This window comes from Lissotriton vulgaris, chromosome 5, assembly GCF_964263255.1.
Source record: "Lissotriton vulgaris chromosome 5, aLisVul1.2, whole genome shotgun sequence".
Classification (NCBI taxonomy): domain Eukaryota; kingdom Metazoa; phylum Chordata; class Amphibia; order Caudata; family Salamandridae; genus Lissotriton; species Lissotriton vulgaris.
The window spans coordinates 1549897591-1549969679 of NC_141693.1; the positions used below are offsets into that span (position 1 = coordinate 1549897591).

A 72089-nucleotide genomic window follows, 5' to 3' on the forward strand; every position below is an offset into this window, starting at 1 on the left:
TGTTAATTGCTGATCTTACCTTATTCCATGTTAATTTCTGAAGATGCCTGATTTGACTTGTTTTCTGCAACTTTATTCCTCTTTATTATTTTTCTATTAAAGAAGGGAGATGTGTTGTATTTATTCCTGCTGCTCAGCCTAGAATGTTTGGTGTGAGAGCTGGTTAGAATGTTGAGTGTGTAAGACTGTCAGTTGGATGGAGGGCGAGCGGCAGGAGGCTGCTCTGGTGGGGTTTCCCTTTCTTATTCTTAACTTACCATCTTACATGAATAAAGTAACTACAAGGAACTACAAGGACTACGCTACGTTTATTTACAATAGAAACCTTGGCAGCTATGGATGGTATTGATGACAACACTGCATGGTAGGGGTGTGAGTTATAGTAACTTTAGGGCACAAGGTCATACGTGACAACATTTTAGAGGAGGAAAGTGGGACATTTTATCAAATAATTTGGACAATGCATTTCCCTTATTGACTTCTGTTGAAGACGAGGCAATTTCAGGTGGGAAACAGACAAAATAAAGCAATTTTTGCTTAAATAAATCGGGAGCGCTGCAGGGGAGCTGCCAACAGGGAGGAGATCGCCCGGGGAGGTCCTGCTACACTCACCAGGTGCCGTGAGGGGAACGGCCGAAGATACTCTAGCGCCACACTAGCGCCAGCATCCTGACCGCCGCGAGGGCAAGGGACTACATCCCCCAGGTGCCCCGGCGGTCAGGTGACGTCAGCGGAGCGCCCGGAGGCGCCGGCAAAAGGCAGGAGAGCCGAGCGCTGGTGGCGAGCGCTGCAGGGGAGCTGCCAACAGGGAGGAGATCGCCCGGGGAGGTCCTGCTACACTCACCAGGTGCCGTGAGGGGAACGGCCGAAGATACTCTAGCGCCTCACTAGCGCCAGCATCCTGACCGCCGCGAGGGCAAGGGACTACATCCCCCAGGTGCCCCGGCGGTCAGGTGACGTCAGCGGAGCGCCCGGAGGCGCCGGCAAAAGGCAGGAGAACCTCTCGCACCGCGAGTCGCGCGCGGGAGCACCGGGCTAAGCCCGGGCAAAGGGCGGGCCCTCTACGGCCCTCATCGGACAGAAGAGGCCGGGACGGGCCACCCCCCCTGGCCGTGCACTTATAATAGGTAAGACATCTTGTGCCAAACCACTCTCACTCCTTGTAGGTGCCTACTGCTACTTACAACATGTCTCGTAAGGGGGCTCCGAAGATTCCCACTGTGACTAGGGACTTGGCAAAGGGGACGATGGTTCATTATTTAATCAAGACAACACCGCCTGTTGTTGCATCACCAAACCTATCATTTCTGGAGGAACTTAACAGTTTATGCAAAACTAAGTATGCGGCCGTTAAGTCGACATCAGAGCACATTAATGTCTCCTTTTGCCCTTCAGCCATCACAAGCCCCCATCCCAGTACATCATCCCCACCCTATGGAAATCTCCTGGCTACTTCCCCCTGCCCACCTGAAATAGGCAGTACGAACCCTATAATGTTCTCCCAGGATTTTACAGGTGAAAGAAAACGACCAGCCGAAAAACAAACAGACTCCCAAGCCAAGGAAAATAAATTGCCTGCACCCCCAACTTCACCAACCCTCTTGGCCCAGATACAGACTATGTTTAATGCCGCAATACACCCTTTAATAGAAAGAATGAACGATCTTGGGGACAGGATTGCGGCAATAGAGGAAATGACTAGGACAAATTCAATACTCCTAAAAAACAAGGCCGACCCCAACCAACCACAGCCTTTACGCGATATTGTAAAGCCTCTGACAACTCCACAAAGTAGTGTTCTTCAACTCCATCGGGCATCACCAGGCACACTAACCCAAGCTACCGAGAAAATTTCCACCAAAATAAAAACAGCACACAGCTGTTCCTTTAAAACGGGGCCGAACAAAGTAACCACGCCACCTAAAGGGTCACTTTCCAAGATAAGGAACATACAAAGAAGAACAAATCATATCCACTTACCACCAGAAGCTGCCCCGTTCGTGGGTGTCCTTTCTGGGGTCCCTGAACTCACAAAGGGAAAAACTGAAAGTGAACAGGAGCTGAGAAATAAGGCCCTATTTTGGCTAACAAAAAATAGACCCCTACCCCCTGACATTGATGGTAGTATACAATGTGTTAGAAGGGTGGGATGGTTGGGTCCGCTCCGCAAAGAGAGATCCGGTGACCTGGTTCTGATAAAGTTTATAAACAGTAATGTTGTCCCTTACCTCCAGTCCTGGAAACCACAGATAGGAGATGGTCCTATACATACCTGGGGATTATCTGATTTTTATCCCAGAGAATCACTTTATCCCCATACAAGAACATCGAAGAGGCCAACTTTTGGCTGGACCAAAACGGCTCCGGGTTGAGGGGTTTTTAATACCCAGACTCTTACTTGATACACTGTTGATTTGGTACCTGATTTTTCTTAAAGATTTTTAGCTGTAACGTTATTTACCATGATATGATTTGAAATGTAATTGTGTATATATTTTGCAATGTGCTTTTATGATTTTATACCTAAAAAATCGAATAAAGCTAAAGTTCAAAAGGTTCAAATCGGGAGTGTTCAGCTTGTATCGGGTCTATTGGCATGTATGTGAGTTGTAGTTATTTGAGATAACTATAACTTGTGAATTTCAGTTGCTTTGTTAGTTTTAATCAGTATGTTTTAACTAACAGTTTCACCAAACTTTAATGTCCCATTAACCTTATTTGTATATATAATCCTAGCATGTCTATATTATATGCTCTAAAACAGCACTGTCATACATTTTGCTTAACATAATTATTCAATTTTAAAGGACACAGGATTATGGCTAGAAATTAATAAATTAATTTGGAGTCCATTGGAATTAATTGAAGGAGATTGCTTGACGTCTGATCGCTTATACTGCTTCAGTTAGCTGGGGAAATTGATTGAAAAAGTATGTGGAAAACTATAAACAAAACAGGGGACTTGTAGAATGAAAATATTGAAATGCTTTTAAAGTAAAATACAAAGAAAGAGGAAATCGTTACTTAGAATATTCATTCATCAAAAGTTATTTTTCAAGGTACAGCAAGGTTGGTAGTGTCTATGGAAACCACATGCAAAGAAGTATTCAAAGATGGCCGTCCCATTTACTTCCTCCAAGTGCAGGCTTGGGCAGAAAGCGGAGCATGCTAAATACATTTAAGCGTCTGGTATCTAACCCGGAAGTTACGTCACAGAGTGCCGGATGTGCACTGAAACGGAAAAGGCAGTACACTAAACGCGTGTTAGAACACACGAGCTGCGACTGCCTGAACCGGAGAGAGTGTAAACACTTGTAGCGGAGCAGCCGGCGTCATGTTCTTGCAATTCTACTTGAACGAGAGTGGGGAGAGAGTCTATACCTTGAAGGTGAGTTAAGCATGACACGGGAGCCGTGGTCGACGTGCAGAGCTTGAATGTTTGGCAAAGGGGATCAAAAAACGTTTATTGAGATATGTCTGTTTTACCTTACTCAGTTGATTCTAGTCATTTATCGCACTGCAGAGATAGGTCGTGGTGGCTTCAGGCTGTATATACCTGTTTGGGATTGGGCTCGGAATATGGAACGATATGGATTTTTCATTTTGCCGTTTTATATAGCGGCAACTCGATTCGAAATTATTGGAGCGCTTTGCATGAGCACCTCCAGCTCCAAAGTCGGCTGCGCTGCCAGCCCGCCCGGCAACAGTAGCCACCAGAGAAGTAATACTGAGCCCCTCACACATTCTGTTTGGTTTATATACACCTTGTAAATGTACTGGGTTTTAGAGCTGCATCTACAATGTTAGAGCATGAGTAACGAAGAGCTGAGTTTGAGAACGTCTATTTACAGATTCCCCCCTCCAGTTCATCTCCACCCAGATTTAAACGTGTTATCCTGGCTATCCCGCCTTAGTAGCCAAAATTATTGGTGCGCCCGGTCGCCTGATCAAATGCTGACTATAAATTGAGTAACGTTGGAGATAGAACAAGAATGTGACGGGCGCCGACCTTTCAGAAACGTCAGCCTATTTTTCATATTTTTAAGATTGAACTATGCTGTTTTTTTTTTTTTTGTTTTTTTTGCCCAATGCCTGCTCTTACACTGTCCTCTCTGCCAGTTGTTCTCATGAGTGGTAGCTGATAATTTAGAAAATTATGAAATGTAATATCCGAACTTGTTGCCAAGTAAGGCAAGCTACTTTAAGTTGGATTTAGGGATGAGAGGTAACGCCAGAGGTGGGTTTTTTTGTATTACACTAAATGGTATATTTTAAAGCTCAAATTTCAACCAATGCAATGAAAAATTGCACTTCCTCAAAGTAGGTGAACTGGTTTATATGTTTAGTTATAAATGCTCAATACGCAGGGGAAGTGAACTAAGCCAATTTGTAAAATGTAATAAAAAAAAGTTGCCAAAAAACTGTGTCCAACTGATCTTGTGTCATATGTGAAAGTAGTTCCCTGAATATAAGGAGTGGACGGATGCAGGTGATTAATCAAAAGGATGGTAAATAAGCTGCCCTGCAGGGCAGGGACCACCAACACAATAAGAGTAAAGAAAGCCATTAATCATTGAAATGGTAGGATTGCATTTCATGTGCAGATGTTTGAACTCAAGTGATAATGGATAATACTTCTTTTCTCTAAAACAGGGGAGCTTGCTAAAAACGTGAATGCCCACCACAATGAGCACCTCGGTAGGTGTCGGCCCAATTTCATTGTTACACCTGCAGTCCCCACCCCTCCTGTGGTAAAATTATTTAGCTGCATTGCAGCAAATAAACACCACTTCTGGCACCTCTGTTCCCATGCCGAGCCAAGAGTCTGGTGCACTTTAACAAGCCCCAGCTCATCAGCTAAAAGATTGTTGTGCTCGAAACCAGTGCTGCACAGAAGTTTGCTCCCATTTATTAGTTACGTGAACGGATACTACATGCATTTTTTTTTTAATCCTCTGCTGTAGAAAATATAGACTGGGCTTGTTCAGTCTATTCACTGAGACTACATTGCATAATTCCTCAGTTGAATCTGAAATCAGTCTGGGTCTTGTAAAACTCATTCTGGAAAGCCAGTATTGGGAATCCAATGGTAACATAGTCAACTCGAATATACGTTCTACTGATGGTAACATGGTCAACTATTATGGTTTTGGACTGAAAACATTGTATGATACGGGTCAGCTTTTAGCAAACCAGCATTGGCCAAGCCACTTGACCTCACCTTTGGGACCTACTGGCTTTTCCAATAGTTTTTAAGAATGATGTACAGCATCCTCGGTGCTGTGCAGCATGGCTATTGAAGAATTAAAAAAAAACAGCCTGCATCATTTTGTAGGCGTGTGGCTTCAAAATGAGTGTTTTTGTCTACTTATTTACCTATTCGAGGTAATATAGACATAATTGCATACTCAGATGAGTCGACCAGCACACTCACCCCGTAACCCAACTTCACCTTTTGGTATGATCCCTTCACCCTCAAAACCTTTTGCTACTAAGCGCCATCTAAACTCTTGCCTAACTTCGAGACTAGTGGCATCTTGGGTGCGTAGCAAGGATTACATTGTAGTCGTTGTATCTCGTTACCCCAATCTCAGGCAAGAGGAACATCTTCCCATATTTGCTTTATACTGGAGGATGTTTGCAAGAAAATATTGAAATAAAGTAAAAGTATAAACCACAACCAATTTCCCAATGTTTCAAGGCGCTGATACCAGTTAGTCTTTGGAAGGAAGAGAGACAGAAGAAAATATAGGCAGGAGCAGTTAGTTGAAGAGAAAAAACAGCAACTTTTTAAGGCCTTACGAAAAGAACGTGAGCTTGAAGACTGGAGATGTTTGTTTATTGATTTATTTTTAGCAGGCCTCGCAGGGAGTGAGTAAGTAAATCTTTATTGCTCAGTTAATTAAAACCATTGCAGTCAGTAACATGTAATACATTAAATACCAAATGATCTGGTGCCGCCCTTTTTATAAATACGATTATTAAAAAATTATGGAAAAGAACATTAAAACAAGTTTCTTGTGGCTAAAAAGTGCTTTGTGAAGAGATTAAGCTTCATTCACGCTATACATAGATTAAGAATAGAAAAAGTCATTTGTATGGCCTGAAGGGCCTGTTTAAATCCTTGCGCCTGCATGATTTTTGGGCAGATTTAAGCAGCACTGTCTGATATGAATGACGCTTGAAAGATAGGTTTTCAAGGGAGTCTTATGGCTCGTTAGACTGCTTCTGCTGTTTTGTTGCGTGCAAACTTGCATTCAGGTGATTGTTTCTTGTCCGTGCTGAACGAGTAATTAGATTTTATTTGCCGTTTGGGTTTGCTTTGTCCGGTCCCTCCCTTCTGTCATTCTGTTTTATTTCCGCTTTTTCCAGAAATTTGACCAAATGGCTTGCTAATTGGATGTTGTTGCCACCCAAGCATTCCTTGATCGCCTGTTCTCATTCCTAGCTTCTTTAGGTACGGTTTTAGATGATGTCTGCGCTCTTTATCCAGACCTTTGCAGATGCATATTAAATGGAGGATGTCCTCTTTTGAATTCCCACATATATGGCAGTTTAGGGCCCTTTCCACGTGAGAAGGTGGTTTTGTGACAGAAGTATGCCCAGCCGTAGGCGTATAAACCTGACTTCTAAGTAGCTTTGGCAGGAGCTGCTGGTATCGTTTTGGGTAACTGTCCAGCCGTGAGCCCTGTTGGCTAGTCTTGCTTTGTCCTCTATTAGCGAAAATTATTCTTACTGATTTGTTTACTAGCTGTTTGAAGGTGTTATGTGGCCCAATGCTCTTCCAGGCTTTTTGTAATGCCAATGAGTCTATTGAGTGCTTTAGATATTTTGCGGCTGCGCAATTATTTTTTCTTTCTATCTCCTTCCATAGGTGGTAAATCAAATCTGAGTCTTCTCCCTGGATTTTATGCCATCTTTTGGCATAGGCGCCCATTCGTTCTACTTTTTGGTTCCTCAGGCCGAATTTGAGCCTTATTTGTGCCTGCGAGGTGTAATTAGGCAGGTTGAATATCATTCTCATAGCCATGGCTATTGTGTTGTCAATATCTGCGCATCCCTCCCTCGGAGGCATTCGCTACCATAAGTAATGGCAGGTGTTAATTGTGCCTGAAGCACTTGCTACAGTGGGGTGAAGCTACAGCCGACTGCTTTCGTTTTGAGGCTCTTTAGTGCGATAGCTGTGCTGATTCCTCTCTGTTCTATTGCTTACTTCTATTGTTGAAATTAACTTTTTCTGTCCACAATTAGGCCCAAATACTTATATTCCTCCACTGTTTCCAGTGTGAATCCTCCCATTTGCCTGCAGAACTTTGATGTAGCTGTCTTAGCATTTATTCTCATAATTTTTGTTTTTGAGAGATTAATACTTTGGCTAGTAATTGTATGTTGTACTGATATGATGTTGTAGCCCTATCGGCGTTCGGTTGCTCAACACAATGTCATCAGCATACATCAGGTTCGAGAGGGTAAGACCTCCTAAGCTCGGGGCGTGAGAGTTACTTTTATCGAGCTTCTGTGAAAGGTCAGACCTAAAGATGTTGAATAATGTCGGAGCTAACATGCACCCTTGTTTGAGGCCCTTGGTCGTCCGTATTTTCCTTGACAGACGGTCTCCTGATCCCAACTTGACTTGTACCCACGTGTCCGTATGTAGTAACATCAACTGTGATAGTAGGGTTGATGGAATTTTGCTGTTTGCCAGCTTCTCCCATAATAGCTTTCTGTTGATGTTGTTCAACGCTGAAGTGAAATCAATGAAACCTACGTAAAGAGGCAGATTGGCTAGTTCAACAGTGTCTATTAGAAGTGATAAATCCAGAATATTTGATGTTCCCATTTGTTTACGAAAACCTGCCGGGGTGATGGGATCACAGCGTTTTCGTTCGTCCATTCCGAGAGCTCCTCTAGTAGAAGACCAGCATAATATTTGGCCTCGTTGTCAATTAAGGCAACAAGTCTGTAATTTTTTGGGTCATTTGTGTTGCCTTTCTTATGAATTGGAGCTATTCTAGAGCCTTTCCATGAGGCTAGAATTGTCTTGGTGTCTGTGATCTGTTTGAACAGTGGGAATAGTGCCCCTGCCCAGCATTCCGGGTTTCGTTTGTACAAAATGGGAGGGATCCCGTTGGGGCCTGGTGCCCCCTCTGGCTTTCCTTTCGCTATCCTACGTATAATTTGTGTTTCAGTGAAGGCCAGTAAAGTAGTGTCTGATTGTAAGGAATGGGCTTTGATTTCGCTGTCGAGATCTGGTCTCCTCATTATGGAAATCTTTGGTGTTCTGTGACTTTGGTGTTCTGTGATTCTGATCTTTAACCTACGTTCCGTTTTGCCCACATACATCTTGCCACATGGACATTTTATCCCATATACTACGTTCTGGGTGTTGCAGTCACCGGTATGTTGTAATTTGATTTGTTTTCCTGTTGTAGGATGAGCAAATGTATTCCCGATGATGACATTATTGCAATGGGTGCAATTCTGACATCACATTGTACCCTTAGCTGTAGTCGCTGCAGTATCAATGTTGGTCCGTTTCAATATTTGCCTCAAGTTCTTCCCTCTAGTATTGGCAGTTCTTGAAATAAATTATTGAAGTCTGGTTCCGTTGAAAGAAGTTCCCACCTCTGGTTAATTATTTGTTTTATCGCATTTGACTGGGTGGTGAATTTTGACACACAGACCATTCTATCACTAGACACTCTGGGTTTTGTTTGCAACAGTTCCTGCCGATTGATAATCGTGACTCTGTCCATGCTGGATTTTAATTCTTCTTGAGGATACCCGCTATCTTTGTACTTTTGCACGTGGTCTTCCATTTTTCTCAAACAAGTTTGGGGGTCTGAGCAAATGCGTTTAATGCGTATGAGTTGAGAAAATGGCAAATTCTTAATGAGACTCCTTGGGTGGAAACTGGTATATGCCAATGCATTGTTGTGATCCGTTGGTATAGAAAACAATTCCGTTTGTAATCCTGTTTGTGTTTTTACAATTCTTACGTCCAAAAAATCCATTGTGTGCTCATCCATTTTATGCGTGAATTGTATTCTCGGATTCACCAGATTAAGTTCCCTTATCATCTGTTCTAGATTGTCTCTGGAGTCCTGCCAAATCAAAAATATATCATCGATGAATCTACAATACATTTTCACTTTCATCCACCAATCTGTGTTCATCAAATGTTCTGCCTCAAACTGAGCCATAAAAATATTTGCATATGCGGGTGCCCCCGAAAAACCCATAGATGTACCTGTTAGTTGGGCAAAGTGTTGGTTGTTCCACATGAAATAACTGTTTTGAAGGCAAAACTTAAGTAATTGCAATATTAGGATTTTGTTCAATCTGAATAAACTTTTATTCTTGGCAAAAAGGCGCAACCACCTGAGATTAGGTGGGGTCGAAGGTTTGCCCATGTTGGTGGGAAAATTCGAGGATCCTTTTCCCCGTATTCCTTCAATTTCGTGGGCACTTTTGTAAAAATCGCAACATTTTCACAAAAATGTTGATTTCGCTGCAAACCGCGAAATCCTGGAGGGTCTGCTTATAGCAGAAACAATAGAGAAACAGCAATTGCACCTTTCCTGAGCATGACAAACACCACAGACCCTATTGCTAACACAATTTCTTTTAGCTTTCTTTTTGGCATTTTTTTATCTGGTTACTTGGGGTGATAATAAATATGGAAAGTGTTACCTCATCCCCATGTTGATGAGACCGGTGGCAGATAAGACTTAAGAAAAGTGTAGTCTTCTTCTAAAGTATTTTATTTCTTGTAAAGTAGTCACAAAGTTTAATATAGCATGGGTCAAGATTATTTCCATATTTTTTTGATCAGCCTTGCAACACTGGGTTAATATTAGTGAAGTCGTGGTTTTGAAATGTTTTGCCCTTTTATTGTGACATGCCATGTTTAGTCTTAGTAGCTAGTTTCTCGGTCAAAAGATTGCTCAAAGAAGCAACATTTTATTTGGGTCAGAGGGAATGCAATGTAATTCACACTGGGTGGAAATGATTGATACTCTGTCGTGAGAAGCTTTTTTAGGTCTTGGTAATATCCGGAAGTCCGAGGATTAATGTTTCTTAGTGGGACAGTTTTTGCTTCTCTCCCATTGGCTGGCTTCCTAAACGGAGGCCAGCCATTGGAGAGAGCCGTCCCTCCGAACAGGCTCCGTCTTTTTCGGATTTGGGGTCGTAAGTTTTGCTGTTCTTTAGACGGTGACTTCGCCCGTCACTCAGGACAGCAAAACACGCCCCCGAATGCGAAAATTACCATGCTTTCTCTGAGGCAAAGCAGAAATGCCTCGGAGAAAAGACGGTGGTGGTTTCCAGAGCTGCTCTGCTCATTTCCCCCCCCCCCCCCCTTTCCCTCCGCCCTCAGCTTCCACTTCCCTCCACCTGCAGCTCCTTCGTCCAGTTCTGCCCCTCCGCCCGCAGCTCTCCTTCGTCCCGCTCCCGGTAGTCCGAGACGTCTAGTCACAAGGCCCACCCGACAGCACAGAAATCATAAACGCTCCTATCGGGTTAAAGAATGGGGTTCGACTAGAACAGCTTGGATATCACTTATGCCATGTCCTCCCCTCTACCCCTTGCGGCTAATTTACCTGCATTTTATTTTTCTTTTACCTCTACCACTCGTTTTTAGGATGCTTGCAGTCTTTTATTTTCCTTATTTCAGGCATATATTTTTTGACACGTGACACCCGGTTGTGAACACGAGATTTCCTTTCAAGTATCACCTGCACACCACATGCTCGCGCCGCATATTTTATTTTTTTATCTTCCTGCTGCGTGCTCTAAAATGGGAATTTCCGTCATGTTGTGTTTTGTTTAGGTGCACACGTCATTGAGAGATAGCAAGGAGACAACAGAGGAACAGGCTTTGCACGACACGCATTTTCACATGCGCGCAGTTTCTAATGCCAAGTAGGGGCAGGTGAGGGAGCACGCAGGGAGACATAATTTACCAGATTTGATTTGAAATCCACAAATAGAAAACGTGTTCGTTTTACTGAAGCTTTTAGGTATACTCTATGTGGAAAAAAGAAGTAATGATTTATTTCTGACCGGGAGAACGTGCGTTTAACGTGCTTCCAATCGTTTCCCCCTGCGACACGGATCTTCATAGTACTGTGGCATCTCACATAAGCGACCGGCCACTTGGGAGAGATTTACAGCATCTTTGAAGTAGCCTGTTTTTGTAATAGAAAAATATCCAGTCTTCGGAGGTGGCTCGACTAGAGAAATGCGCGAGCAGAAAGCCCGTAAATTCTCTTTCAAGCACGCACAGGGCACAGATGTAAGCGCTCTAGCCCCTCCTGATAACGGCCTGCGCTGCTGAAACCTTTCCAGGCAGCAGGGGCCCGAACACATGACGTAAGCACTCAAAGTGGTAAGGTAAGCGATGGTCTGTGCCACAGTTTTGGCTGAATGCATCCCTGCTAGCTCACATGGTGCCACTGTGTGTCACACGATTTCAGCTCACTTCACCCGGTCACCCCGTGAGAAGCTGAAATCACATGAAAGCAGGGAAAACGAACCGAAAACTGCTGTAAATAGTGGATTTGCAGCACGTTTTCAAAGGCTGTATGCTGCCGATGTCTATTTAAAGGTGCGAAATAGGGTTACCAACTGGCATGGTGCAAATTCAGGACGGTCAGTGTAAAAATTCAGGACAGAAGGTCAAAATTCAGGACAAAAATTTGGGAGAAAACGTAAGTTATTCTGATGTAATACTACTGAATGCCAGAACATATAAACATGCAAGGTTCTTGGATCCATAGGTATGCTATTTTGTTTTTTCAGCTTTTTTTTTTTTTTTTTTTTTCCCTGCAGATTCAAAATGCTACGATGAATGAGTTACCTTGCATCATGAGCATTCAGTGCTTATTAGAGGCATTCATTTCAAAGGACATTGCCAGGTGGTGCTCATCTGGAAAGTAATAATAAAACAAGCATTGGCTGGGACTTAACCTTATATTTACCACACAAAGTTCTCTTAAAACCTTGCCTGAAAAGTCACCCCCCCCCCCACCCCCGCTCCTAAAATGCTAAGCCCTTTTTTACTATTTAGTGTACTTTACACACAGGTCTCTCTGCTAATGCAATAGGTAACGCATATCCAAAATATTTCACTAATGCCAACAGAAATTACAATGCCATTTATGTAGGGTAAAAAAAAAACAATACCAATAGCTCTACCTATAATATTGCCGAGACCATTGCATTGTAAATGCTTGTTTGAAGTGTCCTTGCCAATTCGGGCTACACCAGAGACTGTTTGCAAAGCAGCAGGTATTTTAAGAGGGCACTTTTTTTTCCAGATCTCATGCTTTGAGTTCTGCAGTCTCATAGCAAAACCCTTTCAATCAAATAACTATATTCGATTTTAGTAAATGCATAAACGTGCAAGTAAGTATATCCGTACCAATGGATAAATTAACCATTCAAAAGTTACAAATTTTTATGCATTTTCCTTTTAAAATATCAGTTTACACAAATCCATATTTCTAAAACAAGCAGCTATTAACTATAAGAGGAATATTTACAAAAAATAAATTAATGGCATAATCCTTACGTAGGCATTATCTTATTATTTGACAGTTTCTAGTTAGCGTATTTAACATCTAGCTGCAGTTCAATTAAAATAAATACTAAAAATTGGCGACTGTTAGTAGAAATAATCACATAAAACACCCTAGTCTGAAGGACTGAGCGAAAAAGCTCGCTAAAATGAAACCAACATAGTGGTTTTCAGGGAATGAATAAATGTAAAAGCTGAGGAGTAGGAGTATAGGCTTAATTTGTTTATTAATTATCTGAGGGGGATGTACTGATTCCTTTCCGTCTTATAAAAGCCTCAAAAGGATAAACCGGGCGACATTGTTTGGGTAGAAAGGCCATCACAGGGACATAGTGATAAGTTGTTTAATTAATGTTCAAGACCTGGGTATCCTGCCATGGGGGGGGGTTTAACCTCATCCCTGTTAAAAGATCTCAGTGCATGTTGTTGTTCATAAAGGAGGGATCTGAATCGTGACCTGTGCGCACTCTGGACAGCGTGTGGTTGTGTATAACTTTAACTATGACATGGCTTTGGTTTCGTTGCCATCTTTCTAACTCTCAATAAGTTAAAAGAGGCTTTTATTACTAAATCTTAGGAAGTCTTTTACACTACAGATCTGGGTTTGGCTTTCTTGTACCCATCACCCAATGAATGCATGTCTTTTGCTGTCATAAACAAGCTATGGGCTACTATTGGCTCGGTAAAGATTAGTTATATCTTTAATAACAGCTTGGTTCAGCCTAACCGAGTCCCTTTTCCATATGCGTAGCCATAAGAGGATCAGGGACAGTTTGACTGCATCGGTTATGAAAGGGAGGCCTGGTTCATTGTCAGCGATCAGATTTGAACAGCCTGGATTAAAAACCTATCCTCCACTTTCTGCAAAGCACCCACTTCAGCTGTGCCCCATATTTCTGCCCCACAGATGGCCGTGGCAATAGGTTTTGAAACAGATTTTGCCTGCTATATTTCTACCAATTTAGAGGCAAATTTCCACAGGGCAGCTATGCTTTTTTCAACATGTTTATTCTGTTTGAAACCAAGGCAGACCAGTTAAGTTTGGAGTAAAAGAACAGGCTTGGGTACATAAAGGAGACTACTCGTTCCAAAGAACCCCGTCCAAGTGAAATGAAATGGACCTTTTCCTTCCCATTCCTATTATTAATATGAAGGCTTTCTATCTGTTGACCAATAATCCCTATTCTGCCATAAAAGATGAGTAAGAGTTAATCGGGCACTGTCTGGCCATAGGCGTCCTGGCCATCAAGACTGCATCATCTGCGTAGAAGAGAGCCAGCAGCGATATGCCACCTGCTGATGGAACGTCCAAGCACTGTGTGGGCAAGACGTTGTTACATTTGTTGGTATGTAGGGAGAGCAGAAAGGGGGCAACAAAGCATCCCTGACGCACCCCCTTTTCAATTTTTTAATATTTCTGTACAACCCCCCCAGTTTATCAAATCTAACTACAGCCCCCACCTCTATAGAGTTCCCTAATAAAAAGAATTATGTATTTATCCACGCCCATTGACTTCAAAAGAACCCACAGTTTTGAGGGGTCCAGGGAAGTCGAAGGCCGCGGACAGATCCATATAAAACTGGCTGTTTTTCGCACAAACTTACTTTGCTGCAGGTAAAGCCAGATTGAGCCCTTGGTTAATCATACCCCTCCCCTTTCTGAACCCATATTGAGTCTCTGCTAAAATATTGTTAGTGGATGCCCACTCCTCCAGTCTATTTAAGAGCAGTCTCCCCATTATTTTTGACAGTGCTATCCATCAGAGGTTGGGCAATAATTTGTTGAATTCATGGGTTCGCCTTTCTTGTGTATAGACATGAACACCGATTGTTTTCAGGATACTGGAGGTCCCACTTTAGAAACTATGTTAAAAACGTGTCGAGTATGATCCATACATTTTTGTATATTAAAAAGATATCCAAAGTGACCCCATCCGGCCCTGCAGCCTTTAAGGCTGGCGATTGGGAAAGTGCATAGTCTATAGAGAATTCCATTACACGGTGGGTGACCGTCGAGTCAGCCAAATGATTTATAGCTCTCTCCTTCATTAAAAATGCTCTGAAAGTGAGAGAGCCCGGAGGATTCGTCTATCTGGGTGTCAAGAGAGGGCAGGGCGCCCACCTCTTCTGCAGGAAGGGAGCATTTACCACCCGCCAAAAGGCCTTACTGTCTTTACTTCTCGATTCCTCTCACAATTTTCCCCAAGCTTCATCCTGTAACTCTTTTTCGTTGCCATTCTAGCTATCTTGTAGTCAGTTGCAATGTCCTTATTAGATCTTTGTTTCTGGGCTTCAGTTTAAGAGCTGTACGAAGAGCTCTAGAGGCTTTTGAACAGTTTGACTCAAACCACCTTTACGTAGGAGGGATGTTTCTCATAGGTGGGCGTTTAAGATTAGATTTTATGGATGTTAGGATTTTATTAAATGATATTTCTAACTGGTCATTATCAGTGTTAGTCTAGACGAGCTTTAATCTCTGGTATGATCTCTTTTACAACCTTTGGAATAAAGTGAGTTGGATCAATTTTCTCTAATTTGGTCATTATCAGTGTTTGTCTAGACAAGCTTTAATCTCGGGTATGATCTTTTACAACCTTTGGAATAAAGTGAGTTGCATCAATTTTCTCCTATTTGAGGGTAAATCAATTTTTCCTACTCCATATCGGTTTGGGGTACATAGAGCTCTTGGCATAGCAGGAAAATACCAAACAAACTTAAAAGCAAGGAAAGCATGATCGCTAAACTCTCTGCCTTGGAAGACTTAATGCTACTCATATTATTGGACTGAGTAATTATAAAGTCAATTGTCGATGTGACTCCATTGCGCTGGAAAGTGGGGAGGGGTCGGCCTGCCATGTGGTGACACAGATTTGATATAGTAAAAGCCCAAGTTAATAAAAAGCTGTATAAAATGTTTCCATAATTATGATGCACAAAAATATACAAGCAACAAATCATTTGAGTCCGTTACACCACAAATGCACTGATCCGATTTAAGGCAACAATGTATAATAAAATAACCAGCCTAGATTAAAAAAAGAGCGTTGTTGTGTTCCAGTATTTCCCTCAACTCCTCTGTCATGAAAATTGATCAATAACAGATCAACTTTCCCAGGAGCTTCAGTCAAAATAATGTGAAAATTAGGTGAATTATTAATGACCTTCACCATGCCTAGGTTGATAGTGTTTTTAATAAGGTGGGATCTTGTGAATGATGCGCCGTCAATGCTGTGGAGAATGATCAAATATCATCAGTTGGTATGGGGCAATGCTATTTAATGAATCAGGACCAGCCAGCCGAGCCCTCTTTGCATATACCAGTCCTGAAACCATTTGATCAGAAGTCAGTCACAAGCTTCCATATCTTCCAACGTTGAGTAACTGGTAGATTAGGCAAGCGGAGCTGGAGCCTCCTGTGCAAGCTTGTAGCCGGGTCTCACTGAAGGGTAACCCTGATTAGCGTGTAAGGCAGATACGGGCCTATAAAAGAAGCCAAGAGAAACTGCATTGATCTGAGAATGGAATGAGGGGACAGTCGGTAAACTTCCTAAAAATCTCGTTAAGCATTAATTATCGAAATTTAAAATTATGCAGGTAATGTATTTATATCAAACCCAATCCACTTTGTTCTTCTGGCCATTAGCAAATGGCTTTGAATCAAGTGCCCTTTGTCTTAATTTTGATTCACTCTATTCCAAAAAGGAGCCAAGAGGGAAAGGAGATTGAATCAAGGTTGCCCCCCACTCAAAAACTCACAATATCACAACCTTGTCCTCAGGGCGTTCAGTATCAAAACTCCTATCAATGCAATGGAGAGACAAGGGGTCAAATTCCAATGCTAAACCACCAGCTTATAGAAATATTTTTTTGGTTGGTGTTTTGAATGTATTTCGCCCAAAATTCTCAGTATAAAAATAAGGGAAATTCTAGTAAACTTCAACGAGACGGTCACAACGGAGCAATGGACGGTGTCTGCATTAGTCCTGTACACAGAACGTCCTCACACTTGCAACATATGGAAAAAAATGTGTGAAAAGTGACACCTCACGGGCGCACCACCTCTCGGGGCAACTAGCAAGTGTTCACCAGTTTATGCCCCTTTTCTCATCATAGGTAGTCATTCAATTAAAATAATAAGGAAGTGTCCAAAAATCAAACCGAAAAAAGTGTAAAGTGCTAAAGAGCAATCAACATTCAATCCCTTATGTGACGAAAAACAGTTTAAAATCAAATAGGCACAACTTTATTTTGAAATGGATGTGTTCTGTTGAAATAAAAAGGCTGGTAGCTAGCTCTGCATACCATTACCTACAGCCAACATGTTTCACTGCCACTGAAACTTCCGGCAGATTCATCAGGGATTGACACTTTGTCACCGCACCAATGTTGGACACCTTGTACTCTGGGACTGTCAAATTGAAAGAATACAAAAATTAAAAACCCACATGGACACCCATCCGGACACTCTTAGTCTATCCAACACATTTTTGAAAAAATCCAACAAATTAAAAAAAATTAAGTTTGTTAAAAACTGGGCAATACCCTCTTCCAGCCAATTTTTCTCGTACCCGCTGAAGAGGAAGGTATATGCTGGCTCCTCATGTGAGCCACAACATGAACTGAATGGCCACTGTGACTGTTGCATCAATCTAGGAATAATAGAACACACACCACCACACAATTTGTCATAGGTCAAATAGGATTGTCTTCATGTGAGCCTCAACATAAACTAACTGGACCCTACAGGTGTTGCATCAATCTACAACATACATAACATAACACACAGCGGCATATGGGATCTCATAGGCATTTCCCATATAGATTATCTGTGGGAAAAATCATACATTAAGTCATTTGCCGTATAGCAGCAACAATTCAAATTGGCCGACTCAGAACTTTTCCGCTATACACAGATCAGACACGCACTACGCACTCATCAGCAACCCGGGGCCACGCCACCTGAATCCTCCTCGGTAGAGGATAGAGTATTGGACGGCCATATCCCTGACAGCACCATTTCATTCATACAAAAAGCTGGTTAACAAAATGTTGGATCCTCTTCCGGCCCTTCGCGAGAAGGTGTAAAGGGATGGCATTGAGATGGACGATGAGTGGCAGAAGGCTATCTCCTTGTCCAAAGTAATGGCAATACCAGCTCGTCTCCGACTTGTCCAACTCAAATTCCTACATAGGGTATATGTGACGGGGCCTCAATTGATGTGGATGGGGAGGGCTGACTGGGGGCACTGTAGACTATGATGTGGCTAGTTGGGTCCCACATAGTTTGGGAATGCGAACTAATTCAACCCTATTGGCGTAACATTCACAATATCATTAATTCCGTTTTATCCGCTCATCTCCGTATGGAAGCCCGCTGGTGTTTATTTAATATCTGGGAGCCAACAGATTTGAAAGTCTGCATGACACAGTGGGTCACTTTGGGACTAATGCTCGCTAAGGGAAACATTGCCCAGCGATGGGGAGCGCCTCTTCCTCCTACGGTGGGGGATTGGGAAAAAGACTTGGATTGGGCAATGTGTCGGGGGGAAACTGTGTACGTGGGCCCGTGGATGTCCCAAGAAATGGACTCGTGTTTGGGGCTTATGGAATTCCTACCGAGGAGATATGTCAACCTCCCCTTGTCTTCAGTAACGATGATCCCCCTTCACCCTAGACCTTCCAAAGTATATTCTGTATAACGTGTATTTCCTACTGTTCCCATGAAGCCTGATGTACTACTTCCTCTGAAATGTGATTGAAATGCTGATGTCTGTTTATCAATAAAAAGTAAAAAAAAAAAATACGTATGTAGACTTCCTGGAACACACAGTAATCTAGTATTAAATTTTAACAGTACATATAACACGGTTACATGCAGATTAGGCATCGAATCGTTCACCAATGCTGAGTCCGGGTCTTGAAAAAGACAGGCTAAGAATATCCACACTAGAGCAAGTTTATGCCATTACAAGAAGGCTTTATATGTACAATGAGGAACTAAATAAAACAAAACTCCATGACCCCCCCCCCCACCCAAAATCTCACCCTTTACCTCCCATCCCCCACCTGTGTTCCAAGTCCACCTCTCATACTATACTATCTAGGCCAGGGGTCTCCAAACCAGTCCTGGAGGGCTGGATCCATGCCAGATTTTTTGGATATCCCCATTGAGATACATGTAGTTATTTTAAAAATCTAGCCTAGATTCTAGGCCGTTAGTCTTGCGGCACCTGTACCACCTTGGAGAGGCGCAGCAAGAGGAGGTATCTAGGGCAAGTGACCTCTCTGAATTCAGAGGCCAACAAGGACAAGAAGGGCTGCCACAGCTCGACATACCTAGATCCCTCCCCCGCCATAGTCAGCGTAAGCTTCTCCATACCAAGTACCTGCCACAGACGGTGGAGCAAGCCACTGAAAGTTGGGACATGGTCAGTCCGCCAATGCCTAAGTATATTTTGCATTTCTGAACCCAGTGCTATAGCTATCAGGCGGCCTCTGCGGGAGTGCAGTGGGTAGGTCAGAGGATTTGGGAGGCCCAGGAGGACATATGAGGGAAATCGTGGAATCTGTTTCGAAATGCACGTCTATTTAGTCTAATATCTGTTTCCAATAAGCTTGGAGGTGAACGCAGTCCCAAAGGAGGTGTACTAAGGTGCCCACCTGCCCACAGCCCCTTTACACCTCTCGTACACTCATGACGAGCTGAGCTCGTCATGAACAATGGGAATTAATCCGGGTCAGCACAGGAGGGGAATACCATCCGCATTGATGGTGTTAAACGCGCTGCATCTCTAGTGTGGTCCATAGCATGGATACACACACAGTATTTTACTGAGTTAGAACGTACAGTGTTAATAATTGTTTTCCTAAGCATCCGTACAAGATAAAATTATAATGTATTTGTAGATTACATTTTCAACAACTTTTGGTAGATTTGTACACAATTTACTTGGGTTTTTTTTGGATCACTTTTGTATCCAGGTACATTAAAATGACAAAATAGAAAATGCAGCCACAGAATGTTGCGCAATTCACCTTTGCTTGCCCCATAATTCAGTCGTACCGCATATTGAGTGTAAGTAATTTTTTAGGTCGAGGACCGAAGGCTGCGCTTGCGCAGTCTCCGTGGGGAGATTTAATGATTTGGAGTATGGGGGCTTGACCCCGCCTTTCTCCTACTCTCTCCTCCATTGGCTGGCTTCCTAAACGGAGGCCAGCCATTGGAGGAGACAGGCGTCACTCCAATAAAGCCCCGTCTCTTTCGGATTCGGGGGCGTGTTTTTTTTGCGTTCTTTCGACTGTGACGTCATCTTCACTCAGAACGCCAAAAACACGCCCCCGAATCCGAAATTTTCTGATGTTTGCGGCTGCCAATTATTTTTTCAGCCTCCGGCTCAAGCAGGATCAAACGAGGACGCCTCCCTGCAGGGTGCTGCCAGGATGCCGAGGTAGGGAGCACTTCTCATAAAAGGTTATTAGCCTGACATAAAAACATAAAAAGCTTTCGAAAACAAATCAATTGACTAAATAATCTCCTAGGACAGCGTGGCAGCGCTGTGTACGTGGAGACTTTCACTCTCATTCATTATGGCAGTGTTGCGTGCGAGTAGACTCTTATTGCTGCACGATATGTATTAGTAAAGCGCGCTGACACCCTCGGGTAAAGTCAGCGCTATATAAAAATGCAGTAACTGAATAAATAAATAAGCTCTGCATGCAAGTGCCCTCCTATTGCTGCACGTAGATTGGGCAGCGTTTGATGGACACTTTGTCCTGCGGTTTAGATTTTACTGCCGCTAACTCGTCACTTGTGGCGCTCAGCTCAGACAGGACAGCGTGGCAACATTGCATACGGGGAGACTTTCCCTTGCATTTATTATGGCAGTGTTGCGTGCGAGTAGACTCTCATTGCTGCACGTTATGTATTAGTAATGTTTTTATTGTAAAGTGCGCCGACACCCTCGGATAAAGTCTGCGCTATATAATAACGCAGTCACTGAATATATAAATAAGTAAGCGCTGCATGCAAGTACACTCCCATTGCTGCACGTAGATTGGGCGGCGTTAGACGGACACTTTGTCCTGCGGTTTAGATTTTACTGCCACAAACTGGTCACTTCCGGCGCTCAGCTTGCAGACAGGACAGCTTGGCAGCGTTGCGTATGGGGAGACTTTCACTGCTGCAGGTAGTGTTGTACGGCTTTGACAGACAGCTTGTTCTGCCGTTTAGATTTCACTGCAGCGAAGTCGTCACTTCTGGCACACAGCTAACAAACAGGACAGCATTGCAGCGATGTGCACGGGGGAACTTGCAGTGCTGCATGTAAGGCTGTGCGTGCGTAGGCTCACACCTAGATGTACGGCTCGGCATACCACTGCGGACCCGTTATGGTAGGTGCTTAGCTTTTAGACACGATAACATGGCAGTGCTGTGTACGTGGAAACTTGCAATGCTGCATGAAATGCTGTGCGGGCATAGGTGCAAACCTAGTTTACGTCTAAGAGCATACCACCGTGGACCCGTTACCCCCGGCGCTTGGCTCATCAACACGATAGCAAGGCAGTGCTGCGTACGTGGATACCTGCAATGCTGCATTATGCTGTGCAGGCGTAGGCGCATACCTAGTTTACGTGTCAAGGTATACCACTGCGGACCCGTTCCCCTTGGCGCTTACAATCTTTATGCAACTAAGTGGCAACCTATTTAGAGTAACATGCAATAAGAGCTAGCTAACACGTGCTGTTATGTACGCGTACACAAGCTAAGTAGTATAGCAGGCAATACAAAGCAGCAGTTTTAACAATAAGGAACACATAGGTGTAGAATGGGGCCAAGTGGCAGCTATATATGTGGTATTATGTAATAATGTATTCTAATGCATATTTATAAGCTTGTCCACAAGTCGACCTTTGTAGCATGCTACAGAAAGTAGCAGTCTTACTGATAACTTACGCATTATAAGCGTAGCATGGTGCGAAGCGGCAGCTAAATATGTGCTATTGTTCAATAATGTATTTTAACACGTGTTTATAAATGCGTCCAGAAGTTGACTTTTGTAGCAGGACACAAAAAGAAGCAATGGTAGCGATTACTAACGCATTATAGGTGTAGCATGGCGCCAAGCAGCAGCTAAATTTGTGCTATTGTGTAATAATGTATTCTAATATGTAAGTTCGTTCCCACTTTTGTCATATGTCTAGAGAAGCCGACCATCTCTCACAGAGCGGCCCGCTTGTTCCGAACAAAAAAGCGGCCACTGTGGTGATTTTGATGTCACAGATTGAGATTTTCAAACACCATCGAATAAGGGAGGAACAGATTCTAGGCGCATGCGCCTTATCAGCCGGTAAAGCAGCTGAGTGGGTAAAAGTCGCACCTGCAAAATCGAATGTGGCGTGAGAGCGGCTGGTTAATTCAGGCACCTGCTGTCTGTAGTGCCACAAAGTCCCAAGACTGGGGAAAAGGTTTGCTATTGGAGAAACAACATTAGGAGTATCAGTGGCTTTATCGTGCTTTTTCCGAAGCACCGGGCCCAGAGCCCACCTGTCAGGCCCGTGAGTCAGCAGATGGTTTTCCCCTCCCTCTGAAGATTCCCCGGAGGTGAGTCAGGCGGGTGCGATGAACGGCGTAGTTCACAGGGATGTTTATCGGCTCAGATATGGTGCCAGGGTTCGGGATGGAGAAATATCTGCCCGGTCATACCAAAAAGATTTCAAGACCCCACGCACAGACATACCAGACTCGCTTCTACGGCATCTGGCAGGGACCACGCGAAAGTCTGCCAAAGCCATCCAACCTCGCCATATTTGGCTAATCTGTGAAATCTGCTTGGCGAGAGGCTTGTGTTTGCCCTATAGGGCCTTTAAGTGCCACTCTGCGGACATTTTGGACCGTGCAGATTTTTAGGTTTTGCCTTCGAGAGCACGTGCGCTCTCACTTCCTAGAGATTTTATTTAAGGAACCTGCAAACCCCTGGTTGTTTATCATTCTTGGCTTCATTGTCCGTCTTCTTTAGTGCCTTCTCATTGGCCAGGTTGTGCAGGCTTCAATTCTTCTTCTTTTGGAAGCATGGCCCAAGAACTGAAGGCTTCAGTTTAATTGCTGTCCTTCCATTGATCATATTTTAATTTATTTTATGTGTCTTGGTCCCTTCCCACTCCTGTGTCCTTTTTGATTCTTTCCCCTCTGACCCCCTTGTCCGTTTTACTTCTCCCCCTTCCACCTATTTGTCTGTGCTGCTTCTGCCCCACACACACCCTTCCTCCCATAGTCCGTTGTAGTACCGTGCAATTATAAGATTGTTACATTTTGGGCACATGCCATTTTACAGATAACTACCTGCTCAGCGAATATGACATTGTAACAATCTGTGTGTGATCTGACATTTGGGAGGTTGACATGAGCAGATAATACCTATTTTGTGTCGGGGAGGGGGGCTCAGAAGTGCTTACTGTCACTAGTGGTCTGTGTGTGGCTCTGTCTGTGTGTGGCTGGCTCTGTCTGTCTGTGTGTGGCTGGCTCTGTCTGTGTGTGTGTGTGTGGCTGGCTCTGTCTGTGTGTGTGTGTGTGGCTGGCTCTGTCTGTGTGTGTGTGTGGCTGGCTCCGTCTGTGTGTGTGTGTGGCTGGCTCTGTGTGTGTGTGGCTGGCTCGGTCTGTGTGTGTGTGTGTGTGTGTGTGGCTGGCTCTGTGTGTGTGTGTGTGGGTGGCTCTGTCTGTGTGGGTGGCTCTGTCTGTGTGGGTGGCTCTGTCTGTGTGGGTGGCTCTGTCTGTGTGGGTGGCTCTGTGTAGGTGGCTCTATGTGAATGACTGGGTTGCTCTGTGTGTGTGGGTGGGTGTAAATGCAATAGGTCATGCATAAGCGAGCGATTAAGCTAGTGGCATTGTAAATGACAATGCCATTTATTTAACGATTACACTATTGACAATGTACATGACAATGCTATTTATTTATGATTTAAAAAAATAAAATAAAGTAATGAGCAATGCCAATGGCTCTACCTTTAATAATGCCGAGACCATTGCATTGTAAATGCTTGTTTTTATATGCATAGTTAATTAAAACCATTGCAATACAACCTTTAAAATTCCTTCTATAACCAAACATGTATCACTGCAAACATTTTAAATTTCATCTTTATACATAAAGATATATATTCTATTGAATTTTTCCTTTTTAAAATCCAGTAAAATAGCTAATTTTTTAATAATCATTATTAAAATAAGGTATAACTTAAGGTTTAATGTTAAGGGGACAATTGAGAGTCAGATTTTGAGATTTTCTTTTGCAACACCGTCATAAACTTTACAACGCTACAGTTTAACTGCGGGTCATAGGGTGAAAAGCATGCAAGGACTGCTCGTCTTCGTGAGCGTATTCCTCGCTGGTAAAATTGAAATTTTAGCAAGCATTTCCGTTCCTCCTCCAATTTGTCGCAGGAGCACAACAGATGCGACATATCTTCAGGAGCTGTGCAACATAAGCGACAGAGGGATCCGGCCTTATTCTTTAGCCAGTGGGGAAAATGGCAGATGCAGGGTAGCAAGCCCAATCTGTACTTTAAAAATCTACATTTCGTTGTTTTTGAGCAGCCCAAGTCCAGATAGCTTTGTTGTGCTTGTGCGGAATATGAGTATAAGGTCATCCATCCGTGAGACCTTTTCACAAGAGTTGCTTTGTCTTCAATCCATGAGAGATGTTTAATTGTTTTCTTTACTAATTTTTTTATCTTTATATGGTTAGTAGGGGTATTCCGAAGCTGTTGCAAACAAAGGTTCGCCAGGCTGTCTTTCAGAGGATGGTGAAGCTGGAATTCGCTCTAAATCAGACCATAGATAATCGTTTAAGGTACTCTTTTTGGCTTTCCGGACTTTGTCCCAAACAGTTATGTAGGCCCTCTGTCTTGCCAGAAGCGGTTTCTGGACACCAATCTCCAGCCAGATTTGAGCCGGGGAGGTGTATTTTGGCAGGCTGAAAATAATCCTGTATGCAGCTGTAACAGTATTGTCCAAAGTAATTGCATCTCTGCCTCTCTGTACTTCACTCCCATGAGTAATTGTTGGCAGGAGCTTGGCTCTTATTACTTGTGACAGGGGCAAGAGGGAAGGGCTAGTAAGTTTCCGATTAAGTGTTTTTAAAGAAATTGCTACAGCTATGCCTTTTCCTCTGATCAAGCTTTCTGAATTATGAAATGGCCGCCATTGTCAATTTTGACTCTGAGGTAGTTGTACAATGATGTATCCTCCAATACGGATATGGTTCCAAAACCAAGTATGGCAGTTTTTCCTTCTCTTGTTAATTGACATTGTCTGAGTTTTCTCAAGATTTGTCAGTTGGTTTGTAGCTGAATATCTATGTGTAGCATCCACAAGGTGTTGCAGCCCTACTCTTGTATGGCTGATTTAGGACTATCTCGTCTGCATAAAGAAGACTTGGCAATATTAGCCCTCCTAATTTGGGTGCATGAGAGTTGCAACTATTGAGGATCGGAATAAGGTCGCCTAAAAACAAGGCCTGGAGCCCTCTCTTTCTTACCTTTTTTTGATTTGGCGCTTGATTATTTTTTGTAAGTTTGTTACTCCTTCAATCGTTGGTAGAATGTGGCCTTCTTATCTGCAGGGGCTCCTGTATGGTAACTTTGAATTGTAGTTGTCTGTTCCTGTCTCCCAGTGGAGATCTCTGTCTTGAGTAAAGTGATTTTTAAGATTTGCCCATACGTCTTCTGTGATATTTGAGGAGACTCCATCATGCCCAGGTTTTATGAAGGTATTTATGGTTTTCCAGAATTTTGCCCCATCATTCTGTTTTATATCTGCGTGCAGTTTCGCTTCCCATTTTGTTTTTTTTAGCAAAGCTTAATTCCCGTAAAAGATCGTTTTTCACTTTATCCATTGGGTTACGCCTAAGTTGTTGCATTGTCTGATTGATTAATTTTTTGTATGCCTGATCTTTTCTTTGTTCCCTTGTAAATTGTTCGATGTTGCTGCGGATCGGTCCCTTTTGGAGTTTGGGACTTGTAAGGTAAGCTGCCATAGTTGTCAAAAAATTCTCCCATTTCTCGACTTCACTAGGACCAGTTCTATCCTCAAAGTGCTGCTTAGTCTTTACTAGCATGCTTTCATCGCTTGCTGCTGAGTACTTGATCCTTTTGTAGTTGATGGCGTGAACTGAGTCTTTGGGTACTGAAGTTTGCTCAAATTTTGGTTTGCTATTGTTAATAACGATTTGTTGGGGGCAGTGATCACTATCAGCTTTCTCCCCTATCTGAAATGAGGCCATTTGATGGAATAAGGATATTGAGATAAAAGTATAATCCAGTATATTGTTAGTTCTTGTTGAATGGAATTTAGTTGCTGGGGGGCTTGTCTCCAGTAAATCTCCCGTTTAGTGCCCTGATGTTAAAGGTTTCGAGATTCTCTAGTGTCTAGCTTAGAATGTTTAGATATTTGCGGCTTAACTTGGAGTGGTATATTCCATGCTAAGTTTTGAGATAGAATCTCATCATCTGTCGAGCTTCCCATGAGATTATGATTAAAGTCCCCTGTGATCATAAGGTCAGTTGACAGTGTTTCCCTTCTACACTCCTCCAGGAACTTGCATAATTCTTTTGTGGCCTTTGATTCTCTCTTTGGATGAATGTAGACCTTAATGAATGAAAAATGTATTCCTCCCATGCTGAGTTGCATAATGGAGAGATTTACTGCCATTGACTCCAGAGAAGTTGGAAGCCTTGAAGGTGACCATATTTTGATGTCCTTGTTGCACTAGTAAAGAAACTCAAAAAAAACTGTGAAGGTGCAGAGGCTCTGCTTCCCATGTCTCTTGTAGTGCCACAATATCAAAGGATTTTAGGTAGATGATAAAATCTGAATCGGACATTTTGAAGGCCAAGCCATTGATGTTCCATGAGCATATACTAAAATGCCCCCCCCCCAACCCCCCGCCTGATCTTGACAGTGTACTTGTTTGTCAATTTGCATGATTATTTATGGTTCTGGCGATCCATCTTAGATTGGTTAATTCTATTTGGGATGATGCGCCATCGTGAGTACTTCCAGTAGCTAGAAGATAATCCATAATTCTTGCACCATCTCTCCCTATTGTTCCTCTAAGAACTGATATTCCGAGTCTGTTGGCAGAGTTCTGTCCTCCCTCTGTTCCTGCTGGTAGTAGTAATTCCGGATATCTTGGTTCTATATAAGGAGCTATTGTTATCCCCCAGTTTTTGAAAATTTGAGCTTCTGCCACTATTGAGTGAGCGCCTTCTATAGTACTCAGCCCATCAGTTTCAAATTGTTGAGTGCCTCTGTGGGCATCCCCTAGCGTGGAACACTGGCAGCTCCAACCCCATACAAAAATTCATACTTTTTCCATGCCCGGATAGCCGGGGGCTTATCTGATTTCCATAATCGTGCATTGTCTCTTTTGGCTAGAGTGAGACACAGCCAAAGTAAGTGACGTTTGTATCTGTTGTCCCCAATCTATTCTGTTACGTGAAGCAAGGTAATTTTTGGAGATCTGGGGAGTACCCACCCCAGCATATTGGACAGATATGCCAATACACTGGACCAGAATCTTTCCAGCCGTTAGCAAGACCATATTGTGTGTATTTGTGTGCCTTAGTCTTCCCGACTTCTCAAACATATGGGTGATTCTATCAGGTCGGCTTGCTACAATGTATGTTGAGTGTATTAGGCTTTAAGGAGGATCTTGAATTGAATTAATCGTAATCTCATGGAAATAACGGCTCCAGGCGGGTATGCTAGTGCCTCGACCCAGTCAGTATCTGATATCTGTCTTTTAGGAGGCTTTCAGTCGTTCTTAGGTGGTGGCACTGTTTGTAATGAGAGTTTGATATATTTTAGAAATGTTATGGTCAGGAGTTTGCCCTCAAGTGGGTTGAAGCCTGGGAGGGATTCGATTTGGGTTATATGTGGTGTGATAGCGTGTCGAACTTAAAGTATTTGTAGAATTGTGTGTTTGGCATAGAATATTTGTGGCAGAGTTCTTGGGAAGGTTTTACGGTTAAGGCTGTTCATTACATCTCCAATAGTGGAGATTCCTATCTGATCTCTTCCCCAAAATCCCTGTAGATTAGCTAGGTGAGATACAAGATGGTAGCGCCGTAAGGGGGTTACCTGTGTAAGGTGATCCCACCAACCCATCTGTCTAAGAGCCTGTCACCATGTGAGTATTACCACCTTGGTAGCGGTTGGTAGGGTCTGGACATTTAGGCGGCTATATAAATATGATGCAAGTGTATGGTCATCAAGGAGCCACCCACCTGCGCCGGGTCACTTCAGGTCCCGTGTAAATGTTATGCCGCATTATAGGACTGCATATCGGAGGCTGCTATTCTGCTGCCGTATGTTGACTGGAAGCAGGTATGGAGCATGACTCAAGAGGCACCACTACCCCACATCAACTGTCCGAGGATCGCATTAATTTGGAGAACCCCGGATGAGGGGACAGGAAAGGGGTGATTTTGTAGGTGGTGTAGGAGCCGCTGGAGCAACATAATTTTAAAGATCGCAGACTGTCCATATAGCAATAGAGGTAACCCAGACCATGCACATATATATGATCAACACTATCAGTTTCGGTAGAGATGTTGCGTTCCCACGATATTGTAGGGTCCTCTGTAAGATAAACACCGAGGTACTGTATCCCGGTTGTGGCGGATGTTAGGTTTGTGGCCCAGGTTCCCTGTGCGAGTTTCAGCGCAGGGACCATATTGTTGATTTGTTTAGATTCATGTATAGGTTTGATGTTTCCTAAAAACGCCTACACTATCTGTAACATTCTGGGGCCCGATCTGTGGGGATCCGTGAGGAAAAATAGGAAATCTGCATACAATGTGATTCGATCCGCAATGTCGGGGTCCATTCAAACCCAGTGAACAGTGCATCCTTCCGAACCAAAATCGCTTATGGTTTAATTGCGAGTGCAAACTATAAGGGGAGAAAGGGCATCCCTATCTTGAGCCCCGTTGTATTGGAAAAATATGCAGTCCGCAACGTGAACGAGCGCAGTCATATATGTATATAGGAGGCATATATAGGCAATGACCTGCTTTGTCGTTTAAGTAATGCAAATAGGTCGATCCAGCCTACATAATCGAAGGCCTTTTTCATGTCCACTAATAGTGCTGCTGGCCTGTCAAGTCGCTCTATCGCATTCTGGGCCCTTCTGATGTTGTGGCGAGTAGAGCGGCTGACCATGAAGCCGGCTTAGTCCTAGTGAACCAAATCTGATATGTGTGGTAATAGTCTGACTGCAAGGATTTTAGCGGGTGTCTTCGCCTCCATATTTAACAGAGATATAGGGTGAAAGGAGTTGTGCAATTCCAGGGGTCTATTGGGTTTGGGAAAAACCACGATCTCAGCATGTCTGCTGGGAGGCGGCAGACTTCAGTTGCATCTAGAATAGTATTGAGGAAATGGGGACTGAGTATTGTTGTAAACTTTGAAGAATTCACTAGGGTAGCCGTTAGTGCCTGCAGCTCGGCCAGTGCGCAGCTCTGCAACGGCATTAGTTAGTTCCTCTGTTATGGGTGCATCTAAGCTCACCCGTACATCTGGGACAGTTTTTGGGGGAATGTCATAGAGGAATTTGTCAATGAGATATGGGCTGATGGCTTCTTGAGGCAAGTAAAATGTTTGAAAAAAAGCTGCAAAACTTTGTGCGATCTCAGCGGGATTCGTGAGAGTATTCGCAGCAGTGGCGCCAATTTCTGGGGGTAGGTTAGCAAATTTAGGCAGTTGACATAGGTGATATAGAAGTTTCCCCGATTAAAACATTGTCTGCATGCCTTTATATGCTCCGCTATCTAGACCATGTCCCTCCAGAACATTAATATGATCTTCTTGTTGTGAGATTATGCATCCTACACTTCAGTGCCGCTGTGCAGTGGCTAATATCCACTCCACGGATTGTTGGTTTCATGGCCTCCCACAAGATCTGTGGCGGTGTGTTTATTGTAAAAAAAATTCTGCTGACGCCACTATTAGAAGAGACGCCTGCGAGGGCCAATTGGGAGCTGGATCGCGATTGTAGTGTGCTCTGATAGTCCGCGTGGCAGAATTATGGTGCCGGCCAATCACTGTATGTATGTGTGGGGGAATAAAAATATAATCTAGTCTGGAGAGGGAGTCTTGTGTGGGGAGTAGTAGGTGTGCCCTATGTCATATGGGTGGTGTGCTCTCATGTTTCGATCCATCCCAAAGTTGTAGTGAAAGTTTTTTTTTATTTGGATTCTTTGTGGTGCTCCCTGGACCCGGAGGATCGTTTCTTGTCTTTCGATGTACACATGACATTGTTCCAGTCCCTGCCCATGACCACCAGCCCCTCAGAGTTCCTCATAAGTCTAGTAATTTAGTAATGAAGCTGCATGTGAGAAGTGGGGCGGGGGGGGTTTATATGCTCCCAATGACTGTGCTCGCCAAGAATGGTCCCCTGGATGAGAACATATCGTCCTTGAGGGTCAACCAATGTGCAGGAAAGTATAATGGGTATCCGTTGATGTATTAGAATTGCTCCCCCCGGCGCCCAGGATGCATTGGTGGAAAATTTGTGCTAAGTCAAACCTGGCCTAACAGGGAGCCCAAGTACCCATAAGGTGTGTCTCCTGCAGAAGCCGGGTGTCTGCTTTGTCGCTTGGCCTGTCTGAGAACCGCAACACTCTTGATTTTGTTGAATTCCCTGTACCTTCCAGATTGTGCATGTCGCCATTTACTTGTAAATGTGTATCTGGGTCACAGATTCTTACAGTAGCTACTCTTGGGGTTGGTGGGATTCATTTAGGGCGGTTGCTGGAATATTGATGGATGGATCCTCTCAATTGGGATTTGTGGTTCTGGAGCACCATGTTGAGCGAGAGCTGTGTTGTCTCTTTACCTTTGTGCTCGCATCTTGGTTCACTGGATGATGATTCTGAGTCATGGTGTGGAGGAGTATGTGGTTTGAGATGTCGCAGTTTGTCTGTCCATTGGTAGACTTCTTCTGGTGTATCAAAGAAGATTGTGTGGGCATTGTACACCCCCCGTAATCGCGCAAGAAATTGTAGAGCGTAAGTGATCTTGAGGTCACGAAGGCGCCTCTTGGTCGCCTGGAATGATTGCTGCTGCTGCTGGATGAGTCTTGTATAGTACGGGTATATTATGATTTGATGTGAATCGTGTAACATTTCTGTTTTCATCCTGGTCTGTTTAAGGGTAATATCGCAATAGTTTGGGATTTGCGCAATAATGGGCCTTGGTCTGGCTCCTAGGGGCAGCCGTTGGATAGAGCTCTGTGTGCCCGTTTTATGATGAAACAGGGGGAAGTGTACCCGCTAGGACCCACAAGCGATCCAAGCTGCCACAAACCATTCAGTGTTGCCACCCTTGCAATTCTCTGGAAAGCCAACAAGGCGAATGCTGTTCCTGCAGGCGCGCCCTTCGGCATCTTCTACCCGTGTTACGAGTCCTATAGTTAACTTCTCGGGGGTAGATACCCTCGCCTGTAGCGTAGAAGTGGCATCTTCAACCCCCGAAGCCCTGGTTTCTGCCTCCGTCCGGTGTTCCACCACACCTTGAAGGTCCTGTTGCTGAAGTGCCACATTGGCCCAACAGCGACAATTTGGGCCTTCAACACTGCCCTGGGTTGGACAATCTCCGCAAGGGTGGCGGTAGTGTCCGATGGGGCCTGGGAGGCTCCTTCTGCCTCTGCGCCGTGTGTGCCTACACCGGTATACTTATCCATACTGATCTGCCGTGCAGTGGTGGATGGGAGTTTATTTTTGGTCATTTTCAGAATGGGTGATACCCACAAGCCAGCAGTCTGGATTCTGTCGCTCTTTTTAGAGAGCCGCCCTGTCCCCTGGGTTCTTCTTGATATGTGCCTGTGATAATGAGAGGTAGCTGTAGGTGCAGGCAGGAGGGAGCACCTCTTGCCACAAGCTGCACCAGGACCTAGCCTGGTATCCTCTGCGACCAGGAGACACACTCCCTCAACACCTAGTGGGTGCCGCACCCCAGGGAATATACAATCCGTTTATCTCTGTGTTGCGCTGGGTAGAGACTAGTCCCATCAACCAACACTTGGCCGCTACTTTTCAGTCTGGCTTGCTAACCCCAGTAAACCGTAGGGCACCACCAATACGATATCTCCAATCGGGGAAATTGCTAGCGATGTGTGATCTACTATTGTCCAGCCTTTGGGTATGTGGGCAATTCAATGCAGCATAACCTGTATGAGCACGTGCACAATGGTGGTCCGGCCTATGAGCGTGCACTGAAGTTGAAAGGGGAACGTTAAGGCAGTCCTGGGCCCAGGCGCCACCCACAAGGCCGCCTGGGTGGTGCCCGTTCTCTGCCCACAGCGGCTGGGTCACGCCAGCACGCCTCCAGGCAGTGCCGAGCCAACCGGGATCTCCGCTTGCTGGGACGCAGCGGGACCCGGGCGCCAAAGGTACTCTGCGTCGTTATACCTAAGCCAGCCCCTGTCCCAGGCAGCATATCAGGCCGTACGGGAGCCGTAGCTCGTATTCACCGGCTGCTGCCGATTTTGTCCTCCAGCAACGACCACCGCAGCAGAACCAGCGCTAACCTACCCCGGGCCGCAGCTAGAGACCGCGCCCGCAGCGCCACCACAGGTCATGCTTCACCGGATTGCAATGGCAACCACGGCACCGGAGGCAGCTCACTCGGGAATCTGCGGCGTCCCCCGGCACCTCAGGTGTTCCACAATGTCCGCCTATAAATTGGGAGTGTTTGGTGTTGTCATAGGTGACGATTGTGGAGGACAATTGAAGTGTTATGTTATGTTATGTTACAGCGTTCTTTTATAGCGCACGGCTACTCGAAAAGAGTGTCCCGGCGCAGTGGGCTGCTAAAGCTGGTTAGAACACGTCCGCCTTTTCATGCCGCTCTGCCAAGCCCTCATAGATGCACTTTTGAGACTTTCATTAATAATTGGGCCCCTAATTTGGTCTGGCGTTGACTGTGACCTTTTGTGTTTATTAAATTACTGTCTCTCTCTCTGTATTGGGTGGCTTCACTGAGTGTGACTGCCTTATGCTCTTTCACAAGGAGCATATCGCACACAGATTTGTTCATTGCCAGTAACTAATGTGGCAGTGTGTGCTTTTTGAGACCCGAAATGTTTTTGCGTTTTGTTTGCTTTTGCCAATGTTTATTATTATGCTTAGGGTCCCTCAACTTCCACACCAATAAGGTTTTACAGACTCCATGCCAGAACAGGTCACACAATTGACAAAACTAAAAAGCTGGCCTCCAATTTCCGACCTACTGACTTTGCCAATGCTTGTTTATTTTTGTTTTCCATAATCCTATTGAAACTGATTTAACTGATTTTCCATTATGAATATTTTTGGGAAATACTAGCATGCATCAACGCATCTTACTAAATGATGCATGCTGCAAAGAAATGGTACCTGAAATTTTACAGTAGTTTCGCAAAATGTTTTTTTCCCCTGCATTCATTTTTTTTTTTTTTTTTTTTTTAAATTTTTGAAAACCTTTACTGTGCATGAAATAACAAATACGGGCCCACAACCATCCGGCCGGCCACGAACATTCACGAAGCACTAGTGCATGCAATACGGCGACATAGTATTACGTCATACCATTAGCTAATATTTAGGAATCAAACTGGAAAGCGCCGCGATACCATGACACAGGAGCAATGAAGGTTAATTTCAAATTTTTTTTGTGCAACTATTGAGTTCAGGTCGTGTTGTTCCTCAATCATGAAAATAATAAAATAAAGAACAAGGTCCATGCAGGTGGGACATGACATTAGCTACAGTTTCCAACCGATCTCACTTCTCGACAATCAAGTCCCCACCAGGCAGGATGGCAGCTAGATATTCACGCTACAGGGTATCAGTCTCAACGTCACATTCCTATCTCCGCCGCCACCCATCCCCCAGTATGCCTAAACACGGGCCAAGATGAAAAAGGAAAAATATAGAAGAAGAGCAAAAATGGCACCATAGAAACTAATAGAACTGAAATATAACCCCCCACCCTACACACATGCAGAGGCTATGGCCTACCCCCCCCCCCCCCCCCCAGCAGAGCCTGTCGCCCTATAAACCCGAAATATAGCGAGAAAAGAGAAGGAGAGAAGAAAGAAAAGGGAAATATAACCAGTGATATAGGGAGCAAGAAAAGAAAATTCTATCCTATAACTCCCACTAAAGAAAGGCCGGGAGGAGGGCCGGTTGTACATATGCTCGGACACCGCCGGCCCAGTAAGCATTCTCCACCCCGATATCGGCAACAAAAGATTCAGCAAAAGTCTATCAATTAGGGAGAGTCAATTCACATTATGCAATGAAACAGACCGAATTCGGGTCCCTCACAGTCTCCACCCGCCAGCGTATCAATTTAGCAAAGGGACCGCCTAGCCCTGGCCCGACCTGGGACTCATCCTCTCACCCACCCTCCGTGGTAGTCCAGTACAGTTCAAGTTGGCGAAGGAAAATGGCCGCCTTAAGGAGGGGGGAGGTGCATAAACACAGTGCGTCGCCTGTCCTCAAAAAGGGTATCTCCCTCGGTCACAAGCTCTTCCGATGCATCCAAGCGACAAAAGTCACGAAGCAGGGAGATCAAGGTCTCTAAGGAAGGAGCAGATGAAGAGGCATGAGGACAGGTTGCTAGTGTCCAAAGCAACGATGCTGGTAAACGAGGCAGACAGTCGGTCACGGGACAAAGGGGAGACAATGTTGCAGCAACAGATCCGATGGGTGGCAACGAGTCGCTACAAGCCGCAGTAATAGCTACCTTAACCGCAACAGTAGCCCTCGGAGGCGGCGGTGTGGTGACAGACTGTAGTGAGACCAAATCCAAACTCTGTCGGGGATGGACCCCCTGCTCCCGACCCAGGGCGTGGGCACATGCATCAAGTTTCACACCTAGTACATTGTAATTATGCACCATCTCGGAGCATAGCCCACCCAAGATCGTTAACACATCCTTGTAGGTCCATTCAGGCTGCAATTCCCTTAGCTCTGCACTCCCGGAGGAAGAATGTGCTCCGGCCCCCTGCACGACAGTGAGCTCGCAGACCCATGATGAGGGCGCGTAGTCATCCCCACAGTACAGAATAGCAGGCATCGCCATCTTGCCCTCAATCCACTGATGAGCTGGGGGGGGGGGGGGGGGGGAAGGGGGGTCGCGGAGCACGACCGAGCAGCAGCTGTCGTCCCCGGAATACACTATCCCCTCGGTCTGCGGCGTAGTCAGGGAATCGCAGACAGCATGGTAGATCAGGCAGAATAGAGAGGGGCTCACCGATACCGGGCAGAGCAACAACTGGAGCCGACCAGCATCATGGCGGCTACAGACAAAGAAACCGCAGATAAAGCACTTCTCCCCCTTGTCCCGGTGCAACACAGTGTACCCTCGGTAGGTCTTGACGGCGGGTGCCGGCCGGACTGTATACAAAGTCAGGTGACTCTCGCAGTTGCACAACCTCCGTGGCGGATCGGCCGTCCCGGAGCACGCGAGGTCCGGCCAGGCGCTGTGGAGCGAGCGGGGTCCCGGGCTAAGGTGGTCCAGCCCATATCTTCTGTCTCCGGGCGGGTGGAGAGTTCGGAGGAACACCATCAGAGCCAGCTCCGCTTCCCGCACATTTTCGATCCAAGAAACAACAGGATGGCACGCAGGATTTCGGTGCGGGACTCCAGGGCCGGCGGTGCCGAGAGGCTTCACGTCCGCTCAGGTCGCCATCTTGGCTCCTCCTCCCTGCATTCATTTTTTAATGAGCATTTTATTTTGAAAGCAAAGAATGATCAATCTTGCTTTCAAGCTTCTGCACAAAGTTGCATCGTCAGATAGCATTCTAGGAGCATTATGTGTAGCCTCATTGATAAACTTTGAAAACTTGTGCACATTTTAATACTGGGAACACTGTCAGTAGTGGAGTCGAAGCTTAAAATATTTACCTAAAGCGCTCACCCTAATAAGGCTTTCAATTATTGAACCATAAATACAAGTTTGAACATCATTAACATATGGGCAAAAATGTTACCTTCAACTGCAGACAGTGCCCTTCCCTGATCCATGATGTGGTACTGCAAACTGGCAGTCAAAGTGTTTGTACTGGAAGGTGTTGGGCCTTCTTGTCCTAAGGACAGAATACACATGAAAACTTGTTGCTCTTCACCCCAAACAATATGTCCTGGGTATCGGGTTATAGGAATTCCACATCCTGAAAATCCACTTTTGCAACAACAAAAAATGTAATACTCACACATAATTGATACCAGCGACACACTGACTATTTTGCAATATGTTTAGGTGGCTTGTTGAATAATCCTTGGATGGTTTATTATCGTCTTTAGCGTTATTTGTACAACTAATTCGTCCAATCTGAGTGCAGTTGGGAATTTTCTCCGCCTGTTCTGCTCTTCTCTATGCACTATTCGTCTCTGTATCAGCCCATTATACATTATTCCTGTTATTAATGGATGGGGGTATGGCACTCTTCCCTGCCATAATGATAGTTCTTCTGGCAAACAGGAACACTAAGTCAAGGTATTTGGGTTCCGTCTTATCAGTTTTAGGGCAGCAAAAGGCACCAAGCAAACACTTGCCCATTATCAATAACCTTGATATACCAGTAGTTTGTGATAGTGTCCAATATTGAGACTGTGCTGGAAAGTCCACCATATTTAGCTAAATCGGCTCACTGACTGACATCCTGGGTAACAAGAGGAGGTAATAATCTGGTGTAGATGCTGAAGGTATGGGTGTTTACAGACTAAAGAAGCAGTCCTGCTGTAACAGGTGTATGAGATTACACACATACAGTAGAATAAGTTATCACAGAATGCGGTTGCACAAATCTAGGAGTCTTTCATACTGTTATCAGCTGAGGTGTCGCTGTAAGTGGGTGGGGTTATAAAACCATCTCAGATGGTGGACCTGGTTGATGGTAATATATTGCAGAAAGAAATGCTGAGAGGTATTAGCCAAAAGTTTATTTGAACACGAATCAACATTTCAAACAAGAATGTTACTTATGGGGTATTAGCTGTCACCACTGAAAGCAGTGTTCAGCGTAATGTACGTTGTGAGGCCCTTGCATGGAAAACTCAATCTCTGTAGTTTCAAGAGACCTGTTTTTAGATTAGATGTGAAGTCTTGTACTGTAGGACTGGCTCTAATGTTCTGGGGAAAAGCATTCCATTGATTATGTCCAAGAATGTGTGCCTTTTTGTCCAGCAATCAAGAACACAGCCCAAAAGAGTACTGCACACCCTAGATGTTAGGAGAGAAGTCATGTATTTCTTACAAAAGTAAGTGAAAGATCTGAATAATTTTTATATCCCATACTGCTAACGGATTTCGTTAGCAAAATAGATAGTCCAAACAATACAGTTGTGCTGCTTATTAGCAGTTAAACACGTAGTAGTTTGCAACTCTTAATGAAAAAAGGGTTGCAGTAGCATATATTGATAATGTCACACTACAAGATGTGCAAGGCAGCCACTTAGTCATCAACACAAACGTTTACCAAACATTATTGCGTAGCTGTACAATGAAGGGGCAAGACATTGAGTCAAAGTGTGCTTAAGTAAAATATTTGCAATCAACCACACTTTAACCCCTCCCCCCCTCCACTGAGAATTAATACTATTATATAATCGATGCTCAGCAAGAGAACGTAGAAGAGCTTCACGCTGGTGAAGAAATGGATTACCAGTAGAACGTTTTGCTGTTTGGAGCTCCTCTACCTTCACAGGTAGCAATCCCACCTCCCCAGTAAAGTTGGGGAGTTGATGGAAAAAAGGTCAGGTGGTCGAATAATGTATAGCATGTGACTGTAGAGCAGAGGTCTTCAAAACTTTTGGATGCCGAGACCGCCCCCTGTCAAAATTTTCATGTGTAAGGACCCCCTCCCTCCATAAACACTCCCAGTTCCTATGGCAAATAATTTTTACTGTGCGGAAATATTATTAAACCGGGTTTAGCAAATCAAAGGTTTGTGGGTTACTGTGGTTCGGAGTCAGAGGCTTTCTACACAGTTCAAAGAAAAAGTCTCCAAAAAGAATTACCCCAAAACGCACAACAGTACTTTATTTTTCCCAAACACAAAATCATTTGGCACGGCTTATTTGGATAACACATTTCTGAACTAATGTGTGGGTGTGCCTGTTTTTCTCTAGAGAAACAAGTCAATTTGTGGATGTATTCTGTGCTCCTCCTCAAGCTTTGAACTGTACTTCGTCTTTAATACTGCCAATGCTGCGAACCCAATGTCTCATACATATGATAGCTAAAAGGCAGAAGAGCCTAGACTGCAAATTTTGACTAACATTAATGTTCTTCACAAATTGTAGCTAATCTATAGCTGTGTGGAACATGCATCACCAAATATACAGCTATGCAGAATACACAACAGCAGCAAAATTGCAGCATTCTAGTCCTGTGATGAGTTAAGCAGTTCACTCATGCCTCTTTCCTCCCATCCCTCTCACAACCCCTAATCCCTTTGCAGGCCATTTTCTTTCACCCCTTTTTACAGCTTCTGAACTCTCCCCATTCCTATCACTTCACCTTAAATCACCTCTTGTCTTTTTACTCCTCATCGCTTAACAGTCTCTCGCATTTATCTCATGGCCTCTCTCACCCCTCAGCACTTCTCATTCACCTTAAATCTCTCCCTTCAAATGTCCATTTATTTGTATCTTACACCTCTCCAGTCGACCAATTCATCTTTCATATATCCCCTTTGATCTCCCACGCCTTCTTGACCCAGCACCCACCACAGTATTCCCTCTCTTCCCCTATTGCTGTTCTCCATCACCCATGTCGCGTCAAATTTCCTTTTTACCTCATAGCTATCTTCTCTCACACTTCAACAGTAGTCCTCCTCTCTGCCCTCACCTCTCCTTCTTTTCTTAGTTTGGTTTCTTTGATTCCCTCATTTTCACCAAGGTCTGCTCTACCCACTCCTTTGTCTGACCTCACTGCTAACACTGAAATGTCATGCAATACTGTTTGTCACCTCGACTCTTTCTTTAAAATGTACCTTAGTTATGGAAGTGCTTTTGAGCTGGGTCATTGTAAACCTTTGTGTTCTTTCTTTTTCTCCTTAGAAAATTGACCCAAATGGGAGCCCAACATCTTCTGCCCATCCAGCCCGCTTTTCGCCTGATGACAAGTACTCTCGCCAACGTGTGGCCATCAAAAAGCGATTTGGTCTACTCCTGACTCAACAACCAAGGCCTATTCTTTGAGACCTATGATGGAGTCTGTCCCAGGACATCATGTCCCATCTCTTTCCGATGACTGCAAACTTTAACCATCACGATTTCCGGATATTTTCTCATTGCCTGCTTTTATTGCTGTTTTTCCTACTTTGGGGATTTTCCCAATGCTTTACCATTTCTCAGCAACATTCCTCAGGTTTCCAGAAAGTTAGCCATCCACATTGCCAAGTCTGATGTGGAGCAGTCAGTATAACTTGCAGTTGGATCTCTAGCGTCGTTCCTCTGTTAGCATTAGGAGAACTCTTAATTCTAATTTCTGTTAATAAATATGCTTTATTTTCCAATCAGGCATTTTCTTTTTCTTATATTTTCTGAAATTTACACACCATCTTGTATGCCCTGCAATACGACTATTTTGAAGCCTCTTAAAGCAGCGGTCTAGTTGCCTACTGAGATGCGATCTGCACTTGGGTGGGTTATCATACAAACAAGACAAATGTTTTGCTCATTTTCGGTTTGGTCCTATTCTTCCCAATGGTGCCACTGTGATTATGTTGGTGGTCTGATGTGACATCCTGTATTTCCAGTTCTATATTGCTTAAGTTAGGTGGTGTTTAGATTGGAGGGATGGGGAAAGGAAATCTGATCAATGACTATTGATATCAGACTATGCAAAATTCAAATGCAGACTGATTATGCTGTGTAAAATAGTTTGAAAGAATTACACTAGCCAAAGTGATGTGGCTAGGCACAATTAGTCTTATATGTTAAATAACCAAACTGTTTCCTTCTTAGCATATAGTTTAAGCTCCTGAGGTTGTCCTAGAATTATTCTCGAGTACTTTCTTAGCTTGTTTAAAAAAAAAGATTTTTTTTTAACCCCTTCGATGCTTGTGACGGAACCATTCCGTCATCAGTCACGGCTGAGCTGTGCTGATGACGGAATGGTTCCGTCACGACCACACCCTGTTCTGCAATGTCCAGCACAGGGGAAAAATTCAAGTAGCAGCCAAGGTGTTAATATATATGGGCATATGTGTGGCTGTAAATACACATGCATACTCTTGCCTTTTAGTGTTTGGCTCAGACATTACAAAGTTTCTTTTTTCGAAAAGTCCTAGGATGTGCTTGGCCTCCACAATGCACATGTGCAACAAATCTACCTAAGGCCTGGCTGAGCTACATGGAGCATGAGGCACAATGGGAGAAGGACTCGTTGCCCCTATGGGAGAAATCAACAGACAGCAAGGACCTAGCCCAGGAGTTTGCCTGATATTACTGTGTGTTTTGTAAGGCACTGATACATGCTGATGACCAGGAATCTGAGCGATTCCTTGAAGCACTGGACCACCTGACTTCATAGCAGGACAACGCTGAGATGCTAGGCAGTGTCCTAACGCTTGAGGAGCTCTGGGAGGCACTGTCTGCAATGCAGTGTGGGAAAAAACCAGGACCCAACTGACTGCCAGTTGAGTTGTTCAAGAGTGGCTGCGCTGGTGGGCCAACACTTACTCATTGTTCGAAGAAACCCATACGCAGGGACAGCTACTGTACTGACTGACCTTCGGTATGCATTAATTACTTTAATATACAAAGAGGGATAGCCAACAACAGACTGTCTTGCTGCCCAATCTTTCTTAATGTTGAGACTAAATTACTAGGCGCCACATTGACTGGCTGGCTCAAAGACATCATAGCGCTCATTCATTACTACCAGAACAGGTTTATGCTCCACAGGTCTGCCTGACAGAATCTGAAGCAACTGTATAAATGGCTTGCAGTGATTGAAGCAAGAACTTCCCTGGCCATAGTGTCCACTGAAGCTGAAAAACCATTTGGTGCAATCCATTGGCTATATTTAGCCTTTCTCCTTGAACCCTGCTTTCGCAGTTGGGTATCCCTGCTCTACACTGAGCCCAGGGAAGTGGTACAAGTGAACTAAGAGGTATCTGAGAGCTTCCGATTGGAGCGAACGGCCAGACAGGGATGCCCTCTTTCCTCTCTTCTTTGCTCGTGCATTGGGCTGTTGGCAGCCTGGAGCAGGTTGGAAAAATACCTCAATGCCAGGGCCCTGGCGGAATGGGAGAAGGAAACCATCTCCCTTTATGCTGATGATATATATATATATATATATATATATATATATATATATATATATATATAATCTGAAAGGATGCTGGTCCCTCCCCTCCTGTAGAATTTGGCTATAGAATAAACTGACATAAGCCGGTGCTATATCCACTAGGAATCTGGGACCTGAGGACACTTTCATGGGCCCCCTACATGCATCCCAGCAGGTAGTAAACGATTGCTTCAAATATTTGAGATTTTTTGCTGCCACAAAGCCGAAACAGTTCAGGAAGGCCAAATTAGAGCGTTCACTGGTGGAAATGCACGACGACATAGCCAGATAGCGCAAGTTGCAGCGAACACTCCTTGGTATAGCAGCTGTTTTTAAAATGACAACTTTACCAAAATGGTTCTATGCCACGCAGAACACAAGCATGTTTGTCCCAGAGTCCTGCTTCCTTATATTGGATAGAGAGGTGAGATTAGTGTTGTGGGATGGAGTGGCCCCACATTTAGCTCTCAAAACCCTTTATTGATCTGTGTACAATGGGGTATTGCCCTACCTCACCTGTTTCCTTCCCAGTGAAAGAATTGGCTTGGTAGTTTGGTCTGCCCTGTTCCCATGATGCACTGGGCCAGGGACAGACTAATTTGCATATAGCCAGGTTCTGAGCTGGGATGGTGCAGTGAGCTAAAAAACGGTGTTGGATCAATCCCTGATCTCTTGACTGGGTGAGAGTATTCTGCTTAATTCAGAAACTCTGTCCATCACCACCCCCCTGTTTAATTATTTTGTCCACCATAAGCGTGGAAGGGTATACTCAGACGTGAGTCCCTTGCTCATTGCACCATCAGGATCCAAGCAAGCCGGGCCGAAGACGGCTGTAATGCCAGAAACCGGTCCCCGGAAGCTTGTTTCCTTCCCAGTGAAAGAATTGGCTTGGTAGTTTGGTCTGCCCTGTTCCCATGATGCACTGGGCCAGGGACAGACTAATTTGCATATAGCCAGGTTCTGAGCTGGGATGGTGCAGTGAGCTAAAAAACGGTGTTGGATCAAGCCCTGATCTCTTGACTGAGTGAGAGTATTCTGCTTAATTCAGAAACTCTGTCCATCACCACCCCCTGTTGTTTAACTACCTCACCTGTGGGCATATCACTGGGCCTCCCAGCTGCAGACCACTAACCACTGGATCCACACCCCAACTGGAGACCCAGCGTGTAGACTGGATAGGTGTTCTATGATCGAGCTCGCCTGGGAGCGTTACTTTTATGATGGGAAAGCGAGAGTAGCTCTGCCCGGGCTGCACTTGCAACCCGAGACGGGGTATGCACTCATTTGGGATAGAAAGGAAGGGCTACGAGTGAAACTCTATGGGTGGGATCGGTGCAAAATGAGGTACCTAGGCTGCATGGTTTTACCAGCTAGGATCTGAATGGGATTTCAAAATTACAAGACGTTATAGAAAATACGTGTTGGGTTATTTGAGAGCCTGCAAGTAGAATGACCTCTCACATACTCAACTTTATAAATGTACATGCCTCGGACACCCTCCACGCTGAAGGGATTGACTGGGAAGACCTGCCTGAGTCAGTTCTCCTAAAGACCCACAGGTTAAGGGAGCAGTATCTACACACTATAAAGGCATTATATATCCTATTCCAGACAAGCTAAGGAACCTTCAGCAGTGGGAACAAACACTTCCTTGCCGGAGTGACAGGGTCATGCTAGGGGAGTCTGGAACTGAATTGCATTTGTGGGATTGGAGAGGAAATAATTGGCTTCTGTAATGGGGGCCTGGGACCCAGGCTGGTCGCCGGGCCGACCATCTCGTGAGTGTATAGATAATGTTCTATATCCAGATGATAATGTTGTCATGTTGCTTGCTCACATTGCATGTCATATAAATCCACCTTAGGTTGTCTTTTTTTTTTCCCCCCGGCCTTTGGGTTCTGATGTGTCTTGCAAGGGCTTTGAGACCGATACATATCCTCGCAGCCTTTTTTCAGGCCCAACTAGTGTTCTCTTTGAGACTGAAGCATCTGAAGATGGTGCATACTGAACTGGTATTTCTGGCTGATCAACACTCAACCCTCTCTACATCTTGAGATCAGACCTTCCACGAACCAGCCATAAGGTTTTCAGTCCATTACTTTGGAGGAAGCTTAGTTGAAGCGAGTGATGGACCACGCCCTTTCAGTTCTGTTCAAGGTGTAATGCCAAAATGCCTTACCCATTGGTTTCCAACCTGTGCCTTTCTACAAACAGACCACAATAAATACCTGAAAATTCTGAATTGCATTTAACTGCAAATAGATGCTGTGGTATCAAAGGGAGAGGCATTGGGCATACAGGAAGATGCATCACCAACCTTCCCTTGAGACTGCTGACCTCTGGCATGAACACAACCCTCTACATTAAGGTGGAAGTATTGGGTCCCTCCAGAGTCCCAGCAGCTTAACCAACCTCCAGCCATGAGACTGTCCTCCACTATGTGGAAACCCACCTCTCTATATAGTGTGCCACAATGAGGTACACTGTGCAGAGAGGTTGTGGAGACCCTTATTTGTTTAGAGGCAAAAGTTGACCATACTAACGCTCTATTTCATGTTAGAGTGGGCGAGCAAATAGTCTTATTAGAGGGTCGTGCTAAGCATTTGTTAAACTCACAGAGGTAATAAATGATGGTGGCGGAAATGCTGCTCGAGTACTCCTCGATCTCTCAGCAGCCTTTGAGTCCGTTGACCATATGGTTTTGATCGAACTTAAGGCTTTCGGGATCCAGGGGTTCAGCCCTTAAACTCTTGGAATCCTTTCTATCACAAAGATTGCAGGTTGTTGCCTTGGGCCCATTTGTGTCCAAATCTTTCTCTTGTCTTGCAGGGTCCCATAAGACTCTGCTCTCAGCCCCATATAATTTAAAATGTATGTTAAACCTCTGGCCTCCCTCCACAAATCTTTCGAGCTGGACCTTACATCTTATGCAGATGACACCCACATTTAGATGGCATTGTTTTTCACAAACAACCTGGTGAGTTCCAATTTCTGTGACTGCATGGCACCTGTAGGAAACTTGATGAACGTTAACTGTTTAAGGCTTAACTCCAGTAAAACGGAGGTAATCATGTTTGGGAGCTCACCTTCCCTCTAGTACCTGTCTTGTTGGCTTAAGGAACTTGGGCCTTATCCTACTCCAGTCCTCAAGGCCAGAAATCTAGGTGTAATTATGGACAAAAGACTCCATGTGGTCAAACCCTCAACTTTTTATGTCCTTGGGATGCTTAAAAAGTTACTTATATTCAAGCTTTTGTCCAAAAAATTGCCATCACTGCACTTATTCTTTCTAAGACTACTGTAATGCTTTATATCTCAACATCTAAATAAACTGCTGGTTCTGCAAAATGCTGCAGTCGAAATGGTAACAGGGATTCCCAAACATCAAACAGTGGCTCATACCTCTTCGTTGGCAGCCTGTCAGGCAATGTATCAAATTCAAAGCCATCTGCCTTGCCCATAAAACCCTGCACAGTCTGCCTGGAGTTTCTTGGGCATGCCATCCAATGGTTTGTGTCGGAAGTTGCTTGAGATTCTCAGGCACTCAAACTTGCTAACCGATTCTGGGGAACTAACTGGGGAGGCTGAGGCTTTAATTCCACTGCAAAAAAATGGAACACACTTCCGTTTTCCATTAGATCTATCCCAAACTACCTTCATTTTTGAAAAAAAATTAAACACTTAGTTGTTCCCCAAGTAACCTTTTTTTATCAATCTCTCCCTTAGCCTAGTTCCTTGATACCATCGGGTAATTGTTTGCACTGAATAAATCCCTCTAACATAACACACACAATGAGTGAAGTCGTGACCAAATCAGAAAACTAGGGCTTCTTTTGTATAAATATTTAAACCGAGAACTTAGGGTACAAGGTACATACTGTTTTTGCAGTATGAGAATTACAATAAATGCTAACAATCACAGTTGTGTGCAGTTATGCACAATACATTTCCTATGGAAGGAAAAGTGCAATTGAAAAATTAATGCAATGCAGCTACTGTTGTGGTTCACCGTTTAGAATTGGAAGGTTTGGTGCCAAGTTCCAGGGCCACGTTCTATAGAACTTCCCAGATTTCACCGGGAGCAAGGAAGAAGGGGACTTTGTAGCTGGTGTGCTTTGAAAACAGGGCCACTTCCAAAAGCAAAGGGGACATGCATTCAAGTCTGAGGAGACTCCAGGGATAATAGAGGTCGCAAGGTCTCTGGGGCTACGGGAGCACAGCTGGTTCGAAGATGCCCTGGGCGAGCTGGGTGTAGTGAAGATGTGCAGCTTGTCCATGGTGCACAAATAAGCTCCTCGCAATCAAGTACTGGCACCTTTGAGCAATGATTCTGGAGCTGCAGGGCCACTGCTGAGGTTTGTCTCTGCTGTCCTGATGTCCTTTGTCTCGTGCTGGCTCGCTGTAAAGTTTGAGTCCGCCGGGACTCTGTTTTGTAGGATTTTGTAGCAAGGTTTCCACTACCTTGGGTATTGGTGCCTTTCAACTCTGGTGGGACGTGCAGGTCTCAAGACTTGATGCAGAGGCTGAGCTGATCCTCCATTGTAAGTGAGCCTTCGGCTAGCACTCAGATGTTGAGGTAGCTGGACGACGCTGAACCGAACTTTGCTGATTTGTTTTACAGCTGCAGGGAGATAGTACATCTATCTGTAGGGAGTTTCTCTTGTCTTGTACATCTATCTCTAGGGAGTTTCTCTTGTATTTTGCAATGTGCTGAAAACTCTAGGGTTTGTAGAGTCTACACAGTGTTGAACGAGCTGGAGGATTGCGCTTGCCGAGTTCTGTGGCGGCAGGCAAGAGTTGGTGCCCAAAATCCACCATGAGGTCTGCTGTTCTCAGTCCAATAATATTTCTTTGTTTGTCGTCTTCTGTCCATGGATGCTACTGTTCAGAACCTGGGGATGCCACCTAAATACTAAATTTAGTGGTGAAGACAGGTAGTGGCCAATTGGCCCTTTACCTGGGATGTCTACACCTTCTATTATGCCCACCTCCTGTGGAACATAGCCCTAGTCCTGATTGGAGAAGTTCCACCATCTTCAAAATGGTGGGCACTGAAAAAATGTGCTTCACCTCGCCTCCAGCACCTGAGGGGTGGAATTGGCAGAGATGGGTGGGGCCTTTGACCCAAGGGTGCCAGCCTGCCTCTCCATGAGTGCCCCCAATTCAGAGCGCCAAGAGTTCCTTCAAAGCAAAGATCACAGGCACCACCCTGCAGAGGCTGACCGAAGAGCTCGATGTCAAGCAGAAATAGCTTTTCGTCCATCCTGATGCTGGGAAATGGCCTGCCAAGCTGTCCCCAGCACACCCCTCAAGCACTCTCCCCCCAGTTCTGAAGAAGGGTTGGCTTACCTTAGAAGAATTCGCTATCGAGGCACCTAGACATTCAGTGCCCAAGAAGCACAAAGCACTAGTCCACCACCCAAATGGCATATGCCAAGACAATCGCTGCACCCACTGCCCCGTTTACCGCCACACCCATGCATGTCATCTGCTCGAGAATCCGCACAAAGATCCGTGCTCTCCTACTCTGAACCGTCCTTACGGCAGAGGTCTTAACCCCTTCTCTGCTAGGCCTTTTTCCCCCCTGTGCTAAGCCTTTTTTTGGGGTAGTGCGCGCTTAGGCCCCTGTAACTTTTTGACCACATAAGGTATCCACGCCAAATTCGCGTACTTTCCCTCCAACATCATGGGGATTCTAAAGGTACCCAGGTTTGTAAGCTTCCCCTGGAGGGGTCCCAGAAATTAGCCAAAATACAGCAAAATGTTGTTTTTGGGGGGGAAAACGGGCTGCAAAAGTATACAACATTCTGGATTCAGCAAGGGGTCATTTGTGTAGAGCCATCAAGGTTTCTTTATAGAAACTAACAGATAAATTTAGGAAAAATTGAAAATTAGTTGAAAAAAACTGCATTTTGTGTCAAACTTTTCACCTGTAACTTCTAATTAGGACAGCTCTTTAAAAGCAATATACTGTTACATCTGCTGGACCTTCCTGGTTGTGGAGATATATAGGACTTGTTGGTTCACCAAGAACCCGACGAACCCAGAGTCCAAAACAGGGCAGCAATTTGCAATCGCTTTTTATTATGTACCGGGTTTATAGCGATTATTGTGGGGAAATGTGTACATGGAAAAATCGGTATGAAAGACACCTATGTATTTCTGAAATGGGAACAAATTATATAGTTTAGAAACTGCATATTTGTACATTTTCGAAATTTGAAATACTCATGCTAGCATGAGAATTATCATTCATTTTTCAAAATGACTTCTTTTTTTACACAATGTCTTTCATTTGGAAGGCAGAAATGCATCAAAAATCAATAGGTAATAACCGTTGCTTTACAAATCTGAATTGCCCTAAGGCTCCCGATAAAAATGGTACCGCACTTGTGTGGGTAGGCATAGTGCCCACGACAGGAAATTGGTCAAAACCCAACGTCAACACACCGCATTTTCACAATGAAAATATACCCTTTTTTTGCGAAGTTTAGCTGTAGTTTTTGAACACTAGCTCTGCCGTCACCTAGGGAAACCTAGCAAACCTATACACTTTTGAAAACTAGACACCCAGGAGAATCCAGGATAGGGTGACTTAACTGCCGCCCACCAGGTTCGGTTACCCAGAATCCATTGCAAACCTAAAAATTTGACAATAAAAATACTTTTTTCTCACATTTCTGTGATGGAAAGTTCTGGAATCTGCGTGGATCCACAAATTACTACCCACCACGCGTTCCCCAAAGTCTTCCGAGAGAAATGGTACCTCACTTCTGTGGGTAGGCCTAGTGCCCGCGACAGGAAACGGCGCAAAACGCAACGTGGTTACACCTCAATTTCGCATTAAAAAATGACCTTTTTGGCAAAGTGCCTAGCTTGAAAACTAGACTCCCAGGAAAATCCAGGATCGGGTGACTTAACTGCCTCTCACCAGGTTCACCAGAATCCCTTGCAAACCTAAAAAATTGTCCAAAAAAACACATTGTCCCCATATTTCTGTGGTGGAAAGTTCTGGAATCTGTGTGGATCCAAAAATTTCCACCTACCTCGCGTTCCCCAAAGTCTTATGAGAAAAATGGTACCTCACTTGTGTGGGTTGGCCTGGTGCCTGCGACAGGAAACGGCGCAAAACGCAACGTGGTCACACCTCAATTTCGCAGTGAAAAATGACCTTTTTTTGGGCAAAGTGCCTAGCTGTAGTTTTTTAATCCTAGCTCTGCCAGCACATGGGGAAACCTAGCAAACCTATACATGTTTTAAAACGAGACGCCCAGGAGAATCCACGATGGGGTGACTTGACTGCCTCCCACCAGGTTCTGTTGCACAGAATCCTTTGCAAACCTAAAAAATTGTCCCCAAAAAACCACATTATTTATTTTTTGATTTGAGTTTTATATAGTGCTGGCTAGACCCAGAGGTATCGGAGCGTTTTACAAAGGGTTCCACAAAGTTACAAAATTACATCAGTTACCAGTTACATCAGTTTCTATAAAAACATTCAAGAGCGTAAAGACGAGATAAATGGAGCTTAGAAAAGAGGGGCTGGGGTAGGAGGGAAATAGGGTGGAGAGACGAGCTATAGTCTGCCCAAAGTCCGGCTGGGTAGGTGACGGTCGAGGGGGAAGTCCACAGCCCATCTCTATAGCTATCGGGTAGCTCCACTGGGCATCGGCCAAATAGCTAGGTCTCAATGGAAAAACATTTTAAAAGCAATATGGACGAAAAAATGGAGCTAGAAGGGGAAAGGGGTGGGAGGGAGAAAGCGAAGGTGAGACGAAGGAAGGTCTGACCAAAGTCCGGCTGGGCAGGCGATGGCCAAGGAGGCCATCTCCTCTATAGCTATCGGGTAGCTCCACCGGGCATCGGCCAAAAAACTAGGTCTAGCGCATAACATAAGGATACATTGTGTTATAAATTACAAAAATGATCACATTAATTACAAAGAGGTTACAAATTCAATGGAGGAGTTATTAGCGACCATGAAAAACAAGATCGACAGAAAAAAGAGGGGAAATAAGAAAAAGGCCTGGGAGAGCAGGGAGTACACTGGAGGGAGTCGGCAGTGGAGAAAGATATGAGACCTACGTCCAAGGTCCGTCTGGGTAGGTGATGGTCATAGTGGTGTGTCCGACAGCAACGCAGGGAATAGAATAGGGTTGCAGAGCTTTGAATCAATCCTGGTGGCAGCGCTCGTGGCCAATGGAGACTGGATGTTTTCAACGTAGCAAAACAATGTCTCCTCGTCCTCCCTAGACTTCCTTTTTAGGGTCAGGCTCCATACTTGGCAGATTCTTCAAGTAGTTGACGTTGGTGTCTTTAAGAAAAAGCTTCTCAAATAGGCCCCACTTGTTGCATTAGTAGCGGTCTCCCACATGCTTGTGCTTCCCATCACATCCCCGCCTTACTTGGATCACCGCTCCCCGGTTTGCACTCTACGCCACCATTTTGAGGTCAGGCCTCGTTCTGCAGTGAACTGTGCTAAGTCCCAGAAATGGGTTAACTCTGCATACAAGACTTACCGGCGGGTGTATTTGGGCGTATGTTTGGGAAACTGGTGCTTGAAGGGCTAATCCAGGGCATTAGATGAAGTTTTGGGGCTCTGAAGTCGTTACCCATGATCGCCGCCATTTTGAAGTTGGGCCTCATTTCGCAACGAGCAGCGCAAAGTCTCAGTCTATGTGTGTACTTGCTGCACAGGGGACTTTCTGTCCTCTTTTATCCACTAAGCTGAAATATTCAGTTTGCGCCTGACTATTGGATCTTTGTATTCAGTCTTCTAATCATGTGTTTGTGACTCAACCCCATTTTAGGGTCAGGCATTAGGGAAATATCGTTGGAGCGCTGGTTACCGATCGGCCCCATTTTAAGGTCAGCCATGGGGGGGGGGGACATATCGTTGGAACGCCGGTTACGGATATGCGCTGCCTTCCAGTCACTGTCTCTCCGTCGCCCCCATCTGCTCTCGGGTGCCGCATTTTCCCCACATTTAGTGTGGGGAAAAGTTATGGAATCTGCGTGGATCCACAAATTTCCACCCACCCCGCGTTCCCCAAAGTCTTCTGAGAAAAATGGTACCCCACTTGTTTGGGTCGGCCTAGTGCCCACAACAGGAAACGGCGCAAAACGTAACATGGTCATACCTCAATTTCGCAGTGAAAAATAACCCTTTTTGGGCAAAGTGCCTAGATGTAGTTTTTGAACCCTAGCTCTCCTGGCACCTAGGGAGACCTAGCAAACCTATACATTTTTGAAAACTAGACACCCTGGGGAATCCAGGATTGGGTGACTTTATCACCTCCCACCAGGTTGTTACCCAGAATCCCTTGCAAACCTAAACAATTGTCCCAAAAAACAAATTTTCCCCACATTTCTGTGGTGGAAAGTTCTGGAATCTGTGTGGATCCACACATTTCCACCCACCCCGTGATCCCCAAAGTTTTCCGAGAAAAATATTACCTCACTTGTGTGGCTCGGCTTGGTGCCCGTGACAGGAAACTGCGCAAAACGCAACGTGGTCGCACCTCAATTTCGCAGTGAAAAAGGACCCTTTTTTGGCAAAGTGCCTAGCTGTAGTTTGTGAACCCTAGCTCTGCCGGCACCTAGGGAAATCTACCAAACCCACACATTTCTGAAAAGTAAACACCCGGGGGCTTCCAGCGAGGCATGGCTTGCGTGGATCCCCCAACGTTTCCTTACCCATAATCCCTTGCAAACCTCAATTTTGCTTGAAAAATTCACTTTTTTGCAGACCTTTTCATGTGGGAAAGTGTGGCAACACCGGGTTCTCACAAATTTCCTACCACCCAGCGTTCCCTCCAGGTCTCCCGATAAAAATGGTGCCTCACTTGTGTGGGAGGCCAAGTACCCACGAAAGATAAGGGCCTAAAACTTAGTGAGGCGACATCAAAATTGCCTATCTCAACCACCTGGTTTTGCAAGGGGGGGGTCGCCTGGGTTTTTGGCCCTGTGCTCGGCAGCCATCTAGGGAAATCTACCAACCCACACATTTCTGAAAACTAGACACCCGGGGGCTTCCAGGGAGGTATGGCTTGCATGGATCCCCCAACGTTTCCCTACCCAGAGTCCCCTGCAAACCTCAATTTTAGCTGAAAAAATCACTTTTTTTCACACGTGTGTGGGAAAGTGTGGCATCACTGGGCTCTACATCTCCTACTGGGAAAGTCTTTTGAGGGTGTCAGGAATGTGATCAGGAAAGTGGCGATCTTTCAATCTAGCAACATCCTCCACCACTCCAACTCTAGGAACACTTGCCTGTTCACTAAAACAAGGCTGCCTATTACAGACCCTTGAAACTTAACAAAAGTCATCTTTGACTCAGGACAAGACTCCTGAAACACAATAAAAGCATTAAAGGTTGCCAAGTGGAAAAGATGGATAGCCAACTTCTAGAACCAAATGTAAGCCTTACGAAGAGCAGCATAAGGTTCCAACCTCTGATCTACTCTTGTCAACACCACCCATGTGCCTATTATAGTCTAAAATGCACACAGGTTTGCGCGCTTCAGCAACCTGACCCCTAACAGTCACAGGTGCAGTGCTTTCATCATGGATGGTAGTCAGCATGTAGACATCTCTCCTGTCTGAAAACTTCAAGGCTAGAAGCTCCTCGCAACGCACTCTCCCTGCACAAGCTTTTGACAAACGAGTTCTTTTGGGAAACCTTTACAGTTAGAGCGGATTGTGCCACAAGCAACAGTGTCCACTTTGGCCAATTCCCTGAACAACCGCACACCAGTGTAGAAGTTATCTACATATAAATGGTGGCCTTTGTTAAAAAATCCTCTACCAAGTTCCCACACAATTTTCCCCGTCACTCCAAAAGTGGACGGACAGCCAGGGTGGTCAATCCTGGATTCCTTACCAGTTTACACCCTGATATTGGAGATCTATCCAGTCCCACTGTCACACAGCATATACAGCTTAATTCCATAGTGTGCCCTCTTACTAGGAATGTTGCCTAAAAACTAAGCGGCCCTTGAACACCAAAGACTCATCCACTGCAGTTTCTTTCCCTGGAGCATAGATCTCAGAAAATCAATCAACAGAGTGATCAATGACAGGCCGAATCTTAAAAAGACGGTCACAATCAGGGTGATCTTGTGGCAAAGCTAAACCATTATCGACAATGCATCATCTGAAGCAGAAGCAAATACCTATCACGACTTATTACTGCCGGAAATATAGCAGTTGCCATCAAGGGACTAGTAGACCAATATGAAACCATTGATGGCTTCCTTAGCATCCCATCAAAAAAGTTAAACCCAAGAACTTCTTCATGTCTTCCAGATTTGTGGGAGTCCACCGGCTAGCTCTAGAGTGGGGTTAAGGCTGGCACTGTTGTCCCTCAAAAACTGTTCGGCATACAAATTAGTCTGCTCAACAATCTCTGCCAAAAACACATCGTCCATAAACAACTGAAAAGAAATTATCGGCAAAAAGTTTTCAGTATTCACTCTACACCCTGGAACACCTTAAAGTCTGGCAATGCCGGCTGCACCATGCCTGGGGCAGCCCAGAGGTCAGCACTTTCAACGGGAAGCCTTGCAGCCCCAGTCTGCAGCCCAACTGCCTCTTGCCTCACTATACCAACCTGAAGTCTTGCAGCTCCAGGCTGCAGCCCAGATGCCTCTTGTGCCTGCGTGTGTCCTCCTCTAACACAGGCACTTCATCCGCACCAAGAGTAGCTTCATCTGCACTGAGAGTATCTTCATCATCAGATGATGCCATGTGGAGAGAACTCCCTGCCTGAATCTTTCCCTCCCACCTCTGCCTCAGAATCAGACTCTGGACCATGGTCAGAGGAAGAATCAAAAAGCATACCAACAACCTGCTGAGCAGTAATCCTGCGGCTAGCCATTATCCTTACTAAGAAAGGAGACTGCACAAACAAGTCAACAACCAACACTGCAAAATAAGTAAGTAAAAAAATGTGTGCCTTTATCACAAAGATCTATATGCTCAAACTATACGATTCACTTACAAGAGACAGCTACACTCACCAGCACCTACTTGCAAAGACACAGCAAAAATCAACGATATCCCACTAGAAAGAAAAAAAAAAACAATTACTCAAAAGACAACAAAATACACATCAAGTACAAATGCAAAACATGTTAGACACTCAAAAAGAAGTCAAACATACTAGTATTACACACTTTGCAAAAAACACATTTACATTGTACAGAAAGTCTCTTACCAAGCACATGCAACTACACAAACCGCAGAACCATCAGTAACGAAACCGCAACCTGCAACAGTCTAAAGAGCAAAAGCCTTGAACTAGAACAAAAAGGGGCCAGAAACGCCCAAAATATCTGTCCCGGGGTGGTGGTCAAAATATAATTTTTAAATAAATTTGGCCCCTGGAAGCGACCCTTGCCCAAGGGGTTGCTTCCATTTAAAAATAAATAAATTCCCTGGAATCTAGTGGGGTTTTCTGCCCCCCCTCACCCCCTGGGACCAGAAACACCAACAATATCAGGCTATCTGTCCCCAGGGGGGGCAGAATATAATATTTAAATAAATTTGGCACCTGGAAGCGACCCTTGCCCAAGGGGTCACTTCCGATTTATTATTATTTTTTTTTAAACAATTCCCTGGCTCTAGTGGGCTTTTCTGCCCCACCCCCCCTGGGTCCAGAATCGGCCAGAAATCTGCCGATCTGTCCCCAGGGGGGACAGAAAAGTCTGAATTAAAATTTGCCCCATAGGAAGAGACCCTTTCCCAAGGGGTCACTTCCTTTGCACAGAAAAAGACATCCCTGGTGTCTATTGGGGGCATTCCTGATGCACGATCGTGCACCAGGAATGCCCTGCATTGGGACATCAGGGGAGAGGAACTCTCCCCCGATGCCTCAAGGCAGCCGGAAATGCCCCATAGGAAGAGACCCTTTCCCAAGGGGTCACTTCCTTTGCACAGAAAAAGACATCCCTGGTGTCTATTGGGGGCATTCCTGATGCACGATCGTGCACCAGGAATGCCCTGCATTGGGACATCAGGGGAGAGGAACTCTCCCCCGATGCCTCAAGGCATCCGGAAATGGCCCCCCCGGAGGCCAAAACCTACCTCCTTTTCCGTGGACCGCTGGAAACAAATGGTTTCCAGCATGTCCAGCGCTTCCTGATGACATTGGCGCGCGCTGACGTCATGGGGAAGCTTGGGGAGCAGTGGCGGTTTCTCTTTTAGGGCGTCGGGGCTCCGCCCCCGGTAAATATTTCACATTCATGAATGGATTTAAATAATTTTATTAACATAGTTTGTTGACTTCGTTCGCATGTAAAAAAATAAAATTCCCCAAAAAAGAACACTGGGTGAGCAGCAGCAATCTACCGCACTCACCCCCATTACTGCCACAAGTTCACTGTCACGTCATGTCACGTCACGTGACTAATTGCTTGCTCCTTTTGCTTCCAGGTGGCCGGGACCAAAAAAGCCTGCTATGTCTTTGCCGGGCCGAGACCCTCACAGCCCTGAAGGCTGTGACGTCATCGGCTCGTCAAAGACATAGCTGTAATGCCCAGTCTCCACCCCCTGATGGCGTGCAGGTTAAGTTGGCCCGGGCGGTTAAAATGCAAGCCCGCGATAACTAACTCTCCACGTCCATCAGGGAGTGGAGGAGAGTTTGTTATGGTGTCACCACCCCTTTCCCCCTCGTCAGAGGGCGTGGTACGAGGGACCCACCCTGTGAGGAGTAGCAAAGGGTGTGTCAGCCAAGGGGAGTGACTGTCTACGCAGGCTCGATTGCGCAGATCACTGCTGCCTGCGCGCGTGTGTCCGCATTACTGAGGCACTGTGGCAACCATTTTACACTCAGGGCCCAGGCTCCAGGCAGACTGCATCGGTGAGCAGAGGAGGCAGGTGACTCAGGTCTGTCCCGAAAAAGCATCTCATGGGACTTGTGCGCCATGCCATTACCAGCAGTGCCAGGTAGTTGCTGGCTGCAGAAGGAGGAAGGACTGGGCTCTGTGAAGTGTGAACTCGGTCAGTTCACCAGGTAAGGCCCAGGCGGGCACTTTTTAACTTTGTTTATAGGCTCGCTGTGAGTTGACTACGGCTTCGGGACAATTTACTGTGCAAATTAATGATGAAAACAGCTCTTAGTGTTCTCCCACTGGGGGAACACTAACAGAGAGCTGCTGTTTTCATCATTAATTTGCACAGTAAATTGTCCCGAAGCCGGACCCCCAGCCAAAGAATACAGTAACCATGTGCAGCTCCAGGATGATTGTGGTAGATAGATAAGCTATTGCTAAGGGGCTATTGCTCAGGTAGTCTAAGTATGATGCATGCGATCATGTGTTTGTTAGAAAAATTATCGGGCCCATGCCATCGGGCAATTGAATTGTTGGCTGGATGCTGCCTGTGGGCACCTCTCTGCCCTCCTTCTGGCATTTCCAACGGGGCCTAGCCTTGTCTCCAGCTCTTGCTCCTCCTGACCTCCTCCCATGGGAATCGGAAAAGTTTTGGAGCTTTCGGGATGTGGGAGCAGGGGAACTGAAAGCTCTGCTTTCAGTTTCTAGGGTCTCAAAAGCTTTGCTCTCTGACCGTGCGACAACTGAGTAGTCCGAGATATGACACTGCAGTCTGAGGCTGTAGGTACTTGTTTGTAACATTCACACGCCAATTTTCTCTCTTAACTCACTGTTTGCTACCTCTTACATTTTGTTTGCTTTCGATACTTGCACAAGTGCCACCATTGCCTAAGTAACGTTTGTTCTTGTGTTTGAGTGTCTGCCATTTATTGCAGTATTATTAGTTATTCCTCTACTGTGTACTTTGTAAGCTTTTTTAACTTGCACACGTCACTTTTTCCTCCTGTAATGCACCGTTTGCTACCTCTTGTATTTTGTTTGCTCACGATTGTCACTTTTGCCTCATGTAATGTAACGTTTGCTTTTGTAAATTGTTCACTTGCAATGTTCTCATGTTTCAGTTCTGTTCCTATTGTGAATCGCTCTGACACCTTCGGGTAAAGTCTGCGCTATATAAAAATGCATAAATAAATAGTCTGTTACCTGAAAATAAAACTGCTTGTAATTTTTAATCGCACCTGACCGTCTGTGGCTCTATCTTTAAGGGGTGTAAACACACGTAGACGGAAAAGGCAGTGGGATAAACCCCAGGAAGGGACCCTGGCCAGCTGTCAGTGTTTGGTGCCTTGTGGCTCACGCCACATCCAACAACGCTCCCTCTGAAATCTGCACTTGTCTCCCAGGCTCACACCTCTGCAGCACAGCCAGCTGTCAAACCTAAGGGTTGACATTTGCAGGGTTTAAAGCCTTGCAAAATGCAAATGTCAAAACGGTCAAAATGGGGAACACAGAGTGTGGAAGGCATCTTCGTAAAGTTCTTTTTGACTGAACTATTTTCTACGCAAAGAACAAGTGCTTAATTTGAGGCGTGATTTCCGGTGCTCGGCACCCGCACTTCATTCCCAACACAGACACTACCGGGGCAACGTTGTCTGTCTAGTTTTGAGATGAGTACAAAGTATTGTTTAATAATTCAATATACATTAAAGATTATTTATGCCGGCCACCCAAGCCTTTCTAATAGCTATGGGTACCAGGAATAGTGTGACTTGTCAGACTTGTAGGAAGGCGATTGTTAGTTTTTGTGTTGGCACCTTCATGGCAGCGCGGCATCGGGCCAATGGGTGATTCTATTGGGCTCCTGAGAGAGGCCCAGGCAATAATTTCGCACAAATTAAGCCCTGCTAAATACCAGAGGAAGCACTACACCAGCAGCGCAGTCAATAAGAAGGCATAGTGGACAGTACGCACAAGCCACACCAACCAAACAGAATTCACATGTGTATACTTTAACACAAGCTTTGTGTCATAGCACAAGTCTGACTCCGAGGAGCAGCCTCGTGCTATACAGGGGAAATTCTTAGGTTTGACAAGTAATCTAGTCTCCGCTTCTGCCCACTGGCTTTTACATACTAAACTGTACACTATTGACCCTGGCTTTACTCTGGCTTTACTAGTCTCTCATTTCAAGTAATCCCCTGAGTTCTTGACGGCGGACAGGACGTGTTAACGGCGCATCTTTGTTTGGTCTTTCTTTGACACTTTATTTAGATTAAGACGATAGTCTAAGCTTTGTCTGAATTTATTAAAGCTAGAACATCACTAAATCATTTGAATGTGCATAGATTCTAGGGTGTAAAACTGAAAACCACCTCTGCAAATGGAGGGTGTGGTGTGTGAAAGGCTAAGGAAATGGTGCTCTTTTGACTGCATCAGATTGGATCGTTTTCTTATTTTGTTTGGCAGAACACAAACATACCTTCGTAGTCTCAGTACATTATTTGGAAATCTGGCTTCCTTTTATAAGAGAAACACCTGGCAGAGAGTCGGGGTGGGCTAGCCTATAGGACAATGGGCAGTACCCGATGGGCTGGTCTTACAAGTTCGTGTGTGTGGGTCAGTTTCCTTTGGCTGTTTGTGGACCTGTTTTATTAATCTGATGGGACAACTTTTGCTGCTAATATATTCGACATTAAAACAAATACTGTCTGCAACAACTCAAATCCAAGCACTCTTCGATAGTTCGCAAAAGACAGCATGTCTTTACAAGTTCAAACCTGCTCCAATTTGCAAACATGGGCCACTTTTCTGAGCCATATAAGTCACTAATGGGGTACTTTTATTTTGGTGCCCGGGCCTATTTATGTCCAAGTCGAACCCTGCAGAGAGCACTCATGTCCGCCTCGAAAGGCTGACAGGTTCTATCCAACAATAATCTTCCAGTCTGTGGCCGGCATATTTACGCGTTCGGCGTCCTGCGCACATGGTATGTATTTCTGTCAAAAGCCAGCATTATGTGCTACTGCTCTTCCACAGACCCTACCGACATTGCAGAAACATCTTGGGCTGTTCCCCACACCACAGGACATATATATACGTTTTGTGCATGAAATCTTTTTTTATTGGTCTTTCTTGGGCCGTCTGCTGGCACGCGGGCATCTGGCTCTGCAGAAACTCCTGTACAAGCCCCAAGGGACAGACGCAGCCTGCACCCGCTTCTGGGAGGCCGGCACGAGGCCGGGAGCCCATCAAGCGCTAGGGAAGTTACCTCAACTGTAGCGACTGGAGGTGGCTGGTCAGAGGCCAGCAGACGCAACACACCTGAAGCCGCAGTTGCTAGGAGGGAGGGGAAGAACTCTCCTGGTATCGTCTAGAGTCCCCTGCTCTGCAGCAGGATTCGTTTTATTTATTTATTTTATATAGCGCAAACTTTATCCGAAGGTGTCGGAGCGCCTTACATAAGAACCAGTGGGAAAACATAAGGACTTAAGATTACATGCGTTACATAAAAGATACAAACCAAAAGAGAAAAATGGCAAATGTACAGATAGCCAGCCAGCCACCTCTTCCCTTTCATGTGGTTAGGTGGTCCTCTCCCTCTCCCAGACTGAGAGAAGGCCTTGCATGCACATTTCCATTACTGCTAGTGCCGCCCCGTGCATCTCTCTTGCAGGAGTGCTACTGTAACTACAATACTAACAGTCACACCTTTAATCTCTTTCCCTCCGCCTGCCCATGACTGCTGTCACGCACAACTTCCCGAAAAAACTGCACATTTCTACTCCTTTATAAAACACGGGGTCAGTGAAGTGAGCATGTTGGTATACCTTTTCTACCTTCGTTTCAAATTCTCCAGCTTGCCGAGGGCTGGCGGCCAGGGAATGAAGCCTCCTGTGTCTTTTTGTGCATTTCTGCTGTAAAGGTTTGTTATGTTTTAAATCATTATATTTCCCGCGCTGAATCATGTTTGTCACTGATGTGTTTGTGGGGCCCTAGTGGTTCCTCTACCCTATTCAGAGTCATGGGGATTGCAGAGGTTTTGATAGTAGACCAATAGCTGGCTCTGCCATCGCAGCACATTCATTCAACACGGGGCCATCAGGCTATCGATGGCTACCCCACTGTATTCAAACCATTACTAGCAGGGCAAAAGCGGGGATAGTGTTTTGAAAACCCATTATTTATCTAACCCCGGAGTAGCCCTATCTTCAGTTTTCTCAGAGTAAACCTGGACAATTCAGATGTTCTAGCCACTGGGTGGGTGCATACGGCAGAGTTTGAGAAGACACACCTGTGACCTGTTTGTTTCAAGTTGCGAGATGTCGTGACTCGTGAGTTGTTGGCTTCGTCCGTCCCACAGACGTGGAAACTAAATTGGGTCTATGCTGGTAATGGAAGAACTGGAAGGCACAGACACAATGACATTTGTAGCCAGTCAATACCTTGTTAGCTGTAGCCTATATACTTATAAAAATGCTTAAGACAGCATGGTAACCAAGACAGACATGGAGGAAAATTACATTATATAGAGTTTGGCAGAGTACTGTGCTACAAATGTGAACAAGTCCGCCAAAATCTAAGTAAGTCCATTAATAATATGTTTGGCAGATGTTGCATCAGGCAAGGAAATGTGCAAACCTGATGGGTTTGGTAGTCCAAGTTCCCTCTATTTTTTGTTGTATGTTTCAATAGCGCTCCAGCGGTCACACCATTTCCCTTTTTGTGCAAATCGGAGAGTGGCAGTGAGCCCCCTATTTCCAGAAAGAAACCAGTCAAGCTAGTGGCTCCTTGAGTGGTGTTTGCGACTGGAGGAGGCAAGTTTCTCACAAAGGTTTGCTCTGCTGGGAGGTTGTAAGTGATACAGATTGTCTTGAAGATGACATGTGCCTTAAGTGGGAGCCACAAAACGAACCTCCTTCGATTTCAGGGAGATGTGGTTGAGACTTAAGAGATGTGAAAGACAGGAGTTGATTGCACTAGTGACAAGACCCTGTTAGCTTCCTTAAAAACGTGTTCCCCCTCACTGCAAAATATTTTGCACTGACTGTTGTTGTGGAGGAGCATGTTTTACTGATGCTGTGTCGGTTAGTGTGTCACTTTAATTTATTCTCTGATGTGGTGGATAACCATGTGTGCTTTGGAGGGATAATTCACCTTGCAGTAAAATATTATTATTAGCGTCAATCAGCTTGTGAGGTTTGATGTGACACTCCAGAGCAAAGGTTAGAAGTTATTGTTGTGAGGTATAAAGCATAATTAATTCATAGGATGCAAACTTTCTAAATCCGTTTTACATTGCTTCTGTTCTACTGCCTTCTTTTTAAAGATTCCACCGCATTTGACTGCGTAGAACATTTGTACCTTTAATTATTTTTCTCATTGCCTTATGAATACTTGGGGGCTGAGTTGCATGTAAAAGTTTATTTTCAAATTAAAATCATGAAGAACTCTACAAACCAGTCCACGTTAAAGATGCAGAGACGTTGGCATGCAATGTTTAACAAAGAAATGTGTGTTAAAATAGACTATCTTCTAAAATTAAGTGATGTTCCCTCCTACGCATGTTGCACTCGAGCGTGGGGTAGTTGGCTCCTCTGCTAAATGCCTGATGGGAAAAAATATTCTTTTATCCTCCTGTGCACTCTGTGAGCGGCATGAAGATCATAAATATAGTGGTGCTCACATTTGTCCTGCAAACAAGAATAAGGGAGGAGCCAAGATGGCATCCAGGTCGGACGCGTAGTCCCTCGGCTCCGGGGACCATCACCTCCTTCTCAACTATCCTGTCGGCGATCCTGCACCAAGACGGCACACCGCGGAAGCAGACGGGCTCTGACGACCTGTGCCGAAATCCTGAAGCTCACACTACATCGCAAGTGTGCGAACCGTCCGACTGCAGTTTGCGGCCTGCAGCAGCTCCGAGGCCGGGACCTCGAGTGGAAGCTGTGACCGGCTGCCAGGCGAACAACATCGGGCTTCAGCGTTTGGGATGACTCGGTAGGAACCTTTTACCGCGCAACGGATGAGCCTGTACCGTACGCCCCACTGGACTGTAGGTACAGAGATGCGTGTGCCTGTCGGTTTGTGTAAATCACCCGTCCGCATGAGCCCGGATTATTGTCTGTCCAGAGACTGTTTGTGCACTTTCCCGCTAATGGCGGGCGGCTCCCGGTTTTTCCGCTCCTTTGATATCGGATGGTGCGGCATCTCTAAGGGACGATGTTTATGGCCATATCCTGGTTCTGCCTGCCGCTCCTTGCCACCCAGGGAACTGATGGCCCTTTGTGTGTAGCCTAGCCTGACTCGTGGCGTCTCTACTGCAGACTATGGAGGGCGTATTGGATTGCTGCCTTGAGATGCCTATGACACAGGGTGGTCGCGGACGTGTGGAGCAGCGGGCCATGTTTGGAGGGGCAAATGGAGGTGTGCAGGGCTATGGTGATTTATTGGCGGCTGTTGTTTCCCTTCGCCATGATATCGTGTATTCTGCTCGAGCTCTGGCCAGCAAGGTGGACGGCATAGTGTGTGAACTGAGTTGCTTCAAAATGGCTGTCACGCAGATTCACAGTGGCTCTCCTTCCTCCATGTCTGCCAGCAACAAGATGGCTGCCGCATGCGATGGAGACGGTTCCGATACCCCAAGTCCCGAGATGCCTTACGCTGTGGATGGTGTTTATCCAGGACGGCGTGCAATCAGGGGATTGCGACCGCGACGGGAGTGCTCTCCTCATGTCATGCCCCCCGTTCCCCGGGGTCCGCTCCAGGAAGGGCTGAACACTGAGACTTTCTCCCCTGGCCCGGCTATGCCTTACAACACGGGAACTGTGTACTTTGAACTTCTCCTGGGATCACTGGATCTGCTTGTGCCTGGTGTGATTAAGTGCTTGTATCGGACTGGCTCTCTCGCCTTATCGTTTATGTTCCCCTGGGTTGCCAAGGCTCGCAGTGGTGGAAAAGAGAAAAACGGACAGGGATGAACGCTTCTATTCATAGCTTGGCAGTTTCTTCGTTGCTGACCCGGACATGTGGGTGGTGTGTTGTTGCTCTTGTTCGCACTATGTGCCGCCTTTGTGCTTGTAAATTGTTTTGCTCGTAATGCTCAATGTCACCGGATTTTCTATTATGTGCTGTTATTGGACTTATGGGAGGGTGAAGCCGGGGGACGGGTGGTGGGCTCCTCCCCGCTTCTCTTATTTAATGGGAGTTATAGATTAGGACTCTTTTCTTACTCTCTATATTTCGGGACTCCTTTTGTGGGGCGACAGGCACACTGCTAGGGGGGGGGGGGTAGGCCGTAGCCAGCTGCAGGGGTGCAGGGTGGGGGGTGGATGGGGTTTTTTTTTGTTTCTTTCTTTTTGGTTCTATGGGCCTTCTATTCTTTTTCTTTCTTTTCTGGGTTTAGACGTTTTATTTTTATTTTGTGGACAGCAGCGATTCTGGCGATTTGTTGCATTGTATATTTCTCTATCCTGATCCTACGAAGCTGGAACTATCTCGTTGTTCTGTGATATCCTGATCCTGTCTATCCTTCAGAAAAAACCTTGAAAATTAGACCTCAATGCCTCTGTAATTGATCCTGCGCGCGTTGTCGTGTTGAAATGTACTGCATTCGTGAGCCCTCGGGCTCTTTTTTGGGCTGTATGTACGACTTTCTATAAATAAAGGTCTTCCAAAAATTAAAAAAAAAAAGAATAAGGGAATAGTATTTTTCTTGGCTTCTCTAGAGTTGTTTATTTTAAAAATTATCAATGAGGTAGTGAGCAGATATTGCTCCAGAGTTAAAGATGCGTCTTCTGCATAAGAAAGGGTTTTCATTAGTGTCTTTATGTACTTGAAAGCAATCGAAGTCATTATTCCTGAGAGACATTTAGGGGTAGTAAGCGCTATATAAATGCAATTACAATTATAAATACTTAACTGGAGGTCATATTAACTGCTATGAAATGTTATGTAGAGTCATTTCAATGTTATTGCACTTTAGGTCTCGTGAAGTGCTGTGCAGCGTTTGCCTTGTGCGGGGCCTGTGGTGGGTTGTCATTTTGCGATTGGCCACTGACACTGTCTGTTTTTCCGTCTGCCCCTCATAATGTGTTACTTTTGAAATCACAAACACAGCCACATTGGGAACTTTGAGTCTGAGCCCCCTTCAGTTTAGTAAATCATGAGAAAAACATGCATATGGGGTATTTTCAATAGGCATGGCAACCAAAACATCCATGCATATCACAAAAAAGAGGATGTAGAACAGTACTGGTGTAGAAACGATATTACTTAGCAGATCTCACGTAGGCACTGGCTCAGTAGACAGATCCAACCTATTTATGCAACATTGTTAAAATTAATTGTGGTTTATTGCAATTTAGAATGGTTTATTCATGAGACCTTGGAACTGATAGTTTTAGGGGAGGCAGTGGCCTGTTTCTGTTAAGCACAGTGGCTTCTGAAAGTCTTGAAAACCCACCATTTGCCTACTAATTTTTCAAAATGTTCCTCCTTAGGTGGTTCGGGCTCGCTGCGCTCGCTCGCACGGTGTGCTACACCAATAATTTCCCGGCCCACCAGTTTCAAATATCACCAGCCTCCACTGGTGGGGAGGGGGGCCGGGGTGGCAGCGGAAACTCTTCCGCTGCCATCCCCCTCTGTGGTGCCACACTCTATGTCCCGGGGGGAGCACAAGCGCTCCCCACAGGGGCTGTGCTCATGACGGAGCGGTTCCGTCATCAGCACAGCCCAACCTATGCTCATGACGGAACCGCTCTGTCATGAGCATCAAAGGGGTTAAACTGTTTTGATCTGAGCCCCCCAAAGCGAAATATTTTGAAGTCTGGCCCCGCTCCAAAACTTTGTGGCAAGACTTGGGGAAGGAGTAGCGGGGATGAGCACAGGGGTTACAACACATATCAAACAAAAACAAATGTATTAAAAACACTACTCCTAATTGGAATGTTCTGAGCCTCTCACACGTTCGTCGCCCAAGCAACTGCTGCACTAATGATAGATGCAGGCTTGAGTAGCAATCGGTCTTGTCACACCTTCCCCCACAATGCCTGGCCCTCACTCAATTTTGAAGCTGACCCTGTCCCTCTCAGACAAGAATTCGCTCCCACCTGTTGCCTCCCCCCATTTGGCAGCGAGGGTGTTTGTTTCCAGTTTTAATACTTGCCTCCTCTGAAAAGTAAGACGGTCATGAGTGTCATGCAGTGGGCCACCTCACACTGTTTGACCCCTCTGCCACTTGAATTGCTTCACTAATAATGGCTACTGATTAGCAAAGCAGGTAGCCTCCAATGCTCTTTATTAAAAACATGGGCTCCGATCTTTCCCCATCACCCTCCCCGCCATCACCCTGAGGAGGCCCAAGCTTGTGTCTCCTTAAAAGAAAACCGGATGCATTTTATAAGAATTTGTTTTGTGGTTTATTTATTAAGTTTGTTTATGAAGATGCAGTGGTCCATGCACCACTGCCTCTTAAAAAAAAAAAAAAAAATCCATATTCAAAAATGGGGAGGGATCCTTTCTCATTTGCAAATGGGTTGGCCTCTACATGTTTGCAGTCAGTAAATGTATTCCTGTTTTGCTACCGGAATTCAGTTGCAAAACATTTATATATACCATTCCCATTCAGTATTTGGAAGGGAAATGCTTCCAAATACAGAATTGGTATTTGGTTGGAAACCCAAATTGTGATTCAGTAAAATAATACATACCAAAATGCTTTTTTTGTTGCCGTTGGATATGGGCGAATTCTTCATTTTCTCCCATTTGCAAATGCCGAAATGTTTGCTACATATGGCCCTTAATTATTTTGTGGTAGCTGCTCTCATGCTGCATGCTATACAGTTTTAAAATGGCGTCTTTCCTATTCACAGTTCTTCCTCTTACAAGCTAGGACATTGTAGCACTGTAAATGTGCAGTCTCTGTTCCCAACTGTGCCAACCAGGATTCAGTTATATTACTCTCTGGCCTTACACACAGACATCTGCAGTGATTGCATTAACCAATTGAGGTTTCTTAGTAAAGAGTGCATGTCTCTCGGAGTAGCTTACGTTGTGTTTATTTTTCATTTCGGATTTGTACATTGTTGTATCTTCAGATAAAGGAATTAAGAAAAACAGAACAAAATACTTACTGAAAATCTTGCTTTTTTTTTTGATTTTTTTACCCCACCACCATGGCCAGGGCTCACTTTTTAATTGCACTTCAACTGTTGCTTGTAATGAAGATAGCCTGGAAAAGCATCAAAGTCGCACTTTCAGGTCCTCTTCATTTACAAGTACTTGCTGAGGAATCTGTGCCTCCTGGGAATGCAGCCACAGCCCGCCAGCGGGACGTGGCCACAGTTTGAAGACCTGTCCCTTACGGGCATGTAGACCATATTACCAGCCTCTAAGGCCAAGAGATTGGGATGACCTCTGGGGGGATTTTAACATCAACCTTATGAACGACCCAGATCTGGAACCATACCCAGTTAAGTGGATTTTGTTTTTTGGGCATTACTACAAGCATTCTGCTGCATTGACGTGCATGACTAAGAATTATGGGGTTCAAACAAGAGTTACAATAGCATCACCTCAACATCCCATTAGTTAAGGAGCACCTCTCCTGGCCCTAGGTGGATGAGATGTTAGGCGAAAATAGGTCACTGAGATTAGGTGCCTTAGAAACTGCCTCTTCAAGCTTCTCCTTTTGCAAGCAACAATCTATGGGTTGGGCTAAAATCCCATCTCTTGGTCAAACGCACACCTATCCACGTCAACATCAGGCCCTCCATGAGTCTCACTGAAGTAAACCAGTGATGAGTTGGATGCTTGAATTAATATCAGACACTGGTAATTAGGCTGAATCCTAGTTCAGTGTTTATTTTACCCGCCATGTCATCTTGGATTAGACCCAGGGATATGCAAATCTGCCTTTATCCTGCTCATTCCAGCTTGAACTGGCAAGCCTGGTCCTCTCTGGAAACCAAGCAACCCAAGACGGGTTTTACCCTAGTTTACACTTTTTAGTCTGTTGTAGCTTGGTTCCAGTGGCACTGAGCACGGAACCCAGGTCTGGGCATACCTGTTGCAATTCATGAGTTCCTAGCACAGGATACACTGGGTGGATATAGAGGCAACAGTAAGGGCAGAGGCCACTCTGAAAAAGGATCCCTCACTTCCAAACAGACATTCCGGCATCCCTTCCTGAGCACACATCCTCCATGGGTTGTGTTAACTATTTCCATCCCTGCTGGGAGTAGATCACCTCCAAACAATGGGTCTTGCTGGGACAAAAAGTCATTGGATGTGTTACTGCGAAGGGTACAGCACTGGGGTAGAGTAGTACTGTGTAGTACATGAATGGTTAGTGCATGTACTAAGTGCATGTATGCCTGCAAGCAATGCATTATATGAAAGATGTGCTGTGCAGTGTGTGTGCGTGCACTGAAAAACATGTGCTGGGTGTATGTGTGCTTGCAAGTACAATACATGAATGGTGAAGTATTGTGCAGCACTCACATGTTGAGTGGCTCTCTGCTGGCAGTATGTGTGTTTGCAAATAGCATACCGTAGTACAATACAGAAAGGCTACAGTAATGATCATTGCTCACTGATTGAATGTATGTCTGTTTGTGGTGGCACAATACATTTTGGTAACAGTGCTGGAAAGTATGTGTGCTGTGAATGTAAACTGAGTACAAGTGTGCCTGTCGGAGCAGGCCTCAGCCTGACCCACCAGTGCAGGGGGTTCGTCCTTCTCTACACAAAGTCCTCAGACCAATAGGAAGAAGTTGGCACAGAAACTGGAATAGAAAAAGTAATATTTATTACACCTCATGAGGTGGTGCTACGGTTCGAACAGTACCCTTCGGCATTGCAAGAAGTAGCACCCCGAGCTAAGAAAGAATGGTTTATTTATAAGCACACAGGGGTTCAAAAGAGGGCAGTACAAAACAAGAGCGCAGTTTATGTACATATAAGGTAATATCGAGAGGCACAATTGATCAGTGGGAGAAGCTAACAGTTCTGTGGGTCGACAAACACATTCCTATCTGGAACAAATCACTAACAGATGTGGACCCTACTTGACATGCGCAAAAGTGGGGGATGCTAAATATAGCTTGTTGCCAGGCAGATTTCAAATGCCATGAAAAGCAAGATAGGACAAAACACATGGTCGACACAAGGCAACATGTAGCAGACAAAATGGCTGCCGTGAATACAAAATGGAGTCCGCTGAATGTCAAGTGAACAGCTAGAACTAAGATACTAAGATGTTAAGATATTGAGATGTCTTCTGCTAATGCTTAATCCAATCGCTGTTAATTTACAACAGACGACCCATTCAGCATTAGCTGAAGACATTCTCTTTTCTATGATAATCCAAATACTCCTCTCGTATATCTATTCGCATCATATCAGCTACTTCTTTATCGAGTACATGTTGTGCTTTTATTTTCACAATTTTCTCTTTAGTTGGCATACACATAGTAATACACATGGAGCATAACATCGGGCCAAAATAAATACACATACAGCAGATAAAAATCACTGCAATAACGATGCATAGAACAGTCCATAGTTTCCAACCCCAAGTAGTGACTAGAGCCCCAAACCATCCTGCAAACGAGCAAGTAGCATTCTTTGTGTGAATATCTGTAGCTATTTTATGTAATTTAAAAATCGCATCATACACTGTCGGCGAGTTGTCCGGAATGTACACTCAACATCTGCTACCGATAATTTTACATGCTCCTCCTCCATCTGCTAGTATAACGTCCAAGACCATCCGATTTTGGAGCGCTACAATTCTAGTAACTTTCAATTCTTCAGTGAGATTTCCTAGTGCTATAGCAGTCTCATTAGTGACAGCTTCTACAACTCTAGTTAATAGTCTTACTTTTCTGCTATTCAGTGCAGCGCCCACAAAAGAAAACAATCCCAAATTAAAATCAACATATTGCTGTAGACAAGCGTCTGTTTGGTCCACTTCATCTGTGCTTAGTGATCTTCTATTCCTATTCAATGAAACATTTTGATACAGTTTAAAATCTCGGTGATATGATGCAGGTGCCAGAAAAACAGGTTGTAATAGAAAAGATACATAACATACACCTGACCACCCAATTGGCAATTGATGGTATCCATTACTGCCACATACTAGATATGTTATAGGAGGCTAAAAACGAACTATTATTTACACCATCTATATTCAATACTGTAATACATTTGCTCACTCCTACTGGAATTCGTCCAGTACTTTGCACATATAGATCTGCTTTAGTCTTTGTAACAGTAATCATAAAAGGTTCATGTTTGGCAAAGTCTCTTGTGTGGGTGAAGACACCTGGCGTAGAGAAATTGTCCGGTCGGTATTCCTCCCATTCCCATATAGTTCCATTAGCTTGAGGATACCCATCTTTGTCCTGATAACACTCTTTATTCAGACGGAAAAGAAGTCCACCTACTGTAGGTTTCCTAGTTGAAAGTAGCAAAGTGTACCAGGCTCGACAAGAGCCATTATGCGAGAAAGGAAGTGGGATAAAAGGGGTTCCTCCTTTCTTTTGATGTGCTGGAATCATACCACATATCCAGCAATTAGTGGTGTTGGTAGCACTATGTGTATGGTGAAGCATCTGAACAAACGTATTATTGAAAAACAACTGACGATGCTTCCGTTCATGATAAGGAAGAGTGAAATGCTGATGCTCTTCTGGGACTGGAGTAGTAGCAACAAACCACTCACGAGCAAGAACCATCACTTCAACAGACCAAGTGATCACTGCTATTATTGTCAAAGTAGCAAAGAACCCTACAACACCAAAGATGTGTTTCTTACTCATGTTAGCAACAATATCAACTCTTTCTAAAGAACAAAAATCAAAAAACAAAAATAATCATAGAGCTCTTCTCCTGTGGTTAGACGTTGGTTTCTTCACCGAAGATCAAGACTGGTGTCACTGCACTACGCAGGGCTGTTCCCACCCCCCCCTTGTCATATCGGCATTCTGTTTCCACTATCCAGTGCAGTTGCTCAACCTGTGTCTGAAAAAACTGTAGGCTCTTTTCTCGGCCTCAAGTTGTATCTCGATGCGCCAGGAGTCGTCTGGTCCGGGAAGAACTCCGCAGATTCGTTTGGTGACTAAGCTTGGCCTTTCTCCGTAGTCAAGATCTCTCGATGATCGGTCAGCATATCAGGTTCCACCAAGGTCGACAATACCTTGCGACAATGGGTACTATGCACCCAGTTTTTCTTGTTGGTAACTCGAACTGCTGTTCTTGTGGCCAGGAGGACTTGCTCTGATCCACGCCACCTAGGCTCCAAACTGCTTGACCTCTCGAACACTCTCACCATAACATGGTCACCAGGTCGGAGATCATGGCCGTTAGCTGCAGATCTGTCGGGAAGTGCTTCTCGAACCTGTTGATGAATGGAAACCAAGCTGTCAGTTAATTGTGCCAAATAGTCATTCATTAGGACACAAGGTACATCAAACACAGAACTCTGTTTCGGAACTCCCCAGATATTCATTGGCCTTCCAAACACCACCTCGTAGGGGGTGAGGCCTGTTTGAGAGTGTGGAACTGATCTAATAGACATCAATGCCAAAGGCAACGCATCTGGCCAAGTCAAAGATGTGGAAGCCTGTATCTTTGCTATTTTCAGCTTCAGAGTAGCATTATACCTTTCCACCAGTCCTGCTATTTGTGGGTGGAACACTGCATGGAACTTCTGTTTGATTCCTAATCCTTTCAGGACATGCTTAATAACTTCCCCAACAAAATGAGAGGTCCGTTATCATTCCATAGGAGTCTGCAAACACCAAATCTAGGGAAGAATTCCTTCAGCAACACTTTCGCTGTCGTAATAGCAGTATTATCCTTCGTGGGGTACGCTTCAATCCACTTACTGAAAGCACAAACCACCACTAGAACATACTTCAAATTATTACAACGTTCAAGCTGGATATAATCCATTTGCAAAACTTTGAAAGGTGCAGTTGGTGTAGCGAATCCTCCGGCTGGAGTCCGCGTCCCTTTTCCAGGATTATATTGTAAACAGATCAAGCAAGACTGCACTACTCTCTTAGCTGTGCTAGCAATCTCTGGATGCTCCCAAACTTGCGTAAGCAATTTTGTTATTGCTGAATCTCCAACATGTGCTAGCCCATGTGCCATCTGAACCATAGGTTGTACAAAAGCTATAGGCAGCTCCCACCTATCCTTCTGCTTGTTCCGCTGTTCCACCAACAACCCTCATCATCCAACTCTCCCTCTTCTGACCATTGTTCACGTTCCTTTACAGAAGCGGATTTCTGTATCTCTCGTACTTCCTCCCTAGCATCATGCCAACGCTCAGCCTGCGACTTCACTACATACATAGAAGTAGTGATTCTCTGTGTCGCAGTTTCGCGTGCCACCTGATCGGCAAAGGCATTACCTTGTCCGTCACTTTCTTATGCGTGCTACACTTTACAATGGCTATTTTCTTTGGGTATGTCAATGCAGTCAAAAGATTAAGCACTAAATCTCCATGCATTATCTGCGTTCCGTGAGATGTAAGAAAGCCTCTTTCCTTCCAGAGTAGGCCGAAATCGTACGCCACTCCAAAAGCATAGAGGCTATCTGTATAGCTGCTCACACAGAAATCTTTGCTAAGCTCACATGCTCGTGTCAGGGCTATCAATTCAGCTGCTTGAGCCGATTTCTGTGTTATGCGAGCTGTCTCCACTATTGTTTCAACCGTGGTGATTGCATACGCGGCTGAGGTTGTGCCATCTGGTAATTTCAAACAGGACCCATCAACCCATAATTCACCATCCACATCTGGAAGGGGCGTATCCTGCAAATCAATGCGACCCTTTGTCTGTTCCTCAGTCAAGAATATACAATCATGTGTTTCTTGTGACTGAGACTGAGTCGCCGGATACGGTGACAAAGTAGCTGGGTTTAAGGTTGCACATCTCTTTAATGTAATATGAGGCGCTAGCAATGTCAGTTCATATCCTGTCAGACGAGCATAGTTAAGTGCTGCGTTTTTGTCTTATTTAAAAGGGCATCAGCAGCATGAGGTACCAACACTAACAGCTTATGCGACAGAACTATCCCTTCACTCTGTTGTATTGACACAGCTGTTGCTGCAACTGAGCGAAAACACCTAGGCAACGCTCGAGCAACAGGATCAAGGACTGTTGAAAAAGAAGCACAGGGACGTTGCTTATCGCCGTGTAACTGGACTAAAACTGACAATGTGCATCCATCTTTCTCATGTACATAAAGTGTGAAAGGGTTTGTGTAATCTGGTGTACCTAACACTGGTGCTGAACAGAGGGCTTGTCGTAACTGCCGAAAAGAAGTTTCACATTCATCTGACCAAGGAAGAGGTATTGGAGTGTCTTTTGTCAAAAGTGCTAACAAAGGTTTAACAATATACGAAAATCCCAAAATCCATTGTCTACAAAAGGAAGTAAGTCCAAGAAATGCACGTACTCCTTTCTGTGTGGTAGGTACTGGAGTGTCTAAGATTGCTTGTATGCGATCTGATGTCAATGCACGTCCCTCCTTAGACAAAAGGTGACCTAAGTAGGTTGCCTTTGGTCTACAATATTGGAACTTCTTTCGTGACACTTTGTGATGATGTGAGGCAAGGAAAGAAAGCAAAGACAGAGTGCATTTTTCACGTTGTTCAAGGGTATCAGCTGCCAACAAGATGTCATCGACATATTGTATGAGAGCCACGCCTTTAGGTAAAGCAAAGGAATCAAATTCTCTTTTCAATGCTTGACTGTAAATACTCGGACTCTCGGTATAGCCTTGAGGAACTCTACAAAATCTATACGATCGATTATTCAAAGTGAAGCCGAACAGGAACCAAAGTAAGAAGTGTTGTAATATCGGAAACCACAGGGTATTGTGGCACTACGATCTTGTTGACCTCTCTAAGGTCTATAATGAACCTGTAACCTCTAATATAAGTGTCTTTTTTCAATATCTGGAGAATTGGACTGTTACAGACATTAAGTGGACTTCCTCAACAACTCCAACTTGAATGAGATCAAATTGCTTACAATACGAACATTGATTAAAAGCCAAATTCACCCGCGCATGAGGGGGATTAAAAGAACCACGTCCACCTCGATCATAGCCTCTAGAAGGCGGGCCATAAGCTTGAGCTAACATAACCTTTGTTTTTAAATCTTTCGATTTCTTGTCTTCATGACCTTTCGCTTCTAATTCTTGACGCTCGTAATATTGAGCCATCGTTAAAACAGATGCTGGAGAAGCTGTAGTCCAAGAACTTTCACTGGCTTTTAAACGGCTAGCTATCCCCGGTAACAAATTCGTAACATAT

General features: G+C 44.9%; 1 protein-coding gene across 1 annotated transcript; it reads left to right on the plus strand.

Annotated features, from left to right (window-relative positions):
• The first annotated feature begins 3219 nt into the window (after positions 1 to 3219).
• On the plus strand, positions 3220 to 39147 carry NOP10 (NOP10 ribonucleoprotein). The gene is made up of 2 exons (XM_086920409.1): positions 3220 to 3388; positions 38690 to 39147. The coding sequence occupies exons 1-2, from the start codon at positions 3335 to 3337 to the stop codon at positions 38828 to 38830; spliced, it is 195 nt and encodes a 64-aa protein (XP_086776535.1). The 5' UTR covers positions 3220 to 3334; the 3' UTR covers positions 38831 to 39147.
• Positions 39148 to 72089: the final 32942 nt, after the last annotated feature.

Bases quoted from the DNA above. Each gene is read 5' to 3' on its own strand.
- NOP10 (XM_086920409.1), top strand. From the start codon at position 3,335: ATGTTCTTGCAATTCTACTTGAACGAGAGTGGGGAGAGAGTCTATACC. The intron at 3,389-38,689 runs GTGAGTTAAGCA...TTTTCTCCTTAG, and splicing joins AGAGAGTCTATACCTTGAAG to AAAATTGACCCAAATGGGAG.